Raw genomic sequence first — 72,089 nt, 5'->3', positions numbered from 1 at the left:
CCCGGGCCCTCGAGCAGTGCCTGAGTTTCCAAATGGTCACTCCGCCCCTGGCTGTGACATTGTGATCAAGCCTGCCAACAAGGGTGGAGCCTTGTCATCATGAAGCGAGAAAAATATGTATTGATGTGTCAAAAGATTTTTAGATATAAGGAATGGTACACTAAGATAACAACCATCAACATGGAGAATGGTCAGAAGATCCTCTTTGATGTGATTGAGGAAGCTTTTGAGAAGGGTATCATTAATAAAAAGACCATGACCTTCTTTAAGGTGTTAAATCCAGATACCAGTTTTTTATAGGCTTCCAAAAGTTCATAAATTGGAGGTTGACCCTCCTTCCCGGGAGACCTATTGGGCCTGATTTACTAAGAATTGAGTCTACCAGCAGATGCTGAAAATTAAGGCAGATTTCATTCAATCAATCTTGACCTGTCAGTCTTCAGAAAGGCGTCTAGCAAACTCATTAAAAAGCATCTACCTTGTGAACTCTTTCCTGTTAGTAAATCCAGAATCACATCTAGCACATTTCTAGATGCAATGCCGGATATGTTCGCTAAATGACACACAACCGCTGGCTTTGTACCGTTGGCGGTTTTCTGTTTGCATATGAGAATACTTATAATTTAAAGTAAAAGAACACCTATTTTTTTGGGGGGGTTGCTGTTTCTCCAAAATGATCAGACAACTAATGCATTTCCTAATGAATGTCATACATTCTATTTTCAAATGTCAAACATTTTCACACTTATATCTCAAATAATTGGGAATGTCTAGTTGTAATTTCCCAATATAATGATATAGCTTCCTTCTCTTTAATCATGTAACTATTCTATGTTAAAGTAATAGTGCAGCGCTATAAATGCATGTGATCAATCATGAACGCATGTAAAATCAAAAAAGTGCAAATAAGTGCAATAATGATGTAAACTGGTAAATGGTGCTAAAAAAAAGTTCATATACTCATTCCTGAATAATGGAATGTCCTTGGTGTGAGAGTACCAACTCAGAGTGCCTGATTACTCCACGTGGATATTTTAAATTGTTACTCTTGACCATTATAATAAAGTACTACACTATTAAGCACCTTTCTGGCTCCTGTGGCTGAGATAATTCCTCCCCAGGGCCATTTGGGCACCCACCCTGATGGATGAATGGATGGATGGAGCTGGATGACTAACCCATAGCTGCCAGCATACCGCTGCACCCCCAGATGTGTGATGTGTATAACCCATGTGCATTAATACTTTTGTTCTGGTGAGTGTACACCTGTCCCAAGGGTGGATTACCTTTCACGTGTTCATGCACTACTGTTCGTCATGGATAAACCACACATGCCATTCATAGGCACTTTCTGAGTTGGTACTCTCACACCAAGGACATTCCATTATTCAGGAATGATTATATGAACTTTTTTTAGCATCATTTACCACTTTACATCATTATTGCACTTATTTGCACTTTGTTGACTTTACATGCATTTATGATTGATAACATGCATTTATAGCGCTGCACTATTACTGTAACATATTTCTATTCTGGGACTGTTGCCAATACCCTGAGTGCTAGCTGCTACCTTCATATCTATACCTAGATTTATATTGATCTTGTGTAATACCATTTTAGTAGTCTATATCATTTGACCAGCGCTCGCTTTATCATTATTTGTAAACAATGTAACTATTCTACATTGCAGCACAAACTTTGTCTCCTACATTGGCTGAGTGGTTAGAACTCAGAACTTACAGTATGTGGGTAATGAGTTCTAATCCCAGTCATGGCTGCATCTCAGTTTGCATGCTTTCTCTGCACGGGTGTGTTTCTGCCAACACTCCAAAGATAAGCTGTTAGGTTAATTGGGCCTAGTACATGGCTGAGTTTCTGCCCTTAGATTATAAGCTCCTTGACATTTATGAAAGTTAAAAAAATGGAGATCAATTTTCTGGGTTTTGTCAGTACCAGGAATATTGATCAATCAATTATGATTTTGCCTAATGAGTAGAAAGTGGAAAGGGGGTGACTCTTACCTGCATCCTGTTCTTCTGACAAGTTGGAAATGTGCAAGTTTCATGCTGTGTATATTTCATTTTAACTTTTTTTTATCTTCTTTTAAACCTATCTCCTTATACAACTTGACCCCCTCCCCCACCCCATCATCACATGTCCCATATGCAAATCTATGGATCACCGCCCCACTCTTTTTAACTATTTATTTACTGATCAAGTGAATGTGTCTCATTTCCTATCACCTCCAGCTCATATCTCACATTATTATACGATTGCTGATTGTATCTCAGCAATAGTCTGATTGAATTCACAATTCCTGGTCAGTCCCGTTCCCTGACCTCTAATAACCTTTAGGGCCAGTTCACACTACATGTGTTTCAGTTGCTTTTTCAGCATCACAAATGCACAGAAAGAAGGTTATATGGTTGTCAATGTCATAGTTCACATCAGCACTTGCATTTTCAGTGCATTGCAGGTGCTGTAAACAAAGTTGACCACGCTGCATTGTTTCTGCACAGAACTGTACTGGAACACATTGAAACGTCCTTGAATGTACTAAACCGCACACATCCCTAATTAAATTGAATAAAAAGAAAGTAGAAAAAACTAACTGGAAGGGATCCAAAAATGCAAAGCACCGTGTCCAAAATGCATCCAAAATGTACTGGAACACACTAAACATGCATGCCAAAAGGACATGAAAAAAAATGCATCTGGAACACATCTAGACTGTTTCTATAGTGTGAACTGGCCCTTAGGACTTGTTCACACCATTGGTGGTGCAGAAACGCATGCAAGAACACACATTTTCCAGCACAGCAAAGAAATGCAAAGCCCTCAGTAGATGTGCGCAGGTACCATGATGAAAACGTTATTGCACCTACACACGTCTATTAAAAACAGACCCATTCACAGCCACCAAAACGCATGGCACCACACTTCTGTGCAATTAGGTGCACCACACTTTGAAAATAATATGCCTGCAGTATTTTGGCATGTTTCCACACATTAGGCAACCCATTGAATTTAATGGGCTGAGGAAAAAAAAACACAAAATGCACCATTCACACAGGTCCTCTGGCCTGTACAGCATGAATGAGGGAGTTGTTCATGTGGCTGGAGCCACCTGTTACACTATGGGGACACAGCAGCTGTATGAACACAGTTTTTAATCTGACAGGTGTGCAGGCGTGGGGAAGTGGCCCTGAATGCTCACTGTCTGTGTTCAGGGCTGTACACCTGCACCCATATGCTTGTCAAATTATGACCTGCAGCATTTCCATTGTGTAACATAGGTTGCCTGCAAACGGCGATAGCCACAAAAACAAACCACTGATTCCCACGCTACAGGCCACAGCACCCATGTGAATGAGCCCCAAGACCTCAATTACACACACAGCTTTATTTATGAACTCAGTACAGTTTTATCATTTAGATTTCACAGGAATATGGTTGGGATTATGTCCATTAATAATGTTTTTAGTGTATTTTTACAATATCATTTGGATATTTTCTCTGGCGGTGGGGGCTGTCAGGTATGCTGTATGGGGCACTGTGATATCTAACAGTAGCCCTGGGTGCTTGTGTCTGTGCCACCTGTATAGTTAGGAAGAACCTTGAACCTCTGCTATGTACCTCAATGGATCTAGGAATTGGACATGTTTTCAACTGAAAATACAATTATTAGTAATGTTTCCCCGGCAAATGAGGATCAGCTCCTCAGTGGAGAACAGTGATCTCGCCATGTCCAGATGTGGTCTGGAATTCCACAAAAGAACAATTCACAAAACTAAAACATAGACTTGTAAATGACCACTAAACTCTCCAAACTACACTCCCATCCACTCACACTCCCCACTACCACTTCCGGGTGTCTGCAAACATCCTGCCGCCAAGGTCATGATGTATTTCTGGTATGACAGCTGCTCTAGCGCCTCCTCCAACAGCCGTCTTGGTGTTTATTTGTGCACCATATCAATTTTACATGCGGCTCCATTGTGTATGTGACATTCGCAAATATATGTTTGCAGTTCTATTGTGGATTTGGCATTGGTGAATGTATGCTTGCAGCTCTACTGTGTATATGACATTGTTGACTGTATATTTGCAGCTATACTGTGTATATGACATTGGTGAATGTATGCTTGCAGCTATACTGTGTATATGACATTGGTGAATGTATGCTTGCAGCTATACTGTGTATATGACATTGGTGAATGTATGCTTGCAGCTATCCTGTGTATATGACATTGGTGAATGTATGCTTGCAGCTATACTGTGTATATGACATTGGTGAATGTATGCTTGCAGCTATACTGTGTATATGACATTGGTGAATGTATGTTTGCACCTCTACTGTGTATATGACATTGGTGAATGTATGTTTGCAGCTATACTGTGTATATAACATTGGTGAATATATATTTGCCAGTAAAGGCCCAAAGTCAACATAAATTGGGGGCCCAATTTATTACTGTTAAGAGGATTGTAGAAAAAGAATAGCTAGCTTCACATTGAACATGACCTATTTATTGGTACATAACATGGTCTTGTGGTGCAATAGGGGGCTTTTGGTTTGTTAGTTTGGACATACTTGCATATAGCGCTGTCAATTTACGCAGCGCTTTACATGTATGTGGTAAATTCACATCAGTCCCTAACCCTCAAGGGGCGTACTAAGCGCCCTAACTTACATTCATACACATATTAGGGCCAATTTTGACAGGATCCAATTAACCTACCAGCATGTCTTTAGAGTGTGGGAGGAAACCGGAGTACCTGGAGGAAACACACAGGCACAGGGAGAAAATGCAAACTCCAGGCAGGAGGTGCCATGGCTGGGATTCGGACCAACGACCCTAGTACTGCCAGGTGGAAGTGATAACCATTTAGCCACTGTGCTACATTCAACTAGAACATGAAATAATCCCCTCAAAAAATACATAGTCCAAATGTTTTTTGATCAAATACACATTTCACATTTATTTGGACAGCAACAACAAGTAGGCACATTCAATTTCTTGGTGAAGAAAAAAAAAAAGCAGGATTGATGTTGCTAAAATAGAACGGTCCTGCTCATAAGAGCTTACAATCTAAAAGATTATACCTCTAATGAACTGTGCTTTCACAGGATACAGCAGGAGACAAACAGTTAATAGGAATCACTTAGGCTTATCCACAAAACAAGCTGCAGATCTAAATATCAATATAAAAATACATACGTGCCAAAATAAAAACACCTCCCACCTCCCCAAATCCTCCACACACACATTTCTCACCATGTTTGTCTGAAAACTGCATTTCATTCTAAATAAAGAAAACTTGGAAGAGCAGAGCAATGGACATGTGTTAGGATTACAATGCAAAGATAATAAACACAATCATTGTACAATAACACACAAACACACCTTAGAAGGAAGAACATGCAAAACATTTACAGCCCACATCAAAACACAGCATGAGTGTGGCCTGGGGCAATTCACCACAATATCTCTTCCTCCCCCAAACACAGCGTGAGTGTGGCCTGGGGCAATTCACCACAATATCTCTTCCTCCCCAAACCACCACAGACAAGGACTTGCAGAAATAATGTGCCTGTACAAGGCAAAAATCACCCACTACTGTAACTCTTTATATAAGGTAGGCCACACCCACCACTGTCATTCATTTGGTCAGAGAAAGTGTTTGCACCTGATGAATCCTCTTCCCACCTGTGTTAACCCTTGGTATACAGGCCCCATAAATCAGAGTCAGAAAGAAAGCTGCAGTGAAGTGTACCTTTGCAGCATACAACAGAAAATTGAACAGGAATGTGAAAGGGAACCCTATTGGCAATATTTCTTGGCCCTATGGGCACAATTCACTGCAGATTATCGCATGAGTTAAGGCAGTCACATGACCACATCTTGCATGCAATACTGAAAATGTCAATTCACTTTTGCTAGCATGCAACATTTCCCATAAATAGGAAAAACATTCAGGAAATCAAACATAAAAAGGCCTTACACCCCGGTCACATCAAAGCCGATTTGAAAATTGTGCGACATACAGTGAAGATGCCGATTTCCTTGTGATTTGCAAGACATTTGACACAGATATCTATGCAAATCATCACAAAAGTAGTACATGTACTACTTCAGAAATCAGTGTTGGAAACGCACCCATGTGACTGCTCTAATATCAGACAATAGGGTGCAACTTGGCATACGATTTGCAAGTCGCATATCATGCAAATCGCATGCCAAGTCGCATCCAGGGTGTACGATTTCAGGTGCGATTTGGGAATTGAAATTGTACCTGATATCTGATCTAATGAATGTGGATGTGAGTGTCTTAACGTAAGCAATTTGCTGCAGCACAATTTCAAACGTTGTTCTTGTATAACTTTTTCAGCATTTTGTAGCGATTTCACATATAGACTACAATAGAAACCGCAGTGCAAAACACAATTGAAAATTCAATAACTCATTGGTAAATCTACAGAAAACACGGTGAAATTGCCAACAAAAAGCACAATTTTAAATCACATCTAGTTTGAACCAAGCAGGCAATTCAACAAAGGAAATAAATCTTTGAAGGCATGCGGTATCTGCATGCTCAGACAAGGGTCTGTTATGGATTTGGGGGGGGACTCCATGCCATTATTTTATTAATTTTTTTTTTAATCCTTTTCTCTCTCTCGCTCACTCTTCTCATGGTTTGATAAACTTTCCCAAAAGGGGGTGGAGTGCAAACCAGCATTATCCAATCAATCATTAGTCCAGGCCCTTATCTCATCCCATCACATAAGGTGCTACTTTAAAGGTGTTTGAACAGACAAGGCCTCATTCTAATTCACATTCTAGGGATCATTTAGACAGAAAGCAAAGATGCTGCCACCAGCACATGTATGTTAGGGTAGTCACACAGAGAACATGCAAATTCATTGCCATGGTTGGGATTCAAACCAACAACCCTAGCATTGTGAGACAGTAGCGCTAACCACTAATCCACAGAGCTGTTGAACACTAAACCTGCCTGTATTTCTGTGGTGTGAATCCACCCTAAGTCCCTGGGCAAGGTCAGTGTAACTAGCCAGATGTCTCCAATGTGACACAAATGTTGTGCTATGTTGCCAATTCTGATGTATGTTGGTTCTATGTATCCCAATACAAAGGATTGCAATACTAATACAGGCGTACCTCAGTTTACCAACACCTCGGTTAATGGAATTTTTGGTTTCCGAATGAAAATCCATTGAAAATCCATTGAAAATAATGCCTCGGTTTACACAATTAATAATTTTTTTCACAATACAAAGTGTATGTCGGCGCTGATTTTCAAATGCAAATGCCGCCTTTTTTTTTTTCTTCACTATAGTTCACAAGCTTAGAAGTCACTTTCCCCGAAGTTACAGAAAACTTTGTATCTTTTAATAAACTCAAAGTAAACATTGTTTCCTTTAGGGATATAAATTCCAAGAAAACTTTTTATTTTAGCTGGGGGAAGTGACAGGTGAATTTCTGAGCTATAGTGAAGAAAAAAAAGGGAGAATTACATTTAAAAACCAGCACTATAATAAATAAAAAACAGCGTGGGGTCCCCCCTCCAATCCACACCAAGCCCTTCAGGTCTGGTATGTATCTTAAGGGGTAACTCCACCACAAAATGTAAACAAAAAACGGCGTGGGGTCCCCCTCCCATCCACACCAAGCCCTTCGGGTCTGGTATGGATATTAAGGGGGAACTCCACACCGAAATTAAAGAAAAAAACAGCGTGGGGTTCCCCCCAAAATCCATACCAGACCCTTATCCGAGCATGCAGCCCGGCAGGTAAGGAAAGGGGGGGAGAGCGAGCAACCCCCCTCCTGAACCATACCAGGCCACACGCCCTCAACATGGGGGGGTGCTTTGGGGCAGGGGGGCTCCCCCTCAAATCACCTTGTCCCCATGTTGATGGGGACAAGGGCCTCTTCCCCATAACCCTGGCCGGTGGTTGTGGGGGTCTGCGGGTGGGGAGCTTATCAGAATCTGGAAGCTCCCTTTAACAAGGGGGCCCCCAGATCCCAGCCCCCCCCCCACGTGAATGAGTCTGCGGTACATGATCCTGCTACTCATTCACAAAAAAACAAAGTGTGGTGTAAAAAAAAAACACAGTACAGGGTCTTTGACAAGTCCTTTATTAAAACAATGTCCCCCAAAGTAGATCCAACATCAATCACGGCGGCGGCGATCCAAAAAAAGAAAAAAAAAAGTTCTGGTCCCGTCGGAGGCTTCCAGCATTCTGAAAAAAGTCTCGCTGACAGCTCTTAAATAGGTTAGGGGGGGGCCAGCCGGTGACCTCATCCGAGAAACCCCACCCCATTTCTGATAAGCCCGCCCCGGATTCTGATAAGCCCCCCACCCGCAGACCCCCACAACCACCGGCCAGGGTTGTGGGGAAGAGGCCCTTGTCCCCATCAACATGGGGACAAGGTGCTTTGGGGGGGAGCCCCCCCTTCCCCAAAGCACCCCCCCATGTTGAGGGCATGTGGCCTGGTATGGTTCAGGAGGGGGGGCACTCGCTTATCCCCCCCCCTTTCCTGACCTGCCGGGCTGCATGCTCGGATAAGGGTCTGGTATGGATATTGAGGGGGTCACCACGCTGTTTTTTTTTTTAATTTTGGCATGGAGTTCCCCCTTAATATCCATACCAGACCTGAAGGGCTTGGTATGGATGAGAGGGGGGACCAATGCAGACCTTTATTTTTACATTCAGCTGTCAAAATAAATATTATCTAGACCTTCTAAATAAGTAAAATCATTACAGAAATAATTATAAAGGATAAGAAACAAAAATAGAATCACTAGAACTAAGGAAATCTAATTAGATTACATGAAGATATGCCGAGTGCTGTTTGTTAAGCACAGGAGACGCGACCGAGTGCCGGCTGTCAGAGGACTCCACACACAGGAGACGCGACCGAGTGCCGGCTGTCAGAGGACTCCACACACAGGAGACGTGACCGAGTGCCGGCTGTCAGAGGACTCCACACACAGGAGACGTGACCGAGTGCCGGCTGTCAGAGAACTCCACACACAGGAGATGCCACCGAGTGCCGGCTGTCAGAGGACTCCACACACAGGAGACGTGACCGAGTGTCGGCTGTCAGAGGACTCCACACACAGGAGACGTGACCGAGTGTCGGCTGTCAGAGGACTCCACACACAGGAGACGTGACCGAGTGCCGGCTGTCAGAGGACTCCACACACAGGAGACGTGACCGAGTGCCGGCTGTCAGAGGACTCCACACACAGGAGACGTGACCGAGTGCCGGCTGTCAGAGGACTCCACACACAGGAGACGCCACCGAGTGCCGGCTGTCAGAGGACTCCACACACATGAGACGCCACCGAGTGCCGGCTGTCAGAGGACTCCACACACAGGAGACGTGACCGAGTGCCGGCTGTCAGAGGATTCCACACACAGGAGACGCCACCGAGTGCCGGCTGTCAGAGGACTCCACACACAGGAGACGCCTCCGAGTGCCGGCTGTCAGAGGAATCCACACACAGGAGATGCCACCGAGTGCCGGCTATCAGAGGAATCCACACTGAGATTTACTACTGAGCAGTGGCTAAAAAGCAAGCGCCCACAGAGGACGTCTAAAATGTGTTCTGCATGTACACATTTTAGACGTCCTCTGTGGGCGCTTGCTTTTTAGCCACTGCTCAGGTAGTAAATCTCAGTGTGGATTCCTCTGACAGCCGGCACTCGGTGGCGTCATTTATATCGGCCAAATAAGCTGTACGGGTGTCTAGTTTTTTACTGTGTTGATTTGTTTTTAAAAAACAATTTTTAACACATTCTTAATTTTTTTTAAAGATATTGTTTAAAGTGAAGTCCTGATATTTGGCAAAGCAAATTTCAATGTGAACGTCTCTGCAGTGATCTTTCATGGTGTTAGACATGCCTCTTACCAAGTCTGCTTTGTGAGTCTGATTCCTGGTGTGTGTCTCGTTAGTAAATCCGATTGGGCGTCTACTTATGGACGCTGCTCAATAGTTAATCTCATTGCGGGGTAAAAGTAGACAGTCGCTTGTAAAAATTAGACGTTCGCCCACGGATATGCACCCAGGCACAATAGTAAATCAGGGCCTCAATGTCTCCTATGATTGTTTGGGATGCTTTGAAAGCATATATTAGAGACACGTGTATCAGAGAAATTTCCAGAATGAAGACTAACTCCAGACAGTGGGAGGTTGAGGCCAGCCAATCTGTAACTAAGGCAGAACAAGCCTATCTTAGCAATACCAACCCTGATACAGAGAGGGGGTGCTTGCGGCACAACAGGTTTTGCGCACTGTCCAACTTCAGCATGCTGAAAATAAACATTTTTTTCTTCTGAAGCCTTGAGGAGGGGGAAAAGACGGGTCATATTCTCGCAATCATTGCAAAAGCTCAGTAACCATCTTCTCATATCTCTTCTTTAAAACTGTCCTCGACTCAATTGGTCACAGATACCCCCTCCATCTTACAAGGCTTTAGATCTTTTCATGAAACGCTCTACTCTCCCAAAGTGTCTTCAGATGACTCTAGCATGCGGGAGTTTTTAACACTTCCTCAACTTACTATTCATCAAAGGCAAAAGCTTAATGCACCTCTCACTCCTGAAGACTTGCAGATGGCTGGAGCTTCATACTCCAATTCCAAGGCTCCCGGCGGAGATGGGCTGCTGATGGAAATTTACAAATCTTTTGGGGGAATACTTCTACCTGAACTACTTAAAATACTCCAGGTGGCATTGGAACAGAACTCCCTCCCCATGTATGAGGCAATAATAGTTGTACTTGAAGCCGGGGAGGGACCCAACCTTAGCAGAATCCTACCGGCCCATATCGCTATTGACCTCAGACCTCATAATTATTACTGAAGTACTGGTGACCAGACTGACTAGGGTTATCTCTACGCTTATTCACCCGGATCATTCGGGTTTCATTCAGATCTACAGCAATCAATAGTCATAGGCTTTATCTTAACCTTCAAATCCCTTCTGATAATATGGGTGTAATGGAAGCGTAGGCAGGACAGAGCACACAGAAGATGGGGAACACAGAAAACTTTATTGAAGCAACAAATTGACAGACACTCAATGGGGAAATGGCAGGGAGGGTGATGTGTGCGCAAACCAGGGATGATTCCAGGCATGAGGGGTCTTCAGCGACAGGCAGGCAATCTCCCCCCTAGGCTTGGGGCCTCAGCCAAGCTCCCTCCATGACTGGACAGCAGATTGGAGACTCGGGCAACAGGCGGCAACCTACCACTGGGCAGGGGCCTCGGGCAACAGGTGGCAACCTACCACTGGGCAGGGGCCTCGGGCAACAGGCGGTAACCTACCACTGGGCAGGGGCCTCGGGCAACAGACGGCAACCTACCACTGGGCAGGGGCCTCAGGCAACAGGTGGCAATCTTACCCTGGGCAGGGGTCTCGGGCAACAGGCAGCAATCTACCCCTGGGCAGGGGTCTCGGGCAACAGGCGGCAACCTACCACTGGGCAGGGGCCTCGGGCAACAGGCAGCCATCTACCCCTGGGCAGGGGCCTCGGGGACTCAACGGGACTCTAGCTGTGGAGACTGGCCACAGCACAGCTCCCACCCAGCTTTCTAGGGTCATTGGGTTCACGGGGACTCAACGGGTAGCGAAGGCTCAAACACTCAGGGGCACCACAGGTAGCTATACTCCGGGCATGCCATCAGGACACGGGTGGTCAGTGCACACACAGTGGAGACAGTTTGGGACACGAGTGGTGGGTGCACACACCGGGGACAGTTCAGAACACGGGTGGTCGGTGCACACAGCAGACACAGTTCAGGACACAGGTGGTCAGTGCGCACAACAGGGACGGTTCAGGACACGGGTGGTCGGTGCACACAGCGGAGACAGTTCAGAACACGGGTGGTCGGTGCGCACAACAGGGACAGTTCAGGACACAGGTGGTCGGTGCACACAGCGGGGACAGTTCACAACACGGGAGGTCGGTGCGCACAGCCGGCACAGTTCAGGAGACAGGTGGTCAGTGCGCACAACAGGGACAGTTCAGGACACGGTGGTCGGTGCACACAACAGGAACAGTTCAGGACACGGGTGGTCAGTGCACACAACAAGGACAGTTCAGGACATGGGTGGTCGGTGCACACAGCGGGGACAGTTCAGGACACGGGTGGTCAGTGCACACAGCGGGGACAGTTCAGGACACTCACGGTAAGCAGCTTGCAGACCCTCAGCAGCAGGCAGCTCCAGACAGGGATGACCAGCAGTCAGCATTCTAGGGACAACCAGTGATCAGCAGACAGCAGCAGCTCCCAGGGCACTCAGCAGCAGACAGCCTCCAGGGACACACAGCCACAGATAGTGTGCAGGCTCCCTCAGCAGCAGCTCCCAGGGCACTCAGCAGCACACAGCTTCCAGGAAAACGCAGCCACGGACAGTGTGCAGACTCCCTCAGCAGCAGCTCTCAGGCACTCAGCAGCAGACAGGGTGTAAGGGTGCCCAGTAGACAGGCTTACAGACTGGCAGGGTCTCAGCTGTGGGCACTGACCTTTGAGGAGAAGGCTCATGCAGAGTTGTGGAGACTCCCAACCCTGGGGTATTGTAGAGGGCTACAGTCCTGACCTTTTGGGGTCTGCAGGGGAGATGGCTGGGGAGGCTCAGTCCCCCTCACCTGAGCCTCCCAACATCTTTCTGGGAGCAAGATGGTTCCAGCCGCATGGACAGGAGCAGAGAGAGAAGGGCTACTTCCTGTGTGAGAGTTTTGAAAATCAAGTGGGAAGCGGCTAGGTTGCCTCGGCAACGGCCGGCCCAGCATTGTCCATGGAAGCTCCCCAGACTTCAGAATGTGCAAGGGGGAAGGGAGGGGTGGAGGGATATGGCGGGGGATGGGAGAGGCACTGGCAGTCCATGACAATGGGTGACGGTGATTTTGTCTCCCGATGCTGCTAAGGTGTTTGGCAGTGTAGAATGGCGATACCTTTGGCAAGTCCTTGTGAAATGTAACCCTGGGGGACACTTTCATTTTGTGGATTTAATTATTCTGTTGTGCCCATTCGGGTTAACAATGCCCTGTCCATCTCGTTCACACTAGGCAGAGGGACACGGCAGGGCTGTCCTCTCTCCCCGCTGTTATTCGCTTTAGTGATAGAACCTCTGGTGGCTGCCATTGGAGAGGGTCCGGGTTTATGGTTTTTGTAGAGGAGAGCAGATGGAGAAAGTAGCGTTCTATGACGATGACACCCTTCTGTTTTTGGGTGATACATTTCAATAAATTGGGATAAGTCCACCCTTCTCCTACTGGACACCCTTACACATCCCATACCACCTGAAGCTGCGCAGATTGAAATAGTGGCCTCCTTTATATATCTGGGTATTATCATTCACCCCACTCTATCGATATATACAGATCTAAACTGACTTCCATTCATTAAAACATTTCAACAGAAAACAACTAGCTGGACTAAACTCCCTCGATCTGTTGTAGGGAGGTGTAACTTAATCAAGATGATCTGGGCCCCTCAATGACTTTATATTCTGCACAACATCCCTGTTTGGATTCCTATACGGATCTTTAGAAGATTTGATATGGTGTTTGGCTCCTTAATCTGGTGGATACCACGCCTCGGATTGAACTAGAAACTCTACAGGAGGCTAAAAGATATGGGAGGCCCTGAGGTTCCCAATCCTTCTCTTTATTATATTGTGGCCCAGTTACAACACTTTCCAGCCTGGCAGGACAATCCACACCCAGACCCGGTCAGTTCACTTCTTCTAGGGATTGTGTCCACAGATCATTTAGTGGAATGCCTGGAAGCAGGTGAGTTCAAAGCCCTAGCACAGTTCCCCACTCTAGCACTGATTGACAGAATTTGGAGCAAGGCCAAATATTATTTCCAATGTCAAGGTTTTACCACATTCACACATATCCTTAATAACCAGAACTACCCGGAGCTTCTTAAACTGGAGGGGGTGATCTCAGTGGAAAGAGTGTCTTGAGTGGGGGAGGGTTGACAACACTAAGGGAGAGAGTGTCCTCAGAAGGGGAAGGGTGTCCCCAGTGCAGGAAAGGAGGGGAAGGGGTGTCTTCAGTGGAGGAAAAGAGAGGAATGGAGTATCTTCAGTGGAGAGGGTGTCTTTAGTGGGGGAGGGGTATCCTCTATGGAGGGAGAAAGGGGGTGTTCTTAGTGGAGGAGGGGAAAGGTTTTTTGGGTAAATGACACCAGATCAAAGTCCTCCTGAGAAGTTCCTAAAAAGACAACTGTCTTGTCTATGTAAAAAGATAGCTTTAGCTGAATGTTAGAAAGCACAGCGTATTCTGAGGGGGCTAGGAGGTAAACTGACCCCAGCTTTGTTTGTGGACAGGGAGGATTTCAATGGTCTGTTTACACAAGTCCTAAACAAAAGCTCCATTGTTCTCGGAGTTTCATTTCTCCAGAAGGAAGAAGCTGCTCTGGCTGTACAGATCACACAGGTGGAGTCTACACTGCAGTCTGCATTGTCAGCCGAGCAGCTGAAGGAGTCCAACATCTAACCGTCTACTAATCAGGCGTACTCTTGGAGCACCACCTACACAAGACTCACCTCGTCCATCTAGACTGCTCACTAGAGCTTCTTCTACAGCCTCTGACCCATCACTTCCCTCCTCTGCTGGAGGCACATTATTAGGATCTATAGAGGGACAACACTGGCCTCGTATTGTCCATCAGAATCAAGGAAACAGCAGAGATCCGGCCACAGGGGAGGTAGGAAACATCAACGCTGCAACAAGGGATCTCCCACTCATCCAACCATCCCAACAGATGATTCATCATCAACAGCAATAGACGGAATTGTCACCTTCTCCTCAGCTGGACTGACATCGGGTAAGATGGACCTTCTGGGGAAAGGTTTGGGCTTTAGCCCTAAAGGTATCATGAAGAAGTTGTTGTTGGCACAGGACTTGTATAGATGTTTTAGGAATAATAGATTGAAGGACATTATTCTTGGAGAGGAGATATTGAGGGATCATCTGTAGTCACACCACTGAGTAGGTCTGTCTGAGGTTTACAGACAAAATGGAAGTTTCCACCACCCACTACATATGCAGCAGCAGAAATGTTCCTTCATTTGGATGATAAAGATGGTAAAGTATGACAGTCTATAATCAGGAACTCTGGGGTCATATCCTAATAATGGGACCATTGAGGAGAAAGGTGCATTGCCATCATTAGCAGCAAGGTGAGATATAACACTGAAGTCAGCTGATAAGGGGGGATGGGTGGTCATTATGGACACAGCATGTGATGACAATGAGACACTGGAGAGTGCAAAGTCTGGTGCAGCTCTGCATAGGAACCAATCAGCATCCAGGTTTTATGTCAAAGATTAATTGAACAAGCTGAAGTCAGAACCTGATTGGCTCCCAGGCACAGCTGCCCCAGATTTTGCACACTCCAGTTTTAGTAAATCAGCCCCATTGTGTCCATCTGAGATGGTTTGTGCCAGATCCCGGGTTGTGAGTTCCATTCAGTACAATGTCTTTGAGTTCTCTTGCTAGTTGACTGCCCCCTTGTTAGTTGAGGTGTTTGTAGTCATAGAGGTGTTGGGTCATGATGGAATGATGTTGTGTCAGGTGAATGGTAGGCTCTGACCTGGTTTTATCTGCCAGCTCTGTGTTGATTCGCTGAGTTTTCTATTGTTTGTTATGTCCATCCTTGGAATTAGGGAGGACAGTATGATGTTGGAGTGAGGACATATTTGTTGTGCGGTCTCTGTTAGTTGTAATAGTTTATTCTCAGAGGCTTCCTTTTGTCCCTGGAGGATGTTTGGGTCGGTGTGTATGATGATATGTTTGGGTCGATGTGTATGATGATATGTTTGGGTCTGTGTGTATGATGATATGTTGGGGTCGGTGTGTATGATGATATGTTTGGGTCGGTGTGTATGATGATACGTTTGGGTCGATGTGTATGATGATATGTTTGGGTCGGTGTGTATGATGATATGTTTGGGGTCGGTGTGTATGATGATATGTTTGGGTCGGTGTGTATGATGATATGTTTGGGTCGGTGTGTATGATATGTTTGGGTCGGTGTGTATGATGATATGTTTGGGTCGATGTGTATGATGATATGTTTGGGTCGGTGTGTATGATGATATGTTTGGGTCGGTGTGTATGATGATATGTTTGGGTCGGTGTGTATGATGATATGTTTGGGGTCGGTGTGTATGATGATATGTTTGGGTCGGTGTGTATGATGATATGTTTGGGTCGGTGTGTATGATGATATGTTTGGGTTGGTGTGTATGATGATATGTTTGGGTCGGTGTGTATGATGATATGTTTGGGGTTGGTGAAATACGGATCATTGATGACTCCTGTCGTTTGTTCAGTTGTTGAACTTGAATTTTGTTGTCTCTTGTTCCTGGGAAGAGCCGTTTGGTGTTTAGATATTTCCAATTGGAGTCTATTAATAACAAAAACAATCCAGAGTTTGTTGGCTGTTCTTGTGGTTTGATGATTGTTTGTTTGTAGGGATGGGCTTCATGTTCCAGTTGAACCTAAGTTTGATTTGAACATGGGCCGTTCGTGCAAACACAAATGGTACAGGTGTTCAGTGGGCTGTTTGCCCACCGTGCCCCACAATGCAATGCGCCCTGACAGTGCATTGTGATTGGACAAAGCAATGCACCTAACCACAAGTCAGGTGTAATACTTTGACCAATCACAGTGTGTGGTGAAGTCACAAGGGGGTGGGGTATATAAAAACTGTCAGACAGCCAGGAGCCAGTGTCGCAAGCGGAGCTTTTTTTCCCCCTTTTTTGGGTAGCGATGGTGGCGGCGGCTTCGTGATTAATGTTGGATCTACTTTGGGGGACATTTTTTTTAAATGTTTATTTTTAATAAAGGACTTGTCAAAGACTTTGTCCTATCACTTTTTACACTACACTTTTTTTTTGTGAATGGGTAGCAGTATCATATACCGCCAACTCATTCACATAGGAGGGGGCCGGGATCTTGGGGTCCCCTTGTTAAAAGGGGCTTTCAGATTCCAATAAGCCCCCAGGCTGCAGACCCCCACAACCACAGGACACGGTTGTGGGAAAGAGGCCCTTGTCCCCGTCACAATGTGGACAAGGTGCTTTGGGGGGCTCCTGACCCAAGCACCCCCCATGTTGAGGGCATGTATCCTGGTATGGTTCAGGAAGGGGGACGCTCACCACCCCTTTCCTGACCTGCCGGGCTGCATACTCAGATAAGGGTCTGGTATGGATTTTGGGGGGACCCCCATGCCATTTTTAACCAATAACCATCCGGCCAATAGCCGTTTGGTGGCCAGGAAAAGGCTGTAGATTTCCGGGTGGAAGCCATATGGCGTCCTCCCACACATGCACAGTTTTCGCACTTGCAGAGCGCGCAGCAGCGTGATCTGTCACCGGCCGTGTACCTCAAACATGGCCGATGACAGATCTGTGTACCAGCCCCCGTTGCTGGTACCATGTGACCTGCTGTGACCAATCACAGCAGGTCATATGACAGTTGTATACAATGGATGGCTTCATTCATGCCATCCATTGTATACTAGTGCCTAGCTGTGAATGGTCACAGCGATCACATGCACATGTCATGTGATTAGCTGTGGCCAAATCACAGCTAAGCACAAAAAAAAAAAAACCCTAAATGAATCGATGTCATTCAGGTAAATGCTTGCTTATAGCAAAGTCATTCTTTGCTATAAGAAAATTGTGTAACAAAAAAAAATACTGATTACTTCCCCAAAGTAGTACAATGTTACTATGGTAACATTATACTACTTTGGACATAGTGAAATATAAAAAAAATATGAAAAAAGAAAAAAAGTAATAAAAAAATTAAAAATAATAATAATAAAAAATATATATATATTTTTTTTCATACTGTCACCAGTCAGTGTCCCTGATCACCGCCATGCCAGTTATATGATGATGCTGCACTGCATTGGTGACAGGATGTAAAAACAAATAGTGAAAATAATTTTTTTTAATTTTTTCATTTTCCGAAAAATTCTGACAAAAAAAATACAACTTCACAAAACTCGCCATTCCTCTTATGAAGTACGTTGGACTGTCTACTCTGCAAAAAGGGGTCATTTGGGGATATCTGTACTGTCCTTACATTTGGGGGATATCTATACCGTCCTGACATTTCGGGGATATCTGTCCTGTCCTGACATTTGGAGGATATCTGTACTGTCCTGACATTTGGGGGATATCTGTACCGTCCTGACATTTGGGGGATATCTGTACCGTCCTGACATTTGGGGGATATCTGTACTGTCCTGACATTTGGAGGATATCTGTACCGTTCTGACATTTGGGAAATATCTGTCCTGTCCTGACATTTGGGGGATATCTGTACTGTCCTGACATTTGGGGAATATCTGTCCTGTCCTGACATTTGGGGGATATCTGTACTATCCTGATATTTGGAGGATATCTGTACTGTCCTGACATTTGGGGGATATCTGTACTGTCCTGACATTTGGGGGATATCTGTACTGTCCTTACATTTGGGGGATATCTGTACCGTCCTGACATTTGGGGGATATCTGTACTATTCTGACATTTGGGGGATATCTGTACTGTCCTGACATTTGGGGGATATCTGTACTGTCCTGATATTTGGGGGATATCTGTACTGTTCTGACATTTGGGGGATATCTGTACCGTCCTGACATTTGGGGGATATCTGTACCGTCCTGACATTTGGGGGATATCTGTCCTGTCCTGACATTTGGGGGATATCTGTACTGTTCTGACATTTGGGGGATATCTGTACCGTCCTGACATTTGGGGGATATCTGTACCGTCCTGATATTTGGGGGATATCTGTACTGTCCTGACATTTGGGGGATATCTGTACCGTTCTGACATTTGGGGGATATCTGTACCGTACTGACATTTGGGGGATATCTGTACTGTTCTGACATTTGGGGGATATCTATACTGTTCTGACATTCTTGGTCCTTAAGAAATTAGATTGGCTGTCAGTACTTCAGGATTGATCAATATTCAGATCTATACCATAGTTTGTGAACTCTATAACTTCCCTACAGACTAAATAATACATCCTAATTTGGGTTATTTTCACCAAAGACATGTAGCAGAATACATCTCGCCCTAAATTTATGAAGAACAATTATTTATTTGCAAACTTTTATAACAGAAACAAAGAAAAATGTTCGGTTGTTTTTCGTTAATTTTGCAAAAAAATAAAAATTGCAGCAGTGATTAAATACTACCAGAAGAAAGCTCTAGTTGTGTGAAGAAAATGATAACATTTTAGTTTGGGTACAATGTTGTATGACAGCGCAATTGTCATTCAAAGTGTGAGAGCGCTGAAACCTGAAAATTGGCCTGGGCAGGAAGGGGGTAAAAGTGCCCGGTAAAAAAAATTGTCATGGAAGGTTCCTCTAAAAATCCATACCAGTCTCGATGGGCTTGTTTTTTTTTTTTTTAATTGTTGGGCAATGCTGACAATTCTTTTGACATTCAGCTGTCGGCAGGAAACCCCACTGACACCAGGAGCATGAATGAATGTCTCACTACTAAAATACCGCGTGACTTCATCATATAACTCATGCCGGATATTAGTAACTGAGCGGTATCTTCATACTCAGATGCGGTAAGACACCTCTCAGTCCTTCGTGTTCGACATTCACTGTAGAACATTCTGTAGGTTCAGATGTTTGACCGCGACCTGAACAGGGGGGTGTTCGGCCATCACTATTTGTGGTCTCTGGATTAGTAGAGTTGTCTTGGCTATTGCTGGTCTTTGTCTTGTTACATTTCGGAAGCTGATTGGTCTCACCGGTCTGTTGTTCCTTGATGGGTACTTTGTATAAATCATCCTCTTTGATTCTCTTTCCTGATTGTTGAGCTCCATTTGTATCTTTGGTGTCATTATCTCTTCCCTCAGTTGAGGGTTTTCTTGGTGTAATTGTTACATTTTAGACTGAATTTCTAGGATAGATCTGTGGGGGTATTTTTAGTGTTTTTAGCTCTTCTCTCAGCTTCTCATTTACATTTTCTCGCCTGTTTTTGAAGTTTTTCTTTTAATTGAACAAAGTCTCTCCCTAGCTGAGATTAAGCTTGTAATTTTTGGATTCTTAGATGTACTTTCTGAACGAACCTGCAAATCGAATCCAAGCATTCTGGTTATCAACTCATACTCCCACCAGGCATGGATTGAGCAGGTGAACTCCACATTAATACATGAAAACCTAACTTCTCCTAGGAGACTTATGGCTCTCTGGCAGAACGGGCTGGATACTCCGGTACTCACTCCCCATACTTCATTTGTCATAGGTTTTTATAGGTTTAACTTTTTTAGGCCCCTAAAAATGGACCCGGCCAACTGTACCCTACTAAATGGTGACTACATTGGAGGCCGATACTTGGTGTATGATCCTGTAGACACAGGCCTACTTGAACGGTGTCAGCTATCTATGTATGTACTGGAGAGAGTTTCTTGCCATGTACAGGTAAATTGTTCTACCTTGCTTCTTTTTTCTCTTTTCATTTGTTTATAGAAGGTAAAAGTGAAACCAGAGACAAAGCAAGTTATTGTTCTGTATCTGTAACATTGCCACAACTGCTTATACATTAGAATTTATGACTCCCATTGTCTGGGCTGAATGTTGGATATACTGTGTGCACTTAAAAACTTAAATAATACAATTTATTTTAATTAAAAAAAATGTTATATATATATATACAATGATGATGTACATATGCTTTCTATATACAGTCATGGCCGAAATTGTTGGCACCCTTGATATTTTTCCTGAAAATCAAGTATTTCACACAAAAAAGGTATTGCATTAACACATGTTTTGCTATACACATGTTTATTCCCTTTGTATGTATTGGAACAAATATAAAACAGAGGCAGAAAAGCAAATATGACATAATGTCACACAAAACCCCAAAAATGGGCTGGACAAAAGTATTGGCACCCTTAACTTAATATTTGGTTGCACACCCTTTGGAAAACATAACTGAAATCAGTCGCTTCCTATAACCATCAATAAGCTTCTGACACCTCTCACCCGGAATTTTGGACCACTCTTCCTTTGCAAACAGCTCCAGGTCTCTCTTATTGGAAGGACACCTTTTCCCAACAGCAATTTTAAGATCTCTCCACAGGTGTTCAATGGGATTTAGATCTGGGCTCATTGCTGGCCACTTCAGAACTCTCCAGCGCTTCTTTGCCATCCATTTCTGAGTGCTTTTTGACGTATGTTTGGGGTCATTGTCCTGCTGGAAGACCCAGGATCTTGGACGCAAACCCAGCTTTCTGACACTGGGCCCTACAGTGCGACCCAAAATCCTTTGGTAATCCTCAGATTTCATGATGCCTTGCACACAGTCAAGGCACCCAGTGCCAGAGGCAGCAAAACAACCCCAAAACATCATTGAACCTCCACCATATTTTACCGTAGGTACTGTGTTTTGTTCTTTGTAGGCCTCATTCCGTTTTCGGTAAACAGTAGAATGATGTGCTTTACCGAAAAGCTCTATCTTGGTCTCATCTGTCCACAAGACGTTTTCCCAGAAGGCTTTTGGCTTACTCAAGTACATTTTGGCAAACTGTAGTCTTGCTTTTTTATGTCTCTGTGTCAGCAGTGGGGTCCTCCTGGGTCTCCTGCCATAGCGTTTCATTTCATTTAAATGTCGACGGATAGTTCGCGCTGACACTGATGCTCCCTGAGCCTGCAGGACAGCTTGAATGTCTTTGGAACATGTTTGGGGCTGCTTATCCACCATCCGGACTATTCTGCGTTGCAATCTTTCATCAATTTTCCTCATCCGTCCACGACCAGGGAGATTAGCTACAGTGCCATGGGTTGCAAACTTCTTGATAATGTTGCGCACTGTGGACAAAGGCAAATCTAGTTCTCTGGAGATGGACTTGTAACCTTGAGATTGTTGATATTTTGCCACAATTTTGGTTCTCAGGTCCTCAGACAGTTCTCGTCTCCTCTTTCTGTTGTCCATGCTTAGTGTGGCACAGACAGACACACAATGCAAAGGTTAAGTGAACGTCTCTCCTTTTTATCTGCTTTCAGGTGTGATTTCTATATTGCCCACACCTGTTACTTGCCCCAGGTGAGTTTACAGGAGCATCACATGCTTGTAACATTCTTATTTATCCGCAGTTGTGAAAGGGTGCCAATACTTTTGTCCAGCCCATTTTTGGAGGTTTGTGTGACATTATGTCGAATTTGCTTTCTTTCCTCCCTTTTTTTGTTTTGTCCCAATACACACAAAGGGAATAAACATGTGTATAGCAAAACATGTGTTAATGCAATACGTTTCGTGAGAAATACATGATTTCCTGGAGAAATATCAAGGGTGCCAACAATTTCGGCCATGACTGTATATATAACACAGGTGTCAAACACCTGTATCCAGATCCTGCCCTCTAAGTTATTCCATGTAGCCCTTGCACCTCTCCTGCAGGTACCTCCTTGTCTCCTCCCCCACCTTGTCTCAGCAGTCGGCAGCAGAGAGGAGAAAAGAACTCCTCTACCAAATCCTGCACTTCTCAGTGCAGCTGCAGCATCCCCTCATCTCCACCTCCCTTGGTCTCAGCATTTAGGAGACTCTGGTAATTGAGTCAACTTCTCCTCTGGTCCTCCTCCAGACCCTGCACTTTCTGCTTTCCAGCTCTGCCCCCAAAGGAGGTGCACGGTAATGTTAGGGTGGGTGTGGGGTTCTTGGCATCTGATGTAATGGGGGGGTGAGGTGCTCTGGACATCTAGTCTTACAATTACAACTGACCCTTTGAGGACAACCATAATGCTGACACAGCCCGTGATGATATATAAGATATATTTATTAATGATCATTAAAAATAAAAAACAACTTTAGCCCTTTATATAGAATTCTGATTTTTTTTTTTTTTTTTTTGTACAGGTGGATTGACGAATCACGTTTTCGGTCATGCTGGTCTTCGTGAATACAACTCAGTCACATGGGAAACCAAACATCTGGGTGTTGTAATTGACTGAATGTTTTTATTGCAGTTCACTGGAGGAGTCACACAGGACACAAGTCATATCCGTGTTCTAAATGTCATAAGTGCTTTGGGTCCTCTTCAACACTGATCCAACCTCAGAGGATAACAAGAAAAAAGTCATTTCAGTGTTCTGGATGTGACAATTGCTTTACAGTAAAGTCCAACCCAAGTATACATAAGAGGAGTCATTTCAAGCGATTTCTTGTTTGGAACGTGACAAAGATTTTACAATGGAAGAAAAACATATCACACACCAGAAGGTTCACACTGGAGAGAAGCCATATCAGTGTTCTGAATGTGACAAAGCTTTTACATGGAAGTCACATCTTATCATACACAAGAGGATTCACACTGGAGAGAAGCCATATCAGTGTTCTGAATGTGACAAAGCTTTTACAAAGAGGTCATATCTTATCATACACCAGAGGATTCACACTGGAGAGAAACCATATCAGTGTTCTGAATGTGACAATGCTTTTACAAGTAAGTCACATCTTATCAGACACAAGAGGATTCACACCGGAGAGAAGTCATATCAGTGCTCTGAATGTGGCAAAGCTTTTACAAGGAAGTCACATCTTATCACACACCAGAGGATTCACACTGGAGAGAAGTCATATCAATGTTCTGAATGTGACAAAGCTTTTACATGGAAGTCAAATCTTTTCATACACCAGAGGATTCACACTGGAGAGAAACCACATCAGTGTTCTGAATGTGACAAAGCTTTTTTAACCAAGAAAGACCTTATCATACACCAGAAGGTTCACACTGGAGAGAAGTCATATCAATGTTCTGAATGTGACAACGCTTTTACACAGAAGTCAACCCTTATCATACACCAGAGGATTCACACTGGAGAGAAACCACATCAGTGTTCAGAATGTGGCAAAGCTTTTACACATAAGTCAGATCTTATCATACACCAGAGGATCCACACTGGAGAGAAACCACATCAGTGTTCTGAATGTGGCAAAGCTTTTACACAGAAGTCAGTTCTTATAGCACACCAGATGATCCACACTGGAGAGAAGCCTTATCAATGTTCAGAATGTGGCAAAGCTTTTACACAGAAGTCACATCTTATCACACACCAGAAGGTTCACACTGGAGAGAAGCCTTATCAATGTTCAGAATGTGACAAAGCTTTTACAGGTAATTCCGGGCTAATCTATCACCAGAGGATTCACAAGCTTGAGCTGCATAGAGGAAACTCCAGAAGAAGGGGCAATATTAAAGAAGTTGCAGCTGTCCCATTAGGTTCACAGGCCCAATGTCTTCCCACAAACTAGGGAAGACATGATGCTACTTTAAAACAAAAAAAAACTTTGAACAAACAGGACTCTAATGATCGGATTCATTGGGTTTAGTGCTTATGTCCATCAGAAACACATCTAGAAGGCCTGTGAATATTTTACCTTTGGACATTTCTTCAGACAACCAGCAATGACTGAACTGTATTCCTCATCATTCTCATCTTTATCCTTTTTTTATGGAGCATTGACTGAACATGTAATGCATTTTCATCATTCACTAACTGAGCTATGTTCCCATGTGTTTTCTTCATTGCCAGAATATGACCAACAATGCCTCAGTGCCAGAGTCTAGGATGAGGTCCAATGGCTTCTTGCCACGCCTCTGAAACCTCATTAGGAGAGTCCATTCCAGGTTCTTTTGAGAACTGATACATCATAAGCTAGGCTTGAGGGCTCCAGCTAAGCCCACCTTGTCCACACCTCCCATTACATGTACCACCTCCTCTCCCATGATCAATGCCTCCTTTCCATGTTCCATGTCCTCTCATGGATGACATCTTTGCAGGCAGGTCTGTAGCTGAGATACCAGCCAGATAGAGGTCTCTGTGTGGTTAGAGAGTAACTTCTTAAGCTGGTGTAGGCCTTCCAACACAGAGTTAATGCTGTTTTAGGGGACATATTCAACAGTATCGCCTACTCCCAGCTGGCCACTTATGTTTCATCTGGTTTTCTCAAAGGGATTCTATCAGGTGAAGATTGGATGTCCTTGTTATCTTTTTTATTTTGTCCAGCTATTGCTCATCTCCATAAACTATTCACACGGTACAACTGCAAGAGATCTGAACTTACAAAGTGCTAAGTGTGCGGTCATATTCCTACCACTTCTTCTGGGAGACTGAAATTCCTCTTATTGGGGTTCACCTTAATGACTCTGAATGAACAGGTCCCTTTTTGGGGCAAAGTGTGCAAAGAGCACTAATTATTCCTGGAAATGCGAAGACATCGGCACTAAAGTGTAACAATGGGCAAAATCAATAATTACATAAATGGTGGAATCTGTCATTAGCATAAATGGTTTTGTTTTTCCAAGTCTCCCCTCGTAACATTTTTATTACCTGTTGACCCTCCCAGTAGATCTGTTTTTTTCTGCTTCCTGTAGAAGGCCAAGCTATTTGGCAAAAATGAAAGTTAGGGGGGTTGGGAAACACCATATAACACTGCTGGGGGTGCTTACAACTGTCATCTTCCATTCATATGGGGGGTTGAACCTTATAGAAATCCTGTTGCTGTAACTGCTGTAGAAGCGTTAGCTGGAGTTGGACTTTACTTGTTGTGTTTCTTACTTATAATCTATCTAAGACTTCCCTGTACAGGGTGACAACGCTGCTGTGTAATGTTCCTACAGAATGATCAGGGTTGTCACCCTGTTACAGAAGGTGGGAAATAACAGATCTACAGACAGGACCAACAGCTGATACAACTATGTTGCAGAGGGAACTCTGGGAATGCTAATGACAGATTGCATTACACATTCAGTCAGCAGACTTCCTGCTGTTGGTCTTCTGTTTGAATTGTGTTCTGATATTTACTGTCCTGCTGTAAAAGGTGCAAATGATTGCCCACATGTTTCCTGTAGTAGCAGGACTACAAACTCATATCAGGAATAGTAGGATGGGTACTTACCCAAGGGGGGGTCACCTTTTTGGGTTTGGAAGAAACATTTCACATGGTTTCTTTCCATTAATGACACCGACAAGGGGAGTCTCATTTACTTCACTAACAATAGGAGAGCCAATCACAGGCCAGTAACATTTCATGGTTTCTCAATGTAATTGCAGAATGTTTAATCCCCATTGGTCCAATGGATTCCTAGTCCTTCCAGATAACATTTACTTCTTGTGTGGAAGGAGCACCCTAAAATGTCTTCCCTTCAATTCCACCCATAGCTGTACTTTAGGTTATGTTGCCCCTCCCCCGATATCTGTAAGGGAAGGCCTCAATTTCTCCCAATACTCCCCTGGCCTTCCAGTGAGAAGAAACATTTTCTCTGGATTGGAGCTGCTTTATGCAGTGAGCCCTTCATAGACGGGATGGTGAATCTAAGATAAGTAAGATGAACCGGTGTACTGGAGTCATGGATCAGATAACCAATGACACCATTGATGGTATAGCAGAGCTGACAGCAGAAGTGGCTCCACCACCCAAGGTGGTGTCACAGAACTGCATGGCAGCTGACTATCTCTTGGCAGACCAAGGTGGAGTCTACAAATGGTGTCAGATAGAGAGTGTTGTACATTTATATTAGATCATGAGGATCTCAGAAGGGGATATCTACACAAGGTAAAGGAGTTCCAACAGGAACCTGGGTGGGAGGAGGTGGGATCCAATGTTTTGGGTGGGTTTAGTTGGAATCTGGTTGAGTAATATGGTGGGTTTGCTTCTTAAGCCATTAGTTGCTATCATAGTTTTGGTTTTGACTGTTATATATTGCTGTATTTTCTTTCACTGCCAGAGTTTATTTTGCTTTTGTTTTTAGTTAAATTCACATTTTAGGCCATATGATTAGTTAAACCCCCAAACATTTCTTTTATTATCTGAAAGCAGAGACTCTGGAGAATATAATGGTGGTAGTTGCCATATTTCATGTCACAGAATATTAGTACGGCTGTTTATCAAATACATATTTTCTGTAAAAAAAGATAATGTTAGTGCACAAAGAACACAATATATGACCCAATTTGTTTGGTGAAATATAAAATATGGGGTTGTCATCAAGTATATAGATACCAAACATGTCAAACTTTACAAATTGTGCGTACTTGTGAAATGGTGACAAACTTCAGAACCAAAAATTGTTCAAAAATGTCGCTTTAAGAGCCTTTATAGGTTATCAGTTCAGATAGTTACCCGTGAACGATGGCCTCAGAATGATTGTTCTCACTCTCACTTGTGCAATGATATGTAAAATGTGTTGTGTGATTTGTTTTGTGGGTTTTTATTCTTATAGTGTTACTTAAATTTTTTTCATCTCTTTCTTCACTTAACATGGCTTCTATCAGATAGGGGGTTGATAGCTCCCCGTGATACATATTTCTGGTCACAGGTCCTCTTTAAAGAGACATCAGAACATTATTAGACCACCAATGTCACCTCTGTACCCCAAGAAAGATGGTCAAGCACAGATCATGCCTAATCAGCTCCTTCCCAAACCATAGTGACTGGAGAATGACAGCGCTGAACCCAGAAGTTACATAATCTCCCACATCCATTCACTGAAGGGGAGATCAGAGATCAGATGTTTGATGATCTCCTTCTGCCCTCACCACTGACACCCACCATGCCTGTCTTGGGCTTGCAGGAGGTACAGCTGAGCCCAGTATACATGGCGGGGGGGAGGACCTTCAGTGCAGCTGAATCACTTCCACCAGAAATCCGACAGTTGGCCTAACAAATGTAGACAACCCCCGGGTGCTGTAGCTATAAGGCCGTGTTGCTGCTGATGGAAACCTTACATTGGCTGGAGTGAAAGGGTTCCACTAATGTACATCTGCCAAATCTGTATCTGAGGAGACCATAGAAGCAGCATTAGAAAGAAATGTGAGCTTGGCTTGTCATGGAAATTTTGTATTATTGGTCGAACTTTAAATGTGTCATATATTCGTGTTATTCATATGTCTCTCGTGTGGCTTAATTAAAGCTCTGAAGGCTGCAATTGGGCCATGCGCATGTACAATGTATGTATTACAGTACTCAGCTTGGTAATGGATGAGATGGCAGATCTGCGCTTATAGACCGGCGTGTATACCACCACTGCATTCCATGCGAATGCTGCTGTCAGTAGACCGTGGGCCTGTATCCGCATATCAGCAGCATGGTACCACATGGGCTTCATAACGCAATGCGCAAGCGGTGTGAACTCCGTGTGTAGGCTTATGCATATCTTACAACCCATTACTAATCTGAACTGTATCTCGGATGGATGTGTTTTAATAAAGATCGTATCGGGCCCATCCAGGTACAGACTGGTATTTTTAGGGAGTGCTTGTGCAGAGAATTTTACATACCAATAGAAGCTAGTAGGACAGGAAATATGACCTCAGATGGCTCATAGGGGGGAAGGGGAGGAAGTCTGCTGACCTCAGAAGACTCATGGGGGAGGACCAGTGATAGATAATAGTAAAGGCTATGCTCCAATTGGAATGTACATCCTCTGTATAGGCAATCCCCATTGCATTGTTCGGTGGGAGGGGATTGACTTTATTCATGTGGGGGGCATGTGTGTATTTTTAATAAAACAGAGAGCTGGGTCTAAAATCAGCCCTTATGTGAGTTGCAACAGCATCCTGAGTGTCGTTTGATCATTCTAGGGTAACGGAGCTCCACCCCCACATTTCAACAGAACCAAAGTATTTGGATGGGCAGGAATCGTGTAATTTAGCTGGAGTCGTGGTAAGCGAGATTCGCACAGCTTTATGGGGGATTTCTGCACATCCAACTGCGAGTACTCACGGTAAGGAGAAATTCGTTAAAGCGAATTTCCAAGACAGGCTTCAGTCAGGCGATGGTCCTGGTGGTCCTGGTCTTGTTCTCCTTCAGGTCCTCTCACCTTGTAGATGGTGACATGGACTTGTGTGGGAATGAGTAGGAGGGGCTCGGGGTTCTCTTGTACCCAATCAGCTTGTTATGGATAAAAGATGAAAGTGTCTTCTGGGAATTTACAGGGATTTGGATGTTTAGAGGGTTACATAAGTGGGCGGGGCTGGTATTAATGAGGGGTGTGTCATATGTTAATTAGTTTCTTAGCATAGATGACATAAATGGTATAAATAGATCCTTGAAATGTAAACAATCTATCTCTTTCCTTCTTTTGTTAAAGTGTCACATATATATGATTAATAAAGTTGAATTATAATTTCACCGCACAATACCGTGGTCTGGGTTCTTCTACAACACATCCCCCCAAACATGTCCTCTTCCAGTTATAGGGGTCTGGTGGAATGGGACACCAGCTGATGGTATCTCTTAGGCCCCTTGTACATGGGGGGTCCAGCCCCTGTGGGTGCAATGCTGGCATTATAATACACCTGGTAGGCACAGGTACAGCGTCCAGCCCCGCTGCCTGCAGCCTGTCAAAGTCTACACTACAGCTGGACGGGGCTCAATGCTGCACCACGTTTACCTCGTGTTTAGGGGGCTCCGTGTTCAGGGAGAAATGACCGCCATCCTGATCAGACAAAGCATAAAGAAGATGTAGGCAGGTGCAGTCTGCTTCTTCTACTGTAGGGGGCACCCAACCAGGGGGACATCCCAGCCTGGAGAGGAAGTCGGGGGACACTTGGTTTCTCTGTGGTTTCCCGGTTCCTGGAGACTGTGTGGAATGAAGGGGTCCATGGAGTCCTGGAGACATTTTTAATTCTTTTGTTTACATGTTTTAAAAATAATTTCTACCTTAAAATTACTTAAAACCCCCAAATATTATATATATTTCTTCACAACAGCAGACACACTAGAGGATAAATTGTTAGTAGTTCTGATGTTTTATGAGTTTTATTATTTTACACAATATTAGTGCAATGATTTATGAAAGGTACAATTTCAGTTAAAAATACAGTAAAGTTAATTTCTGGGACATAAATGTCATTTATTATCTAAGGTTTCAGTAAAATATAAAAGATACATTTCCCCGCACTGAATATAATGGGATCCCACATAACAGTCGCTGTTCATATTCAGAATTCCTTTCTTACAATGGGATCTTGTGTCCGGATAAAATCTTTTATAGATCCCTTGTGACATTGTGTTCTCATTGTAAAATCCTAGATTTGTAAATCTGTCGCTGATATTTATAATGGTTTTGTCCAGAAAAAGAATGGAGTGATGTGGATAGATGGAAACATATGTATAGATGAAAGATTGGTCTGTTGACTCCCCAGAGCTCCTTTCCATGAGAGATGTTTGTTCCCCCCCCCCCCCCAAGCTGAACAATGGTACGTGCCTGAATGGCCAGGCTGTTGGTTTGTTGAATCCAGAGTCTACATACAAGATGCCTCCACAGTGTACATTGATGGGGCTGGGAAGGCTGGTACATGTTGTTCATTTGCTCCGGGTGCAGGAGATAGGACAGAATCCCATTGTTGCTGGTAAAGATGAGCGAAGTATTCAAAAATTCGATTCGGCGAATTCGAGGAATAAATTCGATTCGATGCGAATATATTCGCTGCGATTTTAACTTATAAAAGGGTGTTTCTAGGCTTCAGAGAGCCTTTATATTAGTGCAGAACACTGTACCTTTAATTTAAATGCCCTTGGAGTCTGCTGGGGAAGAGAAATAATACTGTCAGTCAGTATGACATGCAGATGAGTGCCGTCGATCTTAGAATCACCGCACACTTCACTCATTTGGGCAGTCACGGGGCCAAAACCAGAGTGTGGAGCCACAGTGTGGTGGTGGAGGCAGCAGCAATGGGAGGCCATACAGCACCCTATGACAAAAATGGAACCCACCAGCAGTGAGAGGAGACCTGAAAGTGGCACATGGCAGAGTGTGGCGATGGAGACAGCAGCAATGGGAGGCCGTACAGGGACCCATGACACACTCTGGACCTGGCAGCAGCATTAGGAGGCGGTACAGGGGCCCATGGCAGATTACGGGCCTGGCAGCAGCAATGGGAGGCCCGTAATCTGCCAGCACCCTATGACAAAATGGAACACACCAGCAGTGTGAGGAGACCTGAAAGTGGCACATGGCAGAGTGTGGCGATGGAGACAGCAGCAATGGGAGGCCGTACAGGGACCCATGACACACTCTGGACCTGGCAGCAGCATGAGGAGACGGTACAGGGGCCCATGGCAGATTACGGGCCTGGCAGCAGCAATGGGAGGCCCGTAATCTGCCAGCACCCTATGACAAAATGGAACCCACCAGCAGTGTGAGGAGACCTGAAAGTGGCACATGTTTGGGGCATGATTCATGGCGGATTTAGTCAGTTGTGTCAGGAACTGGTGGTTTGAAATCCAGACTAATCCACGCCTGATTCATTTTCACAAACGTGAGTCTCTCCACACTTTGGGTGGACAGTCGTGTCCTCCGCGGAGTTACAATACCTCCTGCCGCACTAAACACGTGCTCCGATGCCACGCTACTGGCCGGGCATGACAGCCTTTCAGGGACAAATTCAGCTAGTTGGGGCCAAAGGTCAAGTTTCGTTGCCCAGTAGTCAAGGGGATTGTCTACCTCGGTTGGCAGGGTGCTGTCCAAGTAGGCCCAAGCCTGTTGTTTGAGGTCCTGCTCCAGGTCCCCCTGATGCTGCTGCTGCTGCGGCTGGTTAGTAGTTTCCTCACTGTGCTGGTGAAGAAAGCTACTCATCATCGACTGCAGACTGAGGCAGCCGCTGCTGGTGGAGCTGCCACTGCTCCTACCACCCCACCCCTCCCCTGCTGCCATGGCAGCGGAACGCGAGCGCACAGGGCCCACAGTGTCTGAGGATGGACGTTGGCGCAGACAGGCAGAGACCAGCTGACTACATAGGTGGATTTTATAGTACTTTATTTTGGCCTCCCTCTCAGCAGGTGTGAAAAAGGCCACCATTTTTGAACGGTAGCGAGGGTCCAACAAGGTGGACAGCCAAAAGTCATCCCTCTGTCTGATGGTTATTATTCGGCTGTCGCTACGCAAGCAACCGAGCATGCTATGGACCATTTGTGCCAAGGAATGCGAGGGACTCCCTGCCTCCATCTCCACAGCATACTGCCACGGTGCATCTGGGTCCTCTGTCTCCTCCTCCTCCTCCTCTACCAGATGCTCCTGCTCCTCCACTCCTGTCCGCTGAGTGGAAAAACCACCCATTTCACTCAATAATTCCTGAGCACCAATGTCCTCCTCTACCTCCTCCTCTTCTTCCTGTCCTGCCCCCACAGGGGTCATGTGGCGTTGAGATCGGTGCGCCACGTCTACCGCACCCTGACCAGCCATTGTTAACAGCATTTGTTCCAGGACGTGCAACAGAGGAATGACGTCGTTCATCCCATAGTCCTGCCGACTCACGAATAGCGTGGCCTCCTCAAAGGGCCTGAGCAAGCGCAGGTGTCACGCATGAGCTGCCAATGGCTGACATCTAAGTTACACAGGGAGTACCTTTATCCGCTTGTAACATCAGGAAATCTGTGATGGCCTTTCGCTGTTCGTAAAGGCGGTCTAACATATGTAGGGTTGATTCCACCTTGTTGCAACGTCACAGCATGAGGAGTCGGTACGGGGGCCCATGGCAGATTACGGGCCTGGCAGCAGCAATGGGAGGCCCATAATCTGCCAGCACCCTATGACAAAAAATGGAACACACCAGCAGTGTGAGGAGACCTGAAAGTGGCACATGGCAGAGTGTGGCGATGGAGACAGCAGCAATGGGAGGCCGTACAGGGACCCATGAGAGACTGTGGACCTGGCAGCAGCATGAGGAGGCGGTACTGGGGCCCATGGCAGATTACGGGCCTGGCAGCAGCAATGGGAGGCCCGTAATCTGCCAGCACCCTATGACAAAAAATGGAACACACCAGCAGTGTGAAGAGACCTGAAAGTGGCACATGGCAGAGTGTGGCGATGGAGACAGCAGCAATGGGAGGCAGTACAGGGACCCATGAGACACTCTGGACCTGGCAGCAGCATGAAGAGGCGGTAAAGGAGCCCATGGCAGATTACGGGCCTGGCAGCAGCAATGGGAGGCCCGTAATCTGCCAGCACCCTATGACAAAAAATGGAACACACCAGCAGTGTGAGGAGACCTGAAAGTGGCACATGGCAGAGTGTGGCGATGGAGACAGCAGCAATGGGAGGCCGTACAGGGACCCATGAGAGACTCTGGACCTGGCAGCAGCATGAGGAGGCGGTACTGGGGCCCATGGCAGATTTCGGGCCTGGCAGCAGCAATGGGAGGCCCGTAATCTGCCAGCACCCTATGACAAAAAATGGAACACACCAGCAGTGTGAGGAGACCTGAAAGTGGCACATGGCAGAGTGTGGCGATGGAGACAGCAGCAATGGGAGGCCGTACAGGGACCCATGAGAGACTCTGGACCTGGCAGCAGCATGAGGAGGCGGTACTGGGGCCCATGGCAGATTACGGGCCTGGCAGCAGCAATGGGAGGCCCGTAATCTGCCAGCACCCTATGACAAAAAATGGAACACACCAGCAGTGTGAGGAGACCTGAAAGTGGCACATGGCAGACTGTGGCGATGGAGACAGCAGCAATGGGAGGCAGTACAGGGACCCATGAGACACTCTGGACCTGGCAGCAGCATGAAGAGGCGGTACAGGGGCCCATGGCAGATTACGGGCCTGGCAGCAGCAATGGGAGGCCCGTAATCTGCCAGCACCCTATGACAAAAAATGGAACACACCAGCAGTGTGAGGAGACCTGAAAGTGGCACATGGCACAGTGTGGCGATGGAGACAGCAGCAATGGGAGGCCGTACAGGGACCCATGAGAGAATTTCGACCTGGCAGCAGCATGAGGAGGCGGTACTGGTGCCCATGGCAGATTACGGGCCTGGCAGCAGCAATGGGAGGCCCGTAATCTGCCAGCACCCTATGACAAAAAATGGAACACACCAGCAGTGTGAGGAGACCTGAAAGTGGCACATGTTTGGGGCATGATTCATGGCGGATTTAGTCAGTTGTGTCAGGAACTGGTGGTTTGAAATCCAGACTAATCCACGCCTGATTCATTTTCACAAACGTGAGTCTCTCCACACTTTGGGTGGACAGTCGTGTCCTCCGCGGAGTTACAATACCTCCTGCCGCACTAAACACGCGCTCAGATGCCACGCTACTGGCCGGGCATGACAGCCTTTCAAGGGCAAATTCAGCTAGTTGGGGCCAAAGGTCAAGTTTCGTTGCCCAGTAGTCAAGGGGATTGTCTACCTCGGTTGGCAGGGTGCTGTCCAAGTAGGCCCAAGCCTGTTGTTTGAGGTCCTGCTCCAGGTCCACCTGATGCTGCTGCTGCTGCTGCTGCGGCTGGTTAGTAGTTTCCTCACTGCGCTGGTGAAGAAAGCTACTCATCATCGACTGCAGACTGAGGCAGCCGCTGCTGGTGGAGCTGCCACTGCTCCTACCACCCCACCCCTCCCCTGCTGCCATGGCAGTGGAACGCGAGCGCACAGGGCCCACAGTGTCTGAGGATGGACGTTGGCGCACAAAGGCAGAGACCAACTGACTACATAGGTGGTTTTTATAGTACTTTATTTTGGCCTCCCTCTCAGCAGGTGTGAAAAAGGCCACCATTTTTGAACGGTAGCGAGGGTCCAACAAGGTGGACATCCAAAAGTCATCCCTCTGTCTGATGGTTATTATTCGGCTGTCGCTACGCAAGCAAGCGAGCATGCTATGGGCCATTTGTGCCAAGGAATGCGAGGGACTCCCTGCCTCCATCTCCACAGCATACTGCCACGGTGCGTCTGGGTCCTCTGTCTCCTCCTCCTCTACCAGATGCTCCTGCTCCTCCACTCCTGTCCGCTGAGTGGAAAAACCACCCATTTCACTCAATAATTCCTGAGCACAAATGTCCTCCTCTACCTCCTCCTCTTCTTCCTGTCCTGCCCCCACAGGGGTCATGTGGCATTGAGATCTGTGCGCCACGTCTACCGCACCCTGACCAGCCATTGTTAACAGCATTTGTTCCAGGACGTGCAACAGAGGAATGACGTCGTTCATCCCATAGTCCTGCCGACTCACGAATAGCGTGGCCTCCTCAAAGGGCCTGAGCAAGCGGCAGGTGTCATGCATGAGCTGCCAATGGCTGACATCTAAGTTACACAGGGGAGTACCTTTATCCGCTTGTAACATCAGGAAATCGGTGATGGCCTTTCGCTGTTCGTAAAGGCGGTCTAACATGTGTAGGGTTGAATTCCACCTTGTTGCAACGTCGCAGATCAGGCGATGCTGTGGAATTCCGTTCTGCCGCTGCAGCTCAAGGAGGGTGTGCTTTGCGGTGTAGGAATGGCTGAAATGCATGCAAAGTTTACGTGACATTTTAAGGATGTCTTGCAGTGGGATGTTGGATTTTAGGAACCGCTTGACAACCAGATTGAACACGTGAGCCATGCATGGCGCATGGCACAACCTTCCTTGACGCAGAGCAGACACCATGTTCTTTCCGTTGTCGGTCAACATGGTTCCGATTTTCAGTTTGCGCGGAGACAGCCATCTGTCGATTTCTCTGTTCATTACACTGAGAAGTTCCTCCCCTGTGTGACTACGTTCGCCAAGGCATACCAGGTGCAGCACAGCGTGACACCATTGCGCCCTGCACATGTGATATGCCGGTCGGGTAATGGGACTTGGCACGGGGGTGGCGGCTGAGGACACGAAGGAAGAAGAGGTGGTAGAGGCGGACATATTTTGTGGACCAAGGACGTCCAAACGTGGAGGCAAAAGCGGTGTGACCTGTCCAAGTTGCTGGTGCGGCTGTGCCGGCACCACGTTCACCCAGTGGGCCGTAAATGACATGTACTGTCCCTGACCGTAGTTACAGCTCCACACGTCGGCGCTGCCGTGCACTTTGGCAGAGACCGACATGCTCAAAGACTGGCCCACCATGTCTTCTACATGTGAATGCAGGGCTGGCACTGCCTTTTTGGCGAAGAAATGACGGCTTGGCACTCTCCACTGCGGCGCGGCACAAGCCATCATTTCTCGGAAAGGTGCTGAGTCCACCACTTGGAAAGGGAGGGACTGCAGCACCAGCAACTTGGACAGGAGGACGTTCAGCTTTTGCACCGTCGGGTGCGTGCTCGCAAACTGTTGTCTCTTGGAAACGGATTCCAAGAAAGACTGCTGACGGAATCCGTGAAGAGGAGTAGCAGGAGAAGGAGCATCTGAACGAGCGGAAGATGCCAACGAGCGACAAATCCCCTCAGCAGAGGTGTTGGAGCCTTGACTGGCTGATAGAGGGCGATTGACGTCGGGTGACGGAGCAAGTAACGGAACGGGTGATGGAGCGGGGGCTGGGGCAGGCAGAACCGCCATATCTTTATCATGGTTTTCCCAGGCCACCAAATGGCGACGCTGCATATGCTGACGCAATGCTGTAGTCCCAACATGGGCCCCCTGGCCACGCTTGACTTTCTGGCCACATAGTCGACATACGGCTACGTTTACTTCCTCAGGCGGCTTGACGAAAAATTGCCACACCGCCGAGTAGGAAACTTTGCCCCCGCTACTCCTCACTGGCTGACTGCTACTTCCTCCGTGCACACCGGCACCACTACTGGCCGTGGTGGTAGGCTGCAGTGGAGCTGGTGCTCTACTCCGTGGCCGTTTGGCTCCACTGACACTGCTGCGACCCTGCTGCCTCCTGGGCAACCCACCGACTGTTTTGCTCGCTGGCAAGCTGGCACCCTCTTCTCCTGATGATGCGGAAGCAATAGCCTGATGACGACGAGGCTGCCAAGTGCGATCAGCCTCATCATCATCAATTAGGGTCTCCGCCTCACTACTAGCCCCCTCGGCTGCGTGTGGGTCAGGAGACAGACCTGTCTCTAGACCGGCTACCGAGCCACTCTCCTTGCCACTACTTCTTCGCCTGGCTGCTGAAGAGGCGGATGTCTCCCCCCGTTCCTGACCGCCCTCTGTTAGCTCTTCCTCACTGTACAGTGGGGCTGAGCCCACAGCATGCGATACTTCGCTTGGTGAGGGAACACCAAAGGACAGGGGCAGGTAGAGGACACGTGATTTCAGTGGGCTTGCTCCCGGGCCATGCTAACTAACGGTTGTGTCTGACGTACCCACCGACCGTTGGCTGTAGGTGTCAGAGGTGACCTGGGAAGAGGAAGACGACCGAGCCAACCAATCGATGACGGCAGGGTTGTCGGTGGAGACACGACCGCTGGATGACACCGGGAGCACTGGCCTCTGGCTGCGACTAGTGCTGCCTCGACCCCTTCCTCTGCTGCCACGTCTGCTCGCTCCTAAAACATTGCCTCCTCTGCCACTCCTCTGCATGTTGTCTGACATACTCTTTAATTAAACGATTCTGTGTACCTGAGTAACAATTCTGTGTCCCTGAGTAACAATTCTGTGTCTGTCCCTGAGTAACAATTCTGTGTCCCTGAGTAACAATTCTGTGTCCCTCAGTAACAATTCTGTGTCCCTCAGTAACAATTCTGTGTCTGTCCCTGAGTAACAATTCTGTGTCTGTCCCTGAGTAACAATTCTGTGTCTGTCCCTGAGTAACAATTCTGTGTCCCTCAGTAACAATTCTGTGTCTGTCCCTGAGTAACAATTCTGTGTCTGTCCCTGAGTAACAATTCTGTGTCCCTCAGTAACAATTCTGTGTCCCTGAGTAACAATTATGTGTCCCTGAGTAACAATTCTGTGTCCCTCAGTAACAATTCTGTGTCCCTGAGTAACAATTCTGTGTCCCTCAGTAACAATTCTGTGTCTGTCCCTGAGTAACAATTCTGTGTCTGTCCCTCAGTAACAATTCTGTGTCCCTCAGTAACAATTCTGTGTCCTTCAGTAACAATTCTGTGTCCCTCAGTAACAATTCTGTGTCCCTCAGTAACAATTCTGTGTCCCTGAGTAACAATTCTGTGTCCCTCAGTAACAATTCTGTGTCTGTCCCTGAGTAACAATGCTGTGTCCCTCAGTAACAATTCTGTGTCCCTCAGTAATAATTCTGTGTCCCTCAGTAACAATTCTGTGTCCCTCAGTAACAATTCTGTGTCTGTCCCTGAGTAACAATTCTGTGTCTGTCCCTGAGTAACAATTCTGTGTCCCTCCGTAACAATTCTGTGTCCCTCAGTATCAATTCTGTGTCTGTCCCTGAGTAACAATTCTGTGTCCCTAAGTAACGTTTCTGTGGCCCTAAGTAACGGTTCTGTGTCCCTCAGTAACAATTCTGTGTCCCTCAGTAACAATTCTGTGTCTGTCCCCGAGTAACAATTCTGTGTCCCTAAGTAACGTTTCTGTGGCCCTAAGTAACGGTTCTGTGTCCCTCAGTAACAATTCTGTGTCCCTCAGTAACAATTCTTTGTATGTCCCTAAGTAACAATTCTGTGGCCCTAAGTAACGTTTCTGTGGCCCTAAGTAACGTTTCTGTGGCCCTAAGTAACGATTCTGTGGCCCTGAGTAACGTTTCTGTGGCCCTAAGTAACGTTTCTGTGTTCCTGAGTAATGTTTCTGTGTCCCTAAGTAACGTTTCTGTGGCCCTAAGTAACGTTTCTGTGGCCCTAACTAACGTTTCTGTGGCCCTAAGTAAGGTTTCTGTGTCCCTAACTAACGTTTCTGTGGCCCTAAGTAACGTTTCTGTGTCCCTAACTCTCTCCCTCAATACAGCCAGGTCTGCCTCTCTTGAATGACTGGAGGCAAATGGAGAATTCTAAAATGGCCGCCATTTATAGCTCGACCATTACACAGTGCTGGCTGGCTGGCTGCTGATTGGCTAATGCGATCACATGTCATGAATGAATGCATTATGGGTCAGCGCGCCTTGTCTGCGCGCCTTCCCAGACATCCCCGCTCCGTCGCCGCACATGTCGCCGCCATTTTAGGAAAAATTTCGATTCGCGCATCCGAAGTATGCTAATTTTCGGATTCGTCGCGAAACTAAATTTTCCTAATATTCGAAACGAATTCCACTTCGCCTACTTCGATTCGCTCATCTCTAGTTGCCGGGTGTCCTCGCTTTCCTCAATTCTGTACTCACTTCATTTACAAAAGCAAACTATGTGAGTGGAGAAGGTGATTGTATCCGGCTGGAGCTCAGACCTGACAGGGACTCGGGATTTTGGGCCTCTTACGTCTAAGACAAATATAGTCTGAGTTGGAGAGAAGATAAAATATCATTTCTTCTCAGAGACATTCTGAGGGGTTTTCCACAATTTGTAATTGCTGACAATTCTTTTGTGGACATTCAGCTGTCAGTGGGGAAACCTGCCGACAGCTGAGGAGTCATCGGTTAGGGGTGTGACCGCCTGATTTCCGGCCAATCATTAACAGCCAGATATATTTCACACAGAATTCAGATCAGTCCATCAATTGTCAGCAGATGAGAATTCCAGAGAAAGCTCCACCCTCATTCCTTCTCCACCAATCAAGGATCTCACTCCAGTTAGCCAGTCATCGTGGGCATGATTTCCTTGACATCCATCATTGGTGTCAGTGAGATAAAATAAGCTCCATTGTAGGTGTCAGTGAGATAAAATAAGCTCCATTGTAGGTGTCAGTGAGATAAAATAAGCTCCTTGTTGGTGTCAGTGAGATAAAATAAGCCCCATTGTTGGTGTCAGTGAGATAAAATAAGCCCCATCGTTGGTGTCAGTGAGATAAAATAAGCTTCATTGTTGGTGTCAGTGAAATAAAATAAGCTCCATTGTTGGTGTCAGTGAGATAAAATAAGCTTCATTGCTGGTGTCAGTGAGATAAAATAAGCCTCATCCCTGGTGTCAGTGAGATAAAATAAGCCCCATTGTTGGTGTCAGTGAGAATAAAGTGTACCCCCAGCCCAGCATTGGTGATCAGTGGTGGTACTTACCTGATCCCACCCTCCCACTACCTCTCTGCTGATGTCACAATTATACTTTCACTGTAGGAAAGGAGATGGCGGCTCCCAGCAGTCGGGTATAATTGCACGGCCTGGTGATGGAACCCAGAGAGTGTTCCGGAGTCATCACCTCACTGCCACTCTGATGTGTCCTGGAACCTGCCAGACATGGAGATGATCATTTGAGAACACTTGGAAACAACAAGAAGGATCAAACTATGAGAATTTCTTGGAGCTGCAGTTCCTCTTAGCTCCACCAGGTGGTGAGCACCCTTTTACCCAAACAGGAAGTGATGTCAGGTACAGATGGGAAGTGATGTCAGATACAGACAGGAAGTGATGTCAGGTACAGATGGGAAGTGATGTCAGGTACAGAATGGAAATTGTGTCAGGTACACACAGGAAGTGATGTCAGGTACAATGTCAGGTACACACAGGAAGTGATGTCAGGTACAGACGGGATGTTATGTCAGTTATAGACAGGAAGTGATGTCAGGTACAGACAGGATGCTCTGGGTGAGAGATTAGTTGGAAGGAAGTGGAGAGGAGACATTGCTGTGTCTCCCAGCAGACAGAAGATGTCAGTAATGAGGCTCCACCTGATGCTGGCTGCTGGGAAGGTATATAATCCCCCCGTAGTTTTCATCAGTGCCTCAGTGTTCTGCCTGTGAGCCGCTTCCCTGCTGGATCCTGCGTCCTGTATCTTGTATACTTTCCCCTGATTCTGGTTTCCTGCATCCTGTTCCCCCATCTCTGCTCCCCTGATTCCCAGTCCCAGTCCCGGGTCTGCCCGGTGTATGTCAGCTTCCCTCCATTGTACACAGTGTATTATAGTCAGGTTGTTGGGTTGGTTATTTGCTGTCACATTTATTAGTCACTTTTGCTTTGTTTATGGTCTGTGGGTGTCGGAGGGTGTCGTGTACATTAGTAAACGAGACTTAAAGCGATTGTAAAGGCAACATTTTTTTTTTCTTTTAAAACAGACATGTCATACTTACTGCTGTGTGTGATGGTTTGTACAGAGCAGCCTGGATCCTCCTCTTCTCGGGTCCCCCACAGGTGCTCCTGGCCCCTCCCTCCTGCTGAGTACCCCCACAGCAAGCAGCTTGTTATGGGGGCATCCAAGCAGGCTCAGGAGTGAGCTGCTGCTCTGTGTGTCCACAAAGTCCCTTCTCCCTCTTCATTGGCTCACTGGCTGTGATTGACAGCAGCAGGAGCCAATGACCCCTGCTCCTGTCTCAGCCAATGAGGAGGGAGAGTCCCCAGACTGCCAAGGATCTTGTGCACATCGCTGGATCAGGATGGGGCTCAGGTGAGTATTGGGGGGGCTGCACAGAGAAGGGTATTTACCTTCATATATAGAATGCATGGAGGTAACAAACCTCCTGACTTTACACCCCCTGTAATCACACTCCTCCTACTCCGTCTTATTCCACATTTCTTAGGCATAGCCCACCGATCTGGTCATCCCTGCTGTCGCTGGATACCTGCATTCCTTACAAGGGTTTATATTCCTCACCAGTGTACTCTGTATACCGGGCTGTATACCACAACATCCTGACCATTGTACTATGCATGCTGGGCTTTATTTGACATACTCCTGACCACTGCACTCTGTACACAGGCCTAAGATATACTCCTGACCACTGCGCTCTGTACACAGGCCTAAGATATACTCCTGACCACTGCACTCTGTACACAGGACTGTATATGATATACTCCTGACCACTGAGCTCTGTACACAGGCCTAAAATATAATCCTGACCATTGCACTCTGGGATGGAAATCACATACTCCTGACCACTGCGCTCTGTACACAGGGCTGTATGATATACTCCTGACCACTGCACTCTGTACTCTGGGATGGAAATCATATACTCCTGACCACTGCGCTCTGTACACAAGGCTGTATGATATACTCCTGACCACTGCACTCTGTACTCTGGGATGGAAATCACATACTCCTGACCACTACACTCTGTACACAGGGCTGTATGATATACTCCTGACCACTGCACTCTGTACACAGGGCTGTATGATATACTCCTGACCGCTGCACTCTGTACGCAGGGCAGTATATGACATACTCCTGACCGCTGCACTCCACACAGGCCTAAGATATAATCCTGACCACTGCGCTCTGTACACAGGGCTGTATATGATATAATCCTGATCACTGCACTCTGTACACAGGGCTGTATATGATATACTCCTGACCACTGCACTCTGTACACAGGAATGTATATGACATACTCCTGACCACTGTGCTCTTTACACAGAGCTGTATGTGATATACTACTGACCACTGCACTCTATACACAGGCCTAAGATATAATCCTGACCACTGCACTCTGTACACAGAGCTGTATATGACATACTCCTTGTGACAATCAGACCCCAGCCCTTCTCACCAAACTCGTGACCAAAGGACTAGCCAATCTAAAACTGCGCTGTCACGTGCATAACAATGCCACACCCAGCTGCACCCTGTACAAAGATTTTCCAGCTAATGGACCACAATCTGTGTACCGGCGGCCTGAGAGAGATTGTTAATGGGTCAGGTTAATTATGCAATGAACCCTTCACACTGCCACCACCACTTTTTGTACAGAGAAAGAGGAAACCCGGCAATATCAGCAATAACACTATGATGTTTGAATAATCGTTTGTATACACAATGTCACTGCAGACAGATGTATGCAGATTTAAAACACATAGTAGCGCTCTTCAGAGGCAGGGATTCTTAGTTGCATTAAAGAGCTTTAGAAACAGTTCAACACTTTCAGAATGTAAGATTTTTAGTAAAAGGTCAAAAGGGTGCAATAAAAATATTTACAGAAAAATATGTAGCCAATATATATATAAATATACAGAGAACAATAACACAGCAAAGAGATAACAGAGAGAAGTTTAGAGGGTTAAAGTACTTGCCACACGTCCTGGGTTAAGCAGATTAGTTTTCAGAGCAAAAGGATTTCTTATCTCCCACTGTCAGTTTCGATGTTAAAACGGAGATTTTTCAACTCACCCCAACTCAGCTTAGCATTTTCTAGCAACTCCACAGGGTGTCTCCCTGGAGCAGTAAACCAATCGCCTCATTTGGGGAGGGAGGTGTAGGTGGAGACCTAAGCTATGACCAAAAACTCTCATAGCTTCTATTATGATTCATAACCTATTCTCGGGGCATTTAGCAGCCTTGAAATATCAGAAACAAGAACGAGCGCTAGATCTATAGGGCAGAAGCAGCTAGCATGAAAGGTAATTCCCTCAAAACCTTCTATATCACTGAGATCTCATATACCATGCAGCGCTAAAATTATTCAATAATATCCTCAAAGTGTGCTTAAATATCGTCTCTATTTAGCCAAAACGATTCAAATAGTAAATGAATATTCAACAATAATACAGGTAGGTGATGAGTCGTGACAGTCTCTTAGATATTTAAATCATAGTATGGTGACTTCGGTGATAAATATAGCTGTAGAATGCACTAACCAGAGAGAGCTTAATATTGCGCATGTAATAGATGGTATTAGGTAATCTGGGGTTGGGCATCCAGGACACAGATCTGTTGAAGAACGCCACCAGAGATAGTAGTATTTCAGCCAATATATCCAGGTTATGCAATCCAGATCCACCAGGGGGAGCCAGCAGTCTAGATGTCATCCAGGATCCAAGGCTCAGAAACACAGATGAATATCAGATGGTTGCAATCTCTCAGAGGGTGCCAGTAATTACCATGTCATCCCAGGGGATCCTTTAGGAGGCGGGCTCAAAGAAAAAAGAGCCCAAGCACAAATAGTTCCATAGTGCAACACCGTTTTTATTCAGAATTTGTATAAAAAAGATAATAGTGACACTTACACTTTTAATTTTCTGTTGGCATCTGGCCAGATGAGAGATCCACGTGGCTGAGTCACTGAGAGCAACTTCCTGACATGTTTCATGCGATGGCACATTATCAAAGGAAGCTGACTGCTCAGTGACAGCTCTTATATAGTGTGGGCGGCACATGCTCATTAGATGATCATGACGTCATCATTGGATGCTCGCGCATGCGCAGATCGTCCGCGTGGCAGCCATTTTGAAGAAGACCAAAAATGCATTGACTTCTATGGGGGATTTTTCTCAGTGGGAAAGGACATGTGAAGTCAATCAGTACAGAATCTATGTATTGAGCCACTAATTCTCACGTGTTTAGATGGTTAAATAAACACGTATATTCTAGTTTAAATAGCAGAGATTGTCTAGATCTCTTCCTTTGAATCCCAAAGTTGATTATATCCCCTCACTTATTTATTATAAATTTTACTCAGTATGTTTAATGAAGTGGTGGAACTACAAGTCTCAGTTTGCTAACGATCTCCATAGTATGCGCAGACCACAAATATAATTAGTCAACAGGCATTGAATACTTAATATTACACATTAAAAATAGACTGTATATATGAAAAAACAGTATATGCCTATAAAATAACAATGAATTATATGTATATAAAATATTAATAATCCATAAAAATACACAAAAAATGAATCCAAATTATATCTGTATGAGTATAATAGGATTATAAAACGCTCCATATACATACATAAAATAACATAATAGTTAAAAAATGTAAAATGATGTGCTTGATATTAGTTATGTAAAAAAATATTCTCCCGTGCATATCTTATATTTATGTTCACACCTATAGTTGACAACCTTTAATAAATATATTTGGTAAATAAATGTATAGATAAAAAATGGGTGAGCTACCCAATGCAAAAATAATAAAAAATATTAAAAAACATCACTCCCTAAAATATAGGATATTTTAGTGGCTGTGAATGAGTTTTCTTACTATTAAGATGAGTATTAAAATTAATGATATAATAAAATTCATAACCATAGACCATTTCCTTCGAAAATTGGAAGAATGTTCCCATAACTGTTATGATTAATTCTAAACAGAGGAGAGTTAACTAGTATCTATATAACAATTAATATCTAATTCCACATTCAAGCCTAGCGGTGCCGAGGTACACAACAGATAAATCCATTTCGTTTCTAATCTCGATACCGCACGGCGTTTAAAAATACCCCTCCAATGGCTATTTACAATATCAATTCCCATAAATTTCAAACCGTGCGGATTTTTACCATGGGCTTCCTTAACCCCTTGACGCCGACGTAACACAAATATGCGGCCTCACGGATGTGGGCTTTTTTCCGTGGGGCCGCATATTTGCGTACCTGTCTTTGTGCTGGGAGCGCGCCGCTCGGCGCGCTCCCAGCACCAAGACCGCGGTGTCACTGAGAGCCCCGGGTCCCGTTCTAACGATCAGGACCCGGGACTCCCGATTCCGGGTCACATGATCGCTGTGATAGCCTCTGATTGGCTATCACAGTGATCAATCACTGTGCAGCCCGGCCCCCTTGTTTTCTCTCTCTCTATGAATGGAGAAGAGAGATACATTGTATCTCTCGAACTCCTGACATAGAGAGATAAAAAAAAAGTTTGTAAAAAAAAAAAAAAAAAAAGATAAATATTAAAAAATAAAATAAAAAATAAAGAAAAATACCTAGATCAATGTTTGATCTAGTTCAGTACCAGGGTTAGTGTTTGGGTCAAGGTCAGGGTCAAAGGTCAGGGTCAAGGGCAAAGGTCAGGGTCAAAGGTCAGGATTTAAAAAAAAATTGGTGTCAGTTAGTGTTAATGTTAATGGCAGTGACAGTGTGTTTTATGTAAAAAAAAAAAGAAAAGACAAACAAAATGCACACTATTGTTTCTGGACTGTACTACGGGTACAAACAACAAATAACATACACATATATGGTATCGCTGCGATCAACAAGAACTGGAGAATGTATTTTGGGTTGTTCTTTGTTGGTAGGTTATGGTTGTAACAAGAAACACACAGTTAAATTTAAAAAAATGATTTTTTTTACTATTTTGGCCCAGTTTTCCTTTAATAATAAAAAAAAAATTAGGAGCTATCCATTACCATTTACCACCAAATGAAAGCCCAATTTGTCCTGAAAAAAACAAGGTATAATCCACCTGGATGTACAAAGTAGTTGTGACGATATGTACGGTTTTACTAACACATGTCAACGTTGCAGAATTGTGCTTAGGCATTTAGATTTGTTTTACCCTTAGGCGTGAAGGGGTTAAAGTGCATTGATACTGAGTGGTCTTTGAACCCCTTTTTTATATTTGAAAGATGTTCCCTGAGTCTGTCCCGCAACTTTCTTGTAGTTCTACCAATGTATTGTTTCCCACATTCGCATTCCAGTAGATATACCACATGAGTGCTGTAACATGTTATTGTTCCTTGAATGTCATATGTTTTACCAGTGATACTGGAGTGGAAACTCTTAATTGGTTTTTTATGTATTCCATTGTAGGTGCATAACATGCACCTATTGCAGGGGTACAATCCTTTATGGTTCAAGTTAAAGGAGAGGTTTTTGGGTGGCTTGACAATATTTGGTGCCAGAATATTCCTTAACGGTGGGGCTTTTTTAAATGTGATTTCAGGATGACTGGGTAATGATTCACCAAGTATAGGATCGTTCCTGAGAATGGGACAGTTTTTCTTACTAATTCTAGATACACTTCTATGTTGCAACGAATAGTTCGTAATGAAGGGACAGAATCTTTCATTGTTCCGTTGAACTTTAGGACCAAGGAGATTCTCTCTGTCCAAGTTACCAACTTCTATGATCTCCTTGTCCAAAACTTCAGTATTGTACCCTTTCTCAGCAAATTGTGCTTTGAGAGTATTAACTTGGGAAGTGTAATCTTCTAATTTATGGCAATTTCTGCGAATGCGTAAGAACTGACTCTTGGGGATCCCATTTAGCCATCTGGGATGATGGCAACTAGTTTTTGGGATGAAACTGTTTCTATCTGTGGTTTTAAAAAAACTTTTGGTTAAAATACTTGTCCCTTCTCTAAAAAGTGTTAAATCTAAAAAGTTTATTTCGTAGTAACTGTATTCATACGTCAGTTTGATATTATGATTATTATAATTTAAAGTGTTAAAAAAGTTAGTTAACGTGAATTCGTCCCCTTTCCACAGGAGTAAAATATTGTCTATATAGCGTTTATAAAAAATGAGGTCTGGCCAGTCCCTAGAATAAATAATCTCCTCCTCCCAGTTAGCCATGAAGAGATTGGCTAGGCTGGGGGCAAATTTTGCCCCCATATCAACCCCTGTGGTTTGCAAGTAATATTTGTCGCCAAACCAAAAATAGTTATGTGTCATTGCAAAATCAAGGAGTTCTAGAATCAAGGTTTTTTGTAACATTGAAATATCCTCCGATTCATTTAAGTAATGATCCACTGCCATCAAACCATCAGTGTGTTTTATGTTGCTGTATAGTGACGCTACGTCCGCCGTCACTAAATACGTGGGATGTTGTAACTTCATAGTTTTCACGTCCAATAAAACCTGTTTGGTATCCTTTAAAAATGCAGGAGTATTATTAACCAGCGGTTGTAAAAAGAAATCTATATACTCCCCAATGTGTGACGTTAGTGATCCTATACCGCTTACTATTGGTCTTCCTGGCCGTTTAATCGGATTTTTATGGACTTTTGGTAAGCAATAGAAGACAGGTAATCTGGGAGCAATAGGCCATAGGCAGTCCTTCTCTTTTTTGTTTAATATCCCTGCTTCATAACCTCTTTTCAGAATGCACTTAAGAGACTTTTTATACAACATCAGAGGGTTATTCTGTAATACTTGATGTGTGTTTCTATCATCCAATATATCACATACTTGTGTTATGTAATCTTTTTTGTCTAGGACAACCACTCCGCCCCCTTTATCAGCTGGGCAGATAACAAGCTCTTTTTTTAGTAAATCATCCTTCAGTTTCACAATTTCTTTTGGGCCGTTGTAGTCCCATTTATTAATTTTTAATTTCTGTAAATCCTTTAGGAGCATGTTCTTAAAAATAGAAATGTGGGAGTGCGGTGGAGGATTAAATAGGGAGGCATTCTTAAGATGCGATGATTTTATGTGTACCTGTCTACACAGGGCTGTATGTGACATGTTCCTGACCACTGCACTCTATACACAGGGCTGTATGTGACATGTTCCTGACCACTGCACTCTATACACAGGGCTGTATATGACATGTTCCTGACCACTGCACTCTATACACAGGGCTGTATATGATATACTCCTGACCACTGCACTCAATACACAGGGCTGTATATGACATGTTCCTGGCCACTGCACTCTATACACAGGGCTGTATATGACATGTTCCTGACCACTGCACTCTATACACAGGGCTGTATATGACATGTTCTTGACCACTGCACTCTATACACAGGGCTGTATATGACATACTCCTGACAACTACTCTATACACAGGGCTGTAAAATGACATACTCCTGACCACTGCACTCTATACACAGGGCTGTATATGACATGTTCCTGACCACTGCACTCTATACACAGGGCTGTATATGACATGTTCCTGACCACTGCACTCTATACACAGGGCTGTATATGACATGTTCCTGACCACTGCACTCTATACACAGGGCTGTATATGACATGTTCCTGACCACTGCACTCTATACACAGGGCTGTATATGACATGTTCCTGACCACTGCACTCTATACACAGGGCTGTATATGACATGTTCCTGACCACTGCACTCTATACACAGGCCTAAGATATAATCCTGACCACTACACTCTATACACAGGGCTTTATATGACATCTTCCTGACTACTGCACTCTGTACACAGGTATGTATATCATATACTCCTTACCACTACATTCTGTACTCTGGGATGTAAATCACATACTCCTGACCACTACACTCTGTACTCTGGGATGTAAATCACATACTCCTGACCACTACACTCTGTACTCTGGGATGTAAATCACATACTCCTGACCACTACACTATGTACTCTGGGATGTAAATCACATACTCCTGACCACTGCACTCTGTACTCTGGGATGGAAATCACATACTCCTGACCACTACACTCTGTACTCTGGGATGCAAATCACATACTCCTGACCACTACACTCTGTACTCTGGGATGTAAATCACATACTCCTGACCACTACACTCTGTACTGTGGGATATAAGTCCTGACCACTACACTCTGGGATGTAAATCACATACTCCTGACCACTACACTCTGTACTGTGGGATATAAGTCCTGACCACTACACTCTGGGATGGAAATCACATACTCCTGACCACTACACTCTGTACTCTGGGATGTAAATCACATACTCCTGACCACTACACTCTGTACTGTGGGATATAAGTCCTGACCACTACACTCTGGGATGGAAATCACATACTCCTGACCACTACACTCTGTACTCGGAGATGTAAATCACATACTCCTGACCACTACACTCTGTACTCTGGGATGTAACTCCTGACGACTACACTCTGTACTCTGGGATGTAAATCACATACTCCTGACCACTACACTCTGTACTCGGAGATGTAAATCACATACTCCTGACCACTGCAAGGGGGGTGATGAAATAGTCATCACCTGTCTAACGTGCAGCATAAAAGAGTTCCAAGGTACATAAGGACAGATGAGCGAGGTCTTATAGGGACAGAGGAAAATAGTCATTTTAAGGGGGGACTGTGATGGATTTGGTAAAATGCCTATTTCGTTTCCTATTGAATATATATATTTTTTATACACATTTTATAAATATTTACTTTTATACTTTAATACATATGTTGTGTGAATATTTTCTGCCTGCTGGGCTTTGTGGTACTTTAAGAAATCCTTGCTTAAGAAATGTTTCGCTCACACACACCGACCCCCCCCCCCCCATCGTCCCAACTTGAGACAAAGGAATGTTTTTCTTTCTATAGATAAGACTTGGAAGAAGATCACACCTATACCATGACGGAGATTGTTTTCCTGTGGAAATGACCAAAGACTGATATAATACTTATGCTGTTGTCACATGACTCTGATGCTGTTGTCACATGACTCTGATGCTGTTGTCACATGACTCTGATGCTGTCCTCACATGACTCTGATGCTGTCCTCACATGACTCTGATGCTGTCGTCACATGACTCTCGCATCATTCTGCATATATAAGTTCACTTTCTCATTATAATAAACTAGAAGTATTCATAGACTGAACATGTGTGTCAGCGTGAGTCTCTTCCAATGTGCGCACATTCCAAAGCTAGCGTCATAAATTAGGAAAGGAACAGATAATCAACTGACATTTTTAGTCCTCTTCTAAATCAATATCATTATCAGGAAACGCAACTCCGACACCCAAGAAGGGCTGAAGTTGTGTCCTTCATTTCCAGGATCTACTGGCCACTCTGCACCCCGACATTTACTGCACTTCATCCATGTCTTTACGGGCCTCTCATCTCCTTATCAACTGTTTCTTCCATGATGAAGATCAGCCATGGAGTATATCTGAGGTGTATATCAGGGGGTGCTTCTTCCCCACATGAGAGCTGGGATGTCCAGCAACATTCATCTAGAAGACATTTCCCGCACTCAAGGCACTAATACACCTCCAGGGTTGTGTGGGACCCCTGATGTACAGGAAGACAGGACTTCAGTGAGGAACATTTCCCTCACTCAGGACAGGAAAGTGGATTCTTCCCCGTGTGAGATCTCTGATGTTTGTAAAGATTAGACTTCCTTGTAAAATATTTCCCACACTCAGGACAGGAATACGGCTTCTCCCCTGTGTGAGATCTCTGGTGTGTGTAAAGATTGGACTTACTTGTAAAACATTTCCCGCACTCAGGACAGGAATACGGCTTCTCCCCTGTGTGAGATCTCTGGTGTGTGTAAAGATTGGACTTACTTGTAAAACATTTCCCGCACTCAGGACAGGAATACGGCTTCTCCCCTGTGTGAGATCTCTGATGTGTGTAAAGACTGGACTTCACTGAAAAACATTTCCCGCACTCAGGACAGGAATATGGCTTCTCCCCTGTGTGAGATCTCTGATGTCTGTAAAGATTGGACTTTAGTAAAAAACATTTCCAGCACTCAGAACAGGAATACGGCTTCTCCCAGGTGTGGGATCTCTGATGTTTGCACAGATGGGTCTTCGTTGAAAAACATTTCCCGCACTCGGGACAGGAATACGGCTTCTCCCCTGTGTGAGATCTCTGATGTCTGTAAAGATTGGACTTCCCTGAAAAACATTTCCCGCACTCAGGACAGGAATACGGCTTCTCCTCCATGTGAGATATTTTATGCACATTAACATGGGATTTAGAACTGAAACATTTCCCACACTCTGAACAGGAATATGGCTTCTCCCCCGTGTGAGATCTTTTATGCATGTTAAGATGGTATGTAGAATGGAAACATTTCCCGCACTCAGTACAAGAGAACCTCTTCCCTGTTGGAAGGCCGGCCCGGTCCCGCACAGTCTGAGGTTCCTCAGGATACGAGGAATCCGATGGTCCATCTACACTGGGTGGTGCCGGATGGACATTGGAGGGAGCCGGGTTTTCTCCTGGACTATACTGTGTGATGTCCTCATCTTCTACTTTCCAGTCTGGAGACAAAGTGAGACAATCCTCGGAGGTTTTCCTCATCTCCCGGCCATGGACTAAAATACAAAGACAAAGAGAATTACTAGACAGGAGCTGATTGGTTCCCCCAAACCAGGACTCCGCCCACATCAGGCAGCTTGGTCTGTGAGGAGCGCACAATTCCACCCTCAAGGGAACTAGGAAATGGCTCCTCTGATCTCCTACCAGGTCATTTCTTTATTCATGGACCTTAGTCAGAGAGTGAGGAAACAACCAGAACTGTCTTTTATAGGAGGGGCAGTGATGAGGGGATTATAGGACGCGGGTCCCCACCCCCTCTATCACTCATCGCCATCTTCCCAACACAAGAAGTACTGCACCTCCTGATTTAGTCCATGATTTAGTCATGAAGAACAGCGGGGCTGAGCCCCACCAGAGGTCAGAGAGTGAGGATGGGGGGAGAACAACCAAGATGAAGACTGGACTGATCCTGAAGACCACCATCATTGGGGTATTGACTCCTCCCTCATTATCACTTTTTGTTTAAGGGTCCAAAGTTGGAGGATGTTATCACATTATTATCACCATGTAAAAGTCTGTGCTCCAATCACATCATCCAATATAAAATGTCCAGCTGGGAGGAAATGGGGGAACAAAAGAGACTCCATATTATGTATATATATAGCAGTGGGGGGAGAGAAGAGGTCAGGAGTATGTAATGTACAACATAGAATATATAGTGCAGGGGTCAGGAGTATGTAATGTACAACATAGAGCATATAGTGCAGGGGTCAGGAGTATGTAATGTACAACATAGAGTATATAGTGCAGGGGTCAGGAGTATGTAATGTACAACATAGAGTATATAGTGCAGGGGTCAGGAGTATGTAATGTACAACATAGAGTATATAGTGCAGGGGTCAGGAGTATGTAATGTACAACATAGAGTATATAGTGCAGGGGTCAGGAGTATGTAATGTACAATATAAATTATAGTGTAAGGGTCAGGGTTCATAATATTGATATTAAGTAATCAGTGGAACATTAAATGTTTACTGTAGACAAGTTGCAGAGATCCCACACCGCTGCCTCCCATCTCCTGAGACTGCACTCAGTGACTTGGGTCTGAGACACTACAGACATATCCCTCCACCCGGCACAGCCAGCAGACCACAGAGCAAGGAACCCTGGGAGAATTGTTCTGTCAGAGATCTTACTAGACCCGGGAATGGGGAAGAAGACTCAAAGCACACACCCCAGGTGCCTAGGTTAATGCTAATGGTGAAAACTTAACATTTTGCAGCCAGCTGAACCCCAGAATCTCCAAAAATCCAGTCTAGATATTTAAATTGTGTCTTACAGACTGATATTGCCAAGTGTTGACTCTACTCTGGACCAATCAGTGAGCAGTATGGGTGGAGGAATGGATTTAGTGTTCATGACCCACCTGTGCTGATCTCTGTAGGAGTGTCCTCCTCTATAAATGTCCCCGTTATTCCATCCTCCTCCATAGACTGCTGATCATCCCTCACATACGCCTCTTCTTCTTCTGCTTTCACCTCAAATTCTATATCGATTGGATCTCCACTCTAAATCAAGGAAATGAGAGAAAATATCATCTGTAAAATGTAAGATTTATGATTGTGACATCACACACAAAATCCACACATTGTCTCCCTTCACAGAAGCAGATCACATGTGATATGTGGGTACATTTCCCCTAAATACCGCATGCCATCCTGAAACTGTCCATTTCCTATCCCGTGTTGCGGTATTGGCCACAAACACTGAACACGCTCAGTAAATACCGCATGAACAGGCGTTACATTCACAGAAGGAAATAAAGAATGAAATGCATGCGGTCATTAATTAGTGGTGGAGACATGCGGCATTCAGGAAATGTGTACTGCTTGGTAAAGAGTGGGCGGCCGCTGGCATCCTTAACAACCAGTAAACAACATGGTTGTTAGGGACCGAGCGGCCGCTGCGTCCTAACCAACCGCTAAAAAAAAAAATAATAAAAAATTACCGGCAACAAAATATTAAGAAAATGTTGTAGGGTCCCCCCCCTCGGGTCTGGTATGGATTTTGAGGGGGGCTCCTTGCCAAAATGAAAGAAATACATACCAGACCCCTATCTGAGCATGCTGCTGGCAGGTCAGGAAAAGGGGGGATGAGCAAGCGACCCCCCTCCTGAAACATACCAGGCCATGTGCCCTTAACATGGAGTGGATGCTCTGGGGCGGGGGGAGACTTTGCTCCCCCAGAACACCTTGTCCATGTTGATGGGGATAAGGGAGTCTTCCCCACAACCCAGGCTAGTGGCTGTGGGGGTTTGCAGGCAGAGGACTTACAAAATGTAACAAGGGGGCCCTCAGATCCCTCACCCCATGTGAATGAGTATGGGGTACATGGTACCCCTAATTATTCACCCCAAAAAAGTATTCTGTTAAATACAGCAGGCAGTTTTTGACAAGTCCTTTATTAAAAAAGCAAAACTAAAGCAAAATGTCCCCCCGGTGTAGATCCATCATCAATCACGATGCTCGCTGTCACCGCTGACTCGGAAAGAAAAGCTCCGCTCCCAATGAAGACTCCCCTCTGTCTGACAGCTCTGCTGCCTCCTGCCACTAAATATACTAAGGGGCGGTGCCACTCGGTGACGTCACTGACCGGGGCATGTTGTATTGGTGATGTCACTGACCAGGGCATGTTGTATTGGTGATGTCACAAGAAGGCAATGACAGCGAGTATCGTGATTGGATCATCGATGGATCTACATCAGGGGGATATTGTTCTTTATTTTTGTTTTATCAAAAATTACTTCCAGTATTTTTTTAAACCACTTTTTTTGGTGAATGAATAGGGGTACTATGTACTCTATACTCATTCACATTGTGGGGGGGCCGGGATCTGGGGGCCTCCTTGTTAAAGGTGGCTTCCAGATTCCAATAAGCCCCCCACCCACAACCACTGCCCAGGGTTGTGGGGAAGGACCCTTGTCCCCATCACCATGGGGACAAGGTGCTTTTGGGAGGATAGAGTGCCCCTGCCCTGAAGCACCCCCCCATGTTAAGGATATGTGGCCTGGTATGGTTCAGGAGGAAGGTGGGCACTCACTAAGGGTCTGGTATTGAGTTTGGAGGGGAAACCATGCATTTCATTTTATTATTTTGGCATCGGGGTTCCCCTCAAAATCCATACCAGACCTGTCACAGCTGTCAGCGTGGAACTTGGCGACCGTCCGCTCCTTGTTTACTGGTTGCTGAGGACAATGGCGGCTGCCCTCTCCTTAACAACAAGCTATTTCCAAGTGTTGCTATGGACACCAGTGGTAAATTACCCGCAGGATTCACTACTAAAAAACAGAATGCAGCATCTTACTACATACTGGGATACGGGAAGATACCGCTTTGTGATTGGAGCCCATAGTCTCTACAAGTCCATGTTCTAGATTCCCCATCCCACCAACCTTGCAATGGGGAGGGATGGTGTGACCTTCCTGTGTGGAATCCCAGGAATACAGAGGACGGGGACATCTCTCTGGTGGGTTCCTGGTATTAGGTGGCTCCATCATATCCTTGTGTCCTTCTGAAAACTCCTCCATCACTCCATACTCCTCATCCTCCTCTTTATACTCTTCTTTAACATCAATATTATCATCCCCGAGGATTCCACTCTGAATGATATAATAAAACATTCATTGTAACAAACATGCTGTGTATAAATCACAACTACCAATAATTGTCATCATCTACCTGATGATGGTGAGGGATGGTGTGACCTTCCTGTGTGGAATCCCAGGAATACAGAGGACGGGGACATCTCTGTGGTGGGTTCCCATGACTGGATCCATCTGTAGGAAACACACACACTGACTGAATCCATTGTTTCTATGTGTTTATCAGATGATGGGGGATCTAGGTGGATCCTCCGTACTGCTCTCTCCTTTACAATAAAGTCTCCTCTTACCCGGTGATGTGAGGGGCGGCTGATTGTCCATCATGACGTCCTTGTAGAGATCCTTGTGTCCTTCTAAATACTCCCACTCCTCCATGGAGAAATAGACAGTGACACCCTGACACCTTATAGGAACCTGACACACACAATGATACAGTCACCATCCAGACACATCCCTTGTCTGTTACTGGAGAATGTCCCAGAATTCCCGGCACCGCTCACCTCTCCTGTCAACAGCTCCATCATCTTCTTGGTGACTTCTAGAATCTTCTGTGTCTTCTGTCTTGTAGGGATCAGGGATGGAGGTGGGGGGATGGTGATGGGATTCTGGATTCTCGAGGATCTTGTGGTCATACGATGAGATCTCCTTCTGGTGTCATTGTCGGTAGATTTCTTCATGACTCCTGTACAGTTCTGTGTGATACAAAGATAAATCTCACTCTCCCATAATCCCTCACTTCTATGGTCAGCTCTAGATTTATTCTCCAGGGATTGGCCACAATGTGCGACTCAGCAAAGGACAGACATCTCCATCCAATGATATGATGACAATGGGGTCAGATTTATAGCTCCTTCTAGAAGTCATATAATAGAGTCACTAATGGTTTACTAGTAAGGCTCACTGACCCACCAGGAAATGTCACCCATGGATTTAGTGGTCAGTGGGCGTGGCATGCTGGTAATCATGGGTCTCACTGATTGGACGAAAGCTGAGATTGTTCTCTTCTATAACCAATGCCGCCATCTTGTTCTATAACCAAATCTCATAGAGTCCGGACACTTTATGTATTCATAGTACTTGTGTGGATGTCGTTATTGATTACAGAACATCAGAAGACTTCAAGTGACTCTGAATCCCTCCCAGTGTACAGCCGAGTCAGATTTAACCCCTTCATTACACTCACCTCTCCAGTCAGCAGGCTGAGGATCTCCAGGGTGAGCTTCAATATCGTCTCATTCCGGGGAAATTCCTTCCTTACAATCTTCACAAAACCCAAAGTCTGCGGATTGTCCATCATGACGTCCTTGTAGAGGTCCTTGTGTCCTTCTAAATACTCCCACTCCTCCATGGAGAAATAGACAGTGACACCCTGACACCTTATAGGAACCTGACACACACAATGATACAGTCACCATCCAGACACATCCCTTGTCTGTTACTGGAGAATGTCCCAGAATTCCCGGCACCGCTCACCTCTCCTGTCAGCAGATGGACCATCATGGTGGTCAGTTCCAGAATCTTCTGCTCTTTCTCCCTCTCAGGTATCAGAGAATGAGATGGAGGCACCATGGTGAGGCTCCGGGTTCTGCTCCATCCTCCTGAGATTGGCTCCCCACTAGACTTCTTCTTTACAACATAATCCTACAGATCAGGAGACAAATAAAACAATATCAACCACCTGACATCATCTAAATGTGTGCAAAAATAAAATGGTCTATTGACCAGAATAGACAAGAGTGATGTCATGTGACCTCCCAGAATCCTCCTCACCTCTCCGGTCAGGTCTGTGTTTTATTAATAGAGATAAGAGTGATGTCATGTGACCTCCCAGAATCCTCCTCACCTCTCCGGTCAGGTCTGTGTTTATTAATAGAGATGAGTGAAGTCATGTGACCTCCCAGAATCCTCCTCACCTCTCCGGTCAGGTCTGTGTTTTATTAATAGAGATAAGAGTGATGTCATGTGACCTCCCAGAATCCTCCTCACCTCTCCGGTCAGGTCTGTGTTTATTAACAGAGATGAGAGTGACGTCATGTGACCTCCCTGAATCCTCCTTACCTCTCCGGTCTGGTCTGTGTCCTATTAATAGAGATGAGAGTGATGTCATGTGACATCCCAGAATCCTCCTCACCTCTCCGGTCAGGTCTGTGTTTTATTAATAGAGATAAGAGTGATGTCATGTGACCTCCCAGAATCCTCCTCACCTCTCCGGTCAGCAGGTAGATGATCTCCAGGGTGAGGTTTAGTATCTTCTCAGTCATGTGACTCCGGTCCCCCTCCATCCTCATTGGTGCCATCATGTGATCTATACAGGTCTCCTTGTAGACGGATAACTTTGGGAAATGAAAGTAAGAATGATTTGGATGGTATTGGTCACACAATAATAGGATGTGGATGTGAGGGGGGAATAGGAGGGTTGCTGGACATTGAAGAACTACTCCCCCCATGGGAAGACATTTTGTTTGGACTGTTTAGTGTTTACTACAATTTTGAGGTCCGGGGACCCTTTTCTCTGTTGGGTTTGTTTGGTCTCTGAACTGGTTTTGATGAGTTTTAGATCTGCAGACAAGGAATGATAAATCTGATCCTTCCTATGACTAGTTTGCTCTGAGGCAGTGCTGTGAGGTCAATGTCGGCTCATCATGCAGGGATGGTCACTTTACATCACCCGACGCCCGGGATATGTAGTTCTGGGGGCCGGGCAAGTATTGTTTTTAATCTTTATCCCTGCTGAGGGCAAGCCGCAGGGCTCTCCTTTCAGGTGCCAGCCTCTGCCACCCCGTCTGTGTGATCCTCTCCTGTACCTACTATGCTTCCCCGGCTCTGCTTGCCCATCTGTGGGCCCGGGTCAGTGGGTGTCGGTGGGTAGAGGGGACGGAGGAGAGCGGACATGTTCACTCCCTTCTTGTCCTGACCCAGAAGTGACGTTATGACAGATTTCCCGACCATTGAGGCCGGCAAAGAATGTAATGCGGTGCGATGTGCGCTACATTACATCCAATGGAGTACAGGGGAGACATTGGGGGTCTTTTAGACCCTGGATGTCTCAATAAAGAGAACCTCTCATCAAAAGTCATCTCATAGAGGACTTTGTCCCCTTAAGTAAAATTTTTTTTTAAATGCAAAGAATTAAAGTTACACCCAAGTACATAACTCCTCCCCTTAAAACATGTTAAGGCCCCCCACCCCCACATATATGCACCCCCAAACGTAAGAGCACACGCTGGAGCGCCTACACGTGATAACATTGATTGTGATACACGTTACATATCGCCGATCACACCAGAATGAGAGGATAATTCTAGGAGCAGACCTCCTCCGTACTCTATACTGATGACCTAGAAGGGGCTATAAATGTGTCCCCTATAGATAATACCGGGACTAAAGGTTGTCACCATTTCAGCACACACAACTTAAGGTTTGACATGTTGGATATCTATTTACTCGCTGCAACCTCGGCTTTTATATTTTTACACATAAATGGGTCATTTATTGCTTTTTGTGCCCTGAAATCAGCTTAAGTGTATTTTTTTGTGAAATTTGGCATTTCCTAGACTTTGTGATAATATTTTGTGACATAAAAATTAGAACTGCCACTATTTAAGTCTCTACTTTTAGAAAACCTAAATTTTGGGGGTTTTGTGTCATCTTCAGGATAAAATGATTTTTTAAATGTGCAAGAAATGTAAAAACGGCTCTGGGAGTGAAAGGGAGAAAGGATAAGCCGGACACTCCCCTTTCCTGAGGAGCAGCCAATCGGTTCTCATTACACTGCAAGGTCTCTCCCCTCCCTGCTAGTCCCCGGGTGCGGTGCTGGAGACAGGCGGGGGAGGGGAGGAGGAGATAAACAGCGCAATGTTACACATATTAAATGTTTTAGTCGCTATAAAGCCCCATTTATTTTTTAAACCCCAGATATTCCTAAACGCACCTCAGATTTATATACATTTTTTGTTACAAAGGAATGTTTTCTTCCTCCTGAGCAGCAATGTAAGGGGCTCTATGCTCCATACTCCTGACCCCGGCACTCCATCATTGTGTTGGCTGCATAGTGTAATGATTGCCCATTGGCTGCCTGTGTAGTGTCATCATTGCCCTTTGTAGGCCATGTATGGTCAGGATGGTCCTTGTCTTGTCTATTTATTGTCAGTGCTGTTTGTTTAGAGGACCATATTACTAGAATTTATCTCCACAATGAGGAGAATGTTCCGGCCCCGGAAGTGGGGGAATGTTCTGCCCCTGAAGGGGTTCATCTGGGTTCCCACACTATATATGTGTGTATCATCATCTGCTGGAGATAAAAGACGTCACAGTGACTATGGAGGAAGAGGACGGACATGACTATGGAGGAAGAGGACGGACGTGACTATGGAGGAAGAGGACGGACATGACTATGGAGGAAGAGGACAGACATGACTATGGAGGAAGAGGACGGACGTGACTATGGAGGAAGAGGACGGATGGACGTGACTATGGAGGAAGAGGACGGACATGACTATGGAGGAAGAGGACAGACATGATGATGGAGGAAGAGGATGGACGTGACTATGGAGGAAGAGGATGGACGTGACTATGGAGGAAGAGGATGGACGTGACTATGGAGGAAGAGGATGGATGTGACTATGGAGGAAGAGGACGGACATGACGGGGGGTTACTGGGTGTAAATAGGAAATAACATCTTATTATCTCCTCTGCTGTCACGGCCAGTAATGTCTCCTCTCTGCTTCCTCTGGACTCACCTCTCCAAATGCCCTGTCTTTACCTGACATCACTTCCTATCTGTACCTGACATCACTTCCTGTCTGTACCTGACATCACTTCCTGTCTGTATTCCATAGAGAAGTCCTGTCTGGAGAGAAATGAGATCACCATCTTGTGGAGTTCATAGGAACTGCAGCCCGAGAAACGTCCCCTAATAACATTCCAGCATTGTATCTACCTTACAGAGATACCAGGGAAGATCAAAAAGAACTAAAAAAAGTAAGAAACAATAAACCTAACTCTTATGCAACCAACTATTTATATAATATATTTTACTACAGATAGAAAAGTCTTAAAGACACAGAACACAAGATAAAAACAAAGGTATACATAATAAAACAGAGACCTCCAAAACAGATCTTTTTTGGTAAAAAAAATGCAGAAATACATCCTAAAGTATAATAATATCTATCAATCCACTGATAATGAGGATGTTAGACATAAATGACAAGGATGTAATGGTCACAGAGGAATGGTGGTGGAGATCTCTCAAAGTAAGAACACTTCCTTGAATGGTTCTATAAATAAAGAATGAATCCTGGAGGGAATAAAGCTGTAAAGCAATAAATAATATATAAACTGGGCCATCCACTTCATCCATAAAGACATTGTGATTGAAGATCTTCTAGATCACATAGAAGGAGGACTCATCCATGATTTCATACATTTGTTTGGAAGGATAGAACAATCCTCAGAAGGGAACATGTAGGATGACAGGAAAGGCTCCTGACTGGTGAGATCCTCCAAACATAATGATGACATCCATGAACTGGAGCGAGCTCGTTGGGGTGATAAAGCCAATCTGGAAACACTGTGTAGACGTTCTCCAAGAACTCAGCACACTCCAGGTGTGGAGAAAGTCTCCAGGTGGGTTTAGTCTGTCATTTATCATAGGTAGAAATGTCCACACATGGACTTCCACAGGGACCCCCAGACTACATATAGAACCTGTACAGTGTCCCCTGTAATGAATTGCTTCCCCCCAGGCCTATAGCAGAATGACAGCTGAGCGGGATCTCTCCCATCCTGGGTGGACATCATATGAAGTCCTCCAAGTCTAGTGGCTCTGCTGTATCTTGATATGTCACCTGCTGTGTCCACCAGATGACAGATCATTGTACCAGGCCAGCCCAGTACCATGTGATTGCTATGACCAATCACAGTGATCACATGACAGTTGTACACAATGAATGGCTTTCATTCATAACCATTCATTGTGTACTATTGTGATGGTCTCTGTGATTTATCACTGGCTCACTACCTCTACTGGAAATGTATTCCAAGCATCTACTACTCTTTCAGTAAAATAATACTTTCTGAGATTAGTTGTGAACTTTCCTCCAGTTAGTTGGAGGTCATGTCCCGTGTTCTTCATTTTGGTTTCATATTGAAAATCCTGCCCTCCTGAACCTTCTTCACTCCCTTGTTGTATGTAAAGGTTTCAGTCATGTCTCCCCTTTCCCTTCTCTCCTCCAGACTGGACATGTTACGTTCCTGAAGTCTCTCCTCATATCACTATTTGTATTCCCCATCTCTGGACTCGTTCTATCTTATCAATACCTTTATGTAAGTGAGGTCTCCAGAACTGGACACAGTATTCTACATGAGGTTGCTGGTGACCCCTCCAGTGATAGATCTATATAGAGGAATCGGGACCTCCTTCCTCCTGCCGGTGACCCCTCTAGTGATATAAAGATCTATATAGAATAATGAGGACCTCCTTCCTCCTGCCAGTGACCCCTTTAGTGATATAAAGATCTATATAGAGGAATCAGGACCTTCTTCCTCCTGCCAGTGACCCCTCTAGTGATATAAAGATCTATATAGAGGAATCAGGACCTCCTTCCTCCTGCCAGTGACCCCTTTAGTGATATAAAGATCTCTATAGGGGAATCAGGACCTTCTTCCTCCTGCCGGTGACCCCTCTAGCAATATAAAGATCTATATAGAGGAATCAGGACCTCCTTCTGTGATGATTGTGTGCAATAGAGGCATAGACGTTGTACATGACAGCCATCTTGTTAGGTTTCAGCCATGTTCCCTTCTGTCCTCCCTCATCCCTTTGTCCATGGAATGCATAGCTACAAGTTGACGGAGGTCCACAGGATCTTTTATCCTAAATAAAACACAGATAGATCAGCTCCAGGGCTGTAAACCTCTAATTAGTCTGGTTCCAGGGGGTCTGCTGGAAAACCACTTCCCTCTGCCCGGTTGTAAAACAATAACTCAGTCAGTCATGACCTGTTAGGCTATTAGGGCAGAGCGTGCCATAAAACGTACATTCCACAAGAGTCATTTTTCATACAATTTATAAACTTCAGCAGGAACTGGGCACATTAATATGAAGTATATATACAGATAGATCATTTTAATATGAGTCACACAAGACCTTACATTACTATGTTAGTGCCTACAAGAGAGAAGAAGCAGTCTCTTTCCTCCTGGGTGACAAGGGTACGCTATGTTTGGTATCTTTGTGTTACGAACAGGGGCGGACTGACAACTCATGGGGCCCCTGGGCAATAGGGGATCATGGGGCCCCTGTGTCCTTGCCCAAACTCAAAAAAGCCTATGAAAAAGGTACCAGGGGAATCTCATGGGGCCCCCTACTCACCCCGAGCCCTCGGGCAGTGCCCGAGTTTCCAAATGGTCAGTCCACCCCTGGTTCGGAATATATTTCTAAATATTAATCTGCCAGTTGCAAGGATGCTACCTGTACCTATTGAAGGTTATTGACCTTAGTATGAAATTGTAAGGGATTTGGTCATAACCTTGGTTACCGCCTAACACCCATCCCAAACTGGATGATTGGTCATTTGTTCTCAGGAGACACCCCTTTAATATGGTAGAAAAAGACTGACAGCCTGGAGAAGACAGCTCTCATTTAACATCAATCAGAAAACATCTAACAGACTTGAGAGCCAAGGCAATCTTTTTGTTCGGACAATTGGACTCTGCTCAAACCAAGGATATTGCAAGTATCCTGCCTTCTGAACTCCTTTCTTTTATTTCTCTGTTGTTTTATTGCTCTCTTTATATCTTTGTCACATCTTTATTTGTAAATATTTTTATTGCACCATTTTGACCTTTTTAGTAATAAATCCTATTTTCTGAAAAGTGTTGAACTGTCTCTAAAGCTTTTAATGCAAATTAAAGAATCTCTGACCATGGAAGAGTGCTCCTGTATGTGATAATCCTCTGAATATCCCTGTCCCTGGAAGAGTGTTCCTGTATATAATAATCCTCTGAATATCCCTGTCCCTGGAAGAGTGTTCCTGTATGTGATAATCCTCTGAATATCCCTGTCCCTGGAAGAGTGTTCCTGTATATAATAATCCTCTGAATATCCCTGTCCCTGGAAGAGTGTTCCTGTATATAATAATCCTCTGAATATCCCTGTCCCTGGAAGAGTGTTCCTGTATATAATAATCCTCTGAATATCCCTGTCCCTGGAAGAGTGTTCCTGTATATAATAATCCTCTGAATATCCCTGTCCCTGGAAGAGTGTTCCTGTATATAATAATCCTCTGAATATCCCTGTCCCTGGAAGAGTGTTCCTGTATGTGATAATCCTCTGAATATCCCTGTCCCTGGAAGAGTGTTCCTGTATATAATAATCCTCTGAATATCCCTGTCCCTGGAAGAGTGTTCCTGTATATAATAATCCTCTGAATATCCCTGTCCCTGGAAGAGTGTTCCTGTATATAATAATCCTCTGAATATCCCTGTCCCTGGAAGAGTGTTCCTGTATATAATAATCCTCTGAATATCCCTGTCCCTGGAAGAGTGTTCCTGTATATAATAATCCTCTGAATATCCCTGTCCCTGGAAGAGTGTTCCTGTATGTAATAATCTTCTGAATATCCCTGTCTGAGGTGACAGTGTGTATTACAGACACTTATACTAATATCATAGTGTTACTGCTAAGATTTCTGAGTTTCCTCCTTCTCTGTAAAAAGGTGGTGGTGGCAGTGTGAAGGGTTAATTGCGTAATTAACCAGTAACAATCGCTCTCAGGCTGCTGGCACATAGATTGTAGTCCCACAAGCTGGAAAACCTTTGTTCAGGGCGCAACTGAGAGTGGCATTGTTACGCAAGTGGCAGATCGGCTGGTCCTTCGGTCACGAGTTGGTGAGAAGGGCTGAGGTCGGATGCCGCATTCTGTCATACCTTCCTCCCGCTGGTGACCCCTCTAGTGATGCATCCTAGAATTCTATTTGCTTTCCCCACTGCCTGGCCATGCTGTTTGTTCATTTTGCAATCATCTGAAATAAGTACCCAAAATCCTTTTCTTCTGAAGTGCTGGCCAACACTGTACCCCAATGTTGTACTTTCTCAAGGGATTCATTTTCCCTAGGTGCATTATTTTAGATTTGAAATATTGAACTGCAATTTCCACTTTTTTACCAATCTTCCTGCAATGCTAAATCCTGTTCCATGTTACAGACACCTCCAGGGATATCCTCCCTATTACACACCTTTGTGTCATCAGCAAAGAGACATCCCCTTACCCAACAACCCTTTAGTTCTATCACTTACATATAGATTACATAGAACAGGTCCCAGTACAGAACCTTGGGGTACACCACTAGTGACTGGTCTCTGTTCTGAGTGAACCCCATTTACAACCACACTCTGGTATCTATCATTTAGCCAACTGCACATCCACTGAACCCCCCAAGGGCTAAGTCCTAGCTTGTCCAACTTCTGTATTAGATCATTATGTGGAACTGTATCACATGCCTTGCTGGAATCAAGATATTCTATGTCCACAGCACCACCCTGGTCCAAAACATTGGTGATATAGTCAAAAAGTCCAATCAGTCGAGTCTGCCATGGTCTGCCCCCAGTAAAGCCATGCTGCTTTGGATCCAGCAAGTTGTGTAGATGATCAATGATCCTTCCTTTCAGGAGTGATTCCATTAACTTGACTACCACCGATGTTAGACTCACTGGCCTGTAATTGTCGGCTTCTACCTTGCTGCCCTTCTTGGATGGAACACACTGTGCACTCCATTACATGAACAACATTGGGAGTGCTGCAATCATCATCTGATCAGGATACACAGGGATATGAGCCAATAGTAGATCAGCAGGTGTCTACAGGTTACCACCCCACAGGGTTATGAGCCAATCGTAGATCAACAGGTGCCTACAGGATACCACCCCATAGGGTTATGAGCCAATCGTAGATCAACAGGTGCCTACAGGATACCACCACACAGGGTTATGAGCCAATCGTAGCTCACCAGGTGCCTACAGGTTACCACCCTACAGGGATATAAGCCAATCGTAGATCAGCAGGTGCCTACAGGTTACCACCCCACAGGGTTATGAGCCAATCGTAGATCATCAGGTGCCTACAGGTTACCACCCCACAGGGTTATGAGCCAATCATAGATCACCAGGTGCCTATAGGTTACCACCACACAAGGTTATGAGCCAATCGTAGATCACCAGGTTGTCGGAACTGTTCTGGCTCACAGAATGAAACAGGAAGGCTGAACTTATCATCTCTACATGGACATGCTGGAAGCCATTTTGTTCTGTATATTCTATTTCATGGTTTCTGAACACAGATTCTAAGAGCATTCCAAGGTGGTTACAGCTTATGTTCCCAGGTTATAAATCTGGGGGGAGGTATGGTGGGATCAGACGGCTACAAGATGAAGACTAGACATGACACCAAGTGGTAAGATAAATGGATGAGTCCATGTCTAGATTGAACAAAGGACACAAGAACTGGTCACAATGATTATTTCCCATGATCCTCTGGAAAGAGTGCATATTATACCTTACATTGTATATGATGTTATTATTATGTGACAGGAATATCTGATCCAAAAATGTCAATTATATTATTATTAGTATTACATGAAGTGAATGCTTGCTTACTTATGTCATCCAGGTTTATATTACTAGATTCCATTTCCACATATATTTTTTTTATATGAAATGGGTTGACAATGAATACAGTTGTGTTCAAAATAATAGCAGTGTGTTGAAAAAAGTGACTAAAGCTGAAAATCCTTCTAATCCTTTTCTTTCCATCCACACAAATGCATTGGGAAGACGACACATTCTATTCCAAATCAAAACATGAAGAAAAATACATCAAATTTGTGTTGTTCCTCTAAAAAAATGGAAGAAAAGTGAATATTAGACGGTTCAAAAAAATCACAGTGTTTGTATTCTTCTTTACAAACTCCAACATTCACTATATAAACTGAGAAATGTTTGAAGATTTTGCTTTCCTTTGAATGACTTCATGAATATTTGGTTGTAGTCGCACTGTTTCTGAGAACTGCTGTACATCTGTGTTGCATGGAGTCACCCAACTTCTGGCCCCTGTGATCAGATATTCCAGCCCAGGATGATTGGACCACATTCCACAGTTCTTCTCTATTTCTTGGTTTTGCCTCAGAAACGGCATTTTTGATGTCACCCCACAAGTTTTCTATTGGATGAAGATCCGGGGATTGGGCTGGTCACTCCATAACGTCCATCTTGTTGGTCTGGAACCAAGATGTTGCCCGTTTACTGGTGTGTTTGGGGTGGTTGTCTTGTTGGAACCCCCATTTCAAGGGCATTTCCTCTTCAGCATAAGGCAGCATGACCTCTTCAAGTATTCTGATGGATTCAAACTGATCCATGATCCCTGGTATGCGATAAATAGGCCCAACACCGTAGTATGAGAAACATCCCCATATCATGATGCTTGCACCACCATGCTTCACGGTCTTCACAGTGTACTGTGGCTTGAATTCAGTGTTGGGGGGTCGTCTGACAAACTGTCTCCGCCCACTAGACCCAAAAAGAACAATCTTACTTTCATCAGTCCACAAAATGTTGCGCCATTTCTCTTTAGGCCGGTCAATGTGCTCTTTGGCAGATTGTAACCTCTTCAGCACACGTCTTTTTTCCAACAGTGGGACTTTGCGGGGACTTCTTGCAGATAGCTTGGCTTCACATCGGCGTCTTCTAATTGTAACAGTCCTCACAGGGAACGTCACACCTTCTTTCATCTTCCTGGAGCTGATTGTTGGCTGAGTCCTCACAGGGACCGTCACACCTTCTTTCATCTTCCTGGAGCTGATTGTTGGCTGAGTCCGCGCCATTTTGGCTATTCTTCTATCCATTCCAATGGTAGTTTTTCGCTTTCTTCCACATCTTTCAGGTTTGGTTGCCATTTTAAAGCATTTGCCATCATTTTAGCTGAGCAGCCGATCATTTTCTGCACTTCTTTATATGTTTTCCCCTCTCCAATCAACTGTTTAATCAAGGTACGCTGTTCTTCTAAACAATGTCTGGAATGACCCATTTCCTCAGAATTTCAGAGAGAAATGCACTGTAACCAGCATGTCCAACATTTGCTGCCTTCCTTCCTTAAATAAGGGCAATAATTGCCGCCTGTTTTTCAAAGAATGAATGACCTCAGAAACCTCGGAAACCACTAAGCAACTTCTTCACTCACTGGTTATCTCTCGCCTTGACTATTGTAACTCCCTCCTCATTGGCCAACCTCATCGCAGGCTATCCCCTCTTCAGTCTATTATGAATGCTGCTGCCAGACTCATCCACCTTACTAACCATTCTGTATCTGCCACCCCTCTCTGCCAATCCCTCCACTGGCCTCCACCCCTCTCTGCCAATCCCTCCACTGGCCTCCATTCAGTGTCCTCCACCCCTCTCTTCCAATCCCTCCACTGGCCTCCACTCAGTGTCCTCCACCCCTCTCTGCCAATCCCTCCACTGGCCTCCATTCAGTGTCCTCCACCCCTCTCTGCCAATCCCTCCACTGGCCTCCATTCAGTGTCTTTCACCCCTCTCTGCCATTCCCTCCACTGGCCCCTGTCACGATCGTAGCGTCAGACCCCAGACCTTCTCACCAAACTGGTGACCGAAGGACTAGCCGATCTAACCCACGATGTGATGTGCCTAACAATGCCACACCCAGCTGCACCCTGCACAACGATTGTCCAGCTAATGGACCACAGATCGATGTACCGGCAGCCTGAGCGATTGTTACTGGGTCAGGGTAATTACACAATTAACCCTTCACATTCCCACTACCTCCTTTTTATACAGAGAAAGAGGAAACTCAGCAATCTCAGCAAAAACACTATAATTATTGAAATAATCATCTGCGTAACACAGGCCTGTTATACAGAGGGTTAAACAAACAGTAGCGTCTCTTTAGAGGCAGGAATTTGTAAATTGCAATAAAGCGCTATAGAAACAGTTCAACACGTTCGAAAAGAAAGATTTATTACTAAAAGGTCAAATGGGTGCAATAAAATATTTATAGAAAAAGATGTAACTAAGATATATATATAAACATACAGAGACCAACAGCACAGCAAAGAGATATCAGAGAGAGGTGAAAGGGTTAAAGGACTTGCCAAAGTCCTGCGTTAGCAGATCCAAGTTTCAGAGCAAGAGGGTATGTGTCTCGCAGGTGGTATTGATGTTATAAATGGGAGACGTCTTCAACTTACTAATCTTAGGTCTGACAGCCCAATTTGTAGTTCCCCAGTAGGGGGTAGCTCTGACGCCACGGAGCAATACCCTGTGTAGGCATGGAGGTCTGGGTGTCGACCTAAACTAGAGCCAAAATCTCATATCTCATGTAGTTCATATTTGGGCTTATAACTTTTCCTATGCACAATTGAAATTCCACCCCATGGGTAGATTATTATGCAGACAAGTCTGAGGATTGATTAGAGATGAAATATGTAATTATATACTGAACGGTTCTCGTGATCTATATTTCTGCTTTCCTGCATGTCCGAGACAAGGCGAGTGACCCATCAAACTGTTCGCCTGCTCATTGTCCATCTGATGACATATCCGGTTTTTATGTACGTCTCTCATATTCCAAGATATAAGACATAGGGGAAAAATGGATTTACCAGACGTTATCTGATTCTGTCACCTACGCTAAGTTAGGTTTTATGAGGTTAGAATCTCTTTCAACTTCTGAGAAAGCTTGCCTTATCTCTTAGGAGGTATGAAATGGCACAGCTTTTCCGAGACAGCTAGGCACCTAGCTCAGGGATGTTGATAGCTCTGGGGTTCCCTGCTGCCTTAGCCTGCCAGTGACCCACAACCAGCACACACACACACGCTGGCCAAATGTCTCCTCTCAGAGAGAGGGAGGGGGAGGGAAGAATAAGGGAGAAATGGATACTCTTAACAAAATGGAGTCTGCGTCCTTCACTGTGTGTTGCACACGTTTGCGACAGCCCCCACTCAGTGTTCTCCATCCCTCTCTGCCAATCCCTCCACTGGCCTCCACTGAGTGTCCTCCACCCCTCTCTGCCAATCCCTCCACTGGCTTCCCATTGCCCAACGGATAAAATTCAAAACACTAACAATAACATATAAAGCCATTTATAACTCCGCCCCAAATTACATCACCGATCTTGTCTCCAAATATCACCCAAACCATCCTCTCTGCTCCTCCCACGACCTACTGCTCTCTAGCTCCCTTGTCTCCTCCTCCCATGCTTGTCTCCAGGACTTCTCCAGAGATTCCCCCATCCTCTGGAACTCTCTACCCCAATTTATCAGACTATCGCCTACTCTGTTAACTTTTAGACGATCTCTGAAAACCGATCTCTTCAATGAAGCCTATCCTGCCCTCAGCTAATACTGGAATCTTCTACTCCTCCTACCAGTCCATCCCCCACAGTTATTACCTTTTGTATCACTAGCCCCTCCCTCTTAGATTGTAAGCTCCCAGGATCAGACCCTCCTTTCTCTCTTGTATTGAACTGTATTGTTGCTGTATTGTCTCCCATTATATTGTAAAGCCCCGAGCAAACTGTTGGCGCGATATAAATCCTGTATAATAATAATAATAATAATATTCTGTTTCTAACATTATAAAGTATCAGTTTGAGTTCATTGTATGACAACGTTGTTATGTTACAGAAGACGTGAGATAAGAAGTCTCAGTATAATGACCTCATCTTTTTGTAGGATATATAGGTAGGTTTATCTTCTCCAGAATCACTTAATACATTATTTGCAGTGACGTTGGTACAAGTTTGTCTGAAACCAACCCGTCAGAAAAGCAGTTATCTCCTAATGTAGTGATGTCCTTGCTAGCCAAGGTTAAAGGTCAACCCTTGTCATGTTCCAGAAGACATGTCAGAGAATTCCTCATCCTATACTGCCCCCTTCAGGTCACTGAAATCAATTAGTAGAGAAAATAGCACCTAGTCTGACATCGTTGTGAGGAGAGATGAGCTTTGCCCGCCTAGGTTTTATTTGGAGGGATAAAAGCAAGAGACGGACAGAGAAGAGGACACACATCACAAAACAAGAATCTCACAAGACAGGAGACAAGGGACAACAGACGGACACAGACACCCCCTGAAGTGAGCGCACTGAAAGCTGACATCACTGACACCATACACTCCATATTGGGAACTAGAACTTTCATTTTCCTCAGATAACTTGTACTCCCCTTATATCTCCAGATACATTGTTTAGTCCGATAACGGTTCTGGTGAGCACAGGAGGGGATGTGACGTCATTTTACCTGCAGTATAAATTATTATCATTTCACTCCTCTGGGGAAGATTGATTTTACATATCCCTGAAGCTGATTCTGGCTTCTAGTCAATGGTTTATCCGGATGTATACAGTATATATATGACAAGGCAGACTACTTCATGTAACATTACATCTTCATCTCAGATTGTAAGCGGATTGGATTGGCCTGTGTATGGGATTCCAGATCAAGTCATGGCAAGGTACACGTTGAGCGTTGAATATCTGGTTGTAGAGAGATCACGGGGGGGATTTGTATATCTGTTGTCACATGTTGCTGAGTTACTGATTTCTTACACGACATTTCCAGACAGTTGGATGTAATTCATTAATATTTGGAAGTAATTGCTGGCTTGTATTTCTCCCCATTATTGTGGATTAGATCATTGTACTGTTATCTTGTATTGTTTATTATTTATCATCACCTATTAGATTTCATCCCCATTTTGTACTGATTTATATTATTAATAAATATATATTTTTGCACATTATTGCATTTTATTTTTTCTTCCAATTATCACAAATACAGAACTGGGATGTCGGTTACTTTGTGAGAATTAGTAGGGAATCTCCTTCATTCCAGATCCCGCCTGTTTCCATGAATTGTATACGGATTATTTCCTCACAGATAAAGTTCTGTCATATTTCGGAGATCCCACCAAGATTTGCCTACATTTGAAACAGATAGAAAAATATAATGGTGCAAGTATTGATATTTTATAGTAATTTTCTTGGCTCTGAAAGCGCTGTTGTCAGTTACAGATACAGGAAATGTCTGATGTGAGAAGTGTTCCTAGTAGATGGAGCCATTCTGGTGCCGAATCTGAAGCTATTCTGAGTCAGAGAGATGTCAGAGAATTGGTGACATTTCAGGGGATGTCTTTTGTGAAAGATAAGTTGGACATTAAGCAGGATATGAATGATTGGGTAACTGAAATGTGGAGTAGGATTCCAGGGTATACAAATGATATCTGCTCTGATGATTCACGTGTTGCTGGCTATCTGTATATAATAGCTGAGGATAAAACAGAGAAAGAAAAAGAAACACGGCTGCATAAATCTCGGCCAGAACTTCTTGATGTCATTTTTGAATTGGCAGAACAATTAAATAAAGCAAATTGGATATCAGGCCAGAGGCTGAGAACGTTAAACATTTACAGAGAAAACTCCATGAGATAGAAACTCAATCTACAAACATTTCTGCTGAGATGGAACAATTGTCAGCTAAAATGTTCAATTTTAAGAAAAATTATTTGCAAAATAAAGAATTGATCGCTTCTTTAACCACTTCCAGTCCGGACACCTTCCCCCCTTCCTGTCCAGGCCAGTTTTCAGCTTTCAGCACTGTTACACTTTGAATGACAATTGCGCGGTCATGCAACACTGTACCCATATGAATTTTTTAGCATTTTTTTTTTGAGACAGATAAAGCTTTATTTTGGTGGTATTTATTCACTGCTGGGATTTTTATTTTTTTTGCTATATAAATTAAAAAGTCCAAAAATTTTGAAAAAAGTGTTTTTCTTATAAAATTTTGCAAATAGATAATATTTTATCATAAATCTTTGCCAAGATGTATTCCATTATCTTTTTAGTAAAAAAAAAAACCCAAATTAGTGTATAACCAAAAATTATAATTTTTAAAAAAATGTTTTTTAGATTATTATTTATGTTTTTTTTACCTACTGTCACCCTAGCAGTACAGTGTCACCATGGTGA

General features: G+C 44.7%; 2 protein-coding genes across 2 annotated transcripts; both read right to left on the bottom strand.

Annotated features, from left to right (window-relative positions):
- Window positions 1-50,276: 50,276 nt before the first annotated feature.
- On the bottom strand, window positions 50,277-51,459 carry LOC149451531 (uncharacterized). The gene has a single exon (XM_089690591.1). The coding sequence runs from the start codon at window positions 51,427-51,429 to the stop codon at window positions 50,449-50,451; it is 981 nt and encodes a 326-aa protein (XP_089546717.1). The 5' UTR covers window positions 51,430-51,459; the 3' UTR covers window positions 50,277-50,448.
- A 3,886-nt stretch (window positions 51,460-55,345) lies between these two features.
- On the bottom strand, window positions 55,346-59,818 carry LOC149451530 (uncharacterized). The gene is made up of 3 exons (XM_089690578.1): window positions 59,789-59,818; window positions 56,232-56,435; window positions 55,346-55,740 (listed from the first exon to the last, which is right to left on the bottom strand). The coding sequence occupies exons 1-3, from the start codon at window positions 59,816-59,818 to the stop codon at window positions 55,453-55,455; spliced, it is 522 nt and encodes a 173-aa protein (XP_089546704.1). The 3' UTR covers window positions 55,346-55,452.
- Between the last annotated feature and the right edge of the window lie 12,271 nt (window positions 59,819-72,089).

The sequence above is a fragment of the Staurois parvus genome, unplaced genomic scaffold (genome assembly GCF_062004578.1).
Source record: "Staurois parvus isolate SC_StPar_1 unplaced genomic scaffold, SC_StPar_1.0 ptg000534l, whole genome shotgun sequence".
Lineage (NCBI taxonomy): Eukaryota > Metazoa > Chordata > Amphibia > Anura > Ranidae > Staurois > Staurois parvus.
This window is presented reverse-complemented; position numbering and strand designations above follow the sequence as displayed.

Coding starts and splice junctions, on each gene's coding strand:
- LOC149451531 (XM_089690591.1), bottom strand. CDS start 51,429: ATGAGGAAAACCTCCGAGGATTGTCTCACTTTGTCTCCAGACTGGAAA.
- LOC149451530 (XM_089690578.1), bottom strand. CDS start 59,818: ATGTCAGGTAAAGACAGGGCATTTGGAGAG. Junction 56,436..59,788: donor AAGACAGGGCATTTGGAGAG/GTGAGTCCAGAG, acceptor TGTGTGTGTCAG/GTTCCTATAAGGTGTCAGGG. Junction 55,741..56,231: donor TCAGCCTGCTGACTGGAGAG/GTGAGTGTAATG, acceptor TGTATCACACAG/AACTGTACAGGAGTCATGAA.